At 32.2% G+C, this 72,089-nt stretch overlaps 1 protein-coding gene across 1 annotated transcript; it reads left to right on the top strand.

Annotated features, from left to right (window-relative positions):
• Positions 1-36,452: 36,452 nt before the first annotated feature.
• LOC137397329 (uncharacterized) lies at positions 36,453-37,262 on the top strand. Its single transcript, XM_068083620.1, has one exon. It carries the CDS (start codon positions 36,453-36,455, stop codon positions 37,260-37,262), a length of 810 nt encoding a protein of 269 aa, XP_067939721.1.
• The last annotated feature ends 34,827 nt before the right edge of the window (positions 37,263-72,089 follow it).

The following is a 72,089-nucleotide window of genomic DNA, read 5'->3' as shown; positions in this document are numbered from 1 at the left end:
AGTATCATTTTCATGAATTTCCTGAAGCTTCGATGACATTGATTATTGCGTTTGTTGATCAATTTTGAGCATTGATATGATCTCGACCTTTGGCAATAGCCCTAACTTTTGCAAATAGCCTCAAATCTGTAAAATTTCACTATTGAAGTTTAATTTATTTGCTTTACATCAACTTTCAAGTATTTGTTATGTATGCGGTGACAAACATATTTCTTTCAAATAGATCAGTTTAATCAGAGATATGAGTTTTCAATGAAGCAAAACTTTTTTGGTTCTGGTTTTACCAAACCTCATCATTACCTAAAAATTGAATGAGTGTAATATGAGTGAGACATTGTTGAAAAGATGCAATAGAATCATTAAATTTTGGCAAACAATCAACTTTTCTTCTTTGCTAAAAGAGAATGCTTACAGTTAGAAACTGTATATCTCACTGTTACGACATGTAAACATGCATACTTGAATATGATAAAGGTTTGCATGAACAAATCTTCATCTTTAATCTTTTGTTTTCAAAATGACCTCTGAGACCCACATTTTATGAATCAACAAAGCTTTGTTTTAAACGTTCTAAAGGCAACATAAGATTGTATACTTGTGGTGACAGCATAGGGTTAGTACTTCAAAACAAAAGTAATAAAAGTAACACTCCTTTAGGGGCCAAAAATATCTGCTTTTATTGATTATTGAGTTTTAGCAAACAGTCTGTTGCCAATCAGTGCAAATGTTTAAGAGGAAGCTAATTTTCTGAAGCCCAATATTAAAGACAACTTTTAAAATCTTATATTTTTTTTACCGTTAGACAGACTAAGTTTTGTAAAGCTGTATATGGTTATTACATCCGTGAAATCTGTGACCTTTTAGTAATTCATGATAGCGTATCTTAGAATACATAAAAGGGTTTTGCCTAAACCTGTTTCATTTTCCAGTGGGTTTATTATTTCTGCTCAAGATCAAATAAATTGTTTGAGAAAGATTTGAATTTCAAGAAGATAATATATGAGTATATCATATATTTATGTATTTGTACAAATTTTTAGCAGTAGTTTTTTGTTGCAAACTCGGCATTTTACAATATAATTTGCAGCTCATGCAGTACTCAGCCGCTGAAGACTGATATTGCTCAGCAGACAAACGCAAGGCAACACATATGAAAATACTTTAAGATTAATTGTCTCCTTCGCATGAGTAGTTACAATCATAGCTTATCCTTTTAGTAATCTACTTGATGACAACCATATCAATCTAGATTATCAGCTAATGTGAGTGCATAAGCTACATAAACACTGGTTTAGTTATGGAACCTTTGAGCAACAACTTGAAGTTCAAGAATCCGCAATTCTATATATAATATGTTGTATTAAACCCTATTATTACTCATGCTAGAACTTTTGGTCATTGTGTAAACATGCTTTGCAGCATGGCCACAAATTGTTAGGTCAGTGTGTAAATGTGTCTTGCAGCATGGCCACAATTTGTTAGGCTATTGTTTAGATGTGTCTTGCGGCATGGCCACAATTTGTTAAGTCATTGTGGAGATGTGTCTTGCAGCATCATTTTAAGACCAATCGTTGTTGGAGCTTATAGCAAAAGCCACCATGATATTTTAACATGTGTACCTGTGATGAATCTATATATTATAAATATTATTTTGACAAAGTTTACAATATTCATGTAGTCTACATTTATATTTTACTTTGTTTTGTATTTAAACTTTTATCTTGTTTAGGATTTTTTTAGTGCTTGAGCATATTAACTATATTTTGTGGTGGCACCATTTAAAACTAATTCACACTTGTTTATATCATTATTGACGATTCTACTTGAACTTACTATAGAAATATTGATCCTGTCAAGATTCTCTCTCCTCAATTTTCATAGCAAAAATGACCATCATTATCACGATATTCTTTTTGCACTAGTAATCACCACTGCAATGAAAATACAATTTCAAACAAAAAGCTGCAACCATTTTGATGCTAAAACTCCTTTCATGACTATGCTTGTTGATTCCTATCAGTGGCCTATATTCAATTAACCTTTTCAACTATTAGTTATTTAACAGGTTTGACAGATGACTACTATAGCACTTGATAATCTTATAGCACTCTTAGGCTTAATCTTTTTTTAATTTCTACGCTGTAAATTACTTATTCACCAGAATGCATAATTAAAAAGAAGTTTAGGCTTTACTCATTATTGATAGATTAGAGTTCTAATAAATCATCTAATTTGAATGAGTCAGTACTGAACACTTAAAATGACTCTGCCCTTCATGAGGTATGTCAAAGGCAGAACTATGGCACCCTAAAATTAGTAAACTCATTGCCATTAAGTCTTAAAACAGACACGATTTTTGCTAATAATGAAATAAGCAGATCTTATAGAATCTACTAACCAAAACAAAGCTTTTGCTATTACTACTTTAGCAACTTGACATGTATCGACCTCTCATTCAGTAGTGGATTAAATGATTCCTATAAATTTAAAATATTAAACAATGTTAAAATAAAATAATATTAAAGCATATAAATATGAATTTGGTGCACATCATCATTTGTGTGACTAACACAGATGTGGTCGTCATAAATTTTGTTCCATTTTGGATGTGCTAAAATGTTGAGCTTTGCACAGTTTTAGTACATTTTTATAGATTCCTGCACATATAATGGGTAGCGTTACCTTTCCAACAATACAGTAATAAAATTGCTCAAAAAACTAATTCATTAGCCAATCTTAATGTTCACAGAATTGTGTAAACTTTTGAACCCCAAATATCATATTTTCTATCAATTGTTGTCTTCCGTCTGGCTAACCAACTGAAAAAAATCTTAAACTATCAATACAGTTTTGAGTTTTCAGCCTTTGCAAAATATATTAATTTAAAAAAAACTGTTTGACACACAAAACACTCTGTTTTCAGTCTCTAATAATGTTTAAGCGAGTCAGGATTATAACCCAACGCATACAAGAGGTAAGTAATTATGTCCATTAGCAAACATTCACTCGCGTTTACATGCTGTGTTTTAGTTGTGATACCTACAGGAGATTTAACTGGTAAGCTTTGTTCATTTTTTATTACTAGACATAAGTACAAATCAAATTACTTTGTTTATTTCTTGCTATATCTCACTTCATGAAATTTTCACCTGACTTCACATGGTCCCAAAAGATTTTAAGATGCATTTGAATTTTAGTTCTGTAGTAGTTTAGTTTTATCATTTAACATGGGCTCTATGCTATTTTTAGCTGAGCAAATTAACTGATAAGCACATTAATTGTTATTCTTAATAAAATAAATTAATATTATTAATTTAAATAAAATGTGATAAATTTAAATACAATATTAATTCGACAAATCACTCAATGAAATGAGATTTTTTCATGGTTCAATTATTCTGCACAATGAAAAAAGGTTTTTTGGCAAAAAATCGAGAGATTAGTTTATTATAATTATAATATACTAACCTGTTTGTTAAACTTTTCCAGTATTACCTATATACATGATTATTATAACTATGGCTGTTGAATCCTATCAGTGGCCTATATTCAATAAAACTTTTAAACTATAAATTATTTACCAGGTTTGACAGATAACTAAAGCACTTGATAATGGTTTACTCTTGTTTTTAAGTTTTGCTTTGTAAATTACTTATTCACCAAAATGCAGTATTCAAAAAGAAGTTTAGGGTTTATTCAATAATGATAGAGTAGTTCTTATAAATTATCTAATTTGAATGAGTCAGTACTGAACACTTGAAATGATTCTGCCTTTTATGATATGTCAAGGACAGAACTTCTCTGACAGCCTAAAATTGGTAAACTCATTGCTAATTGGTCCTTAAAACTGAGGTGATTTTGGCTACTAGTGATATAAACAGTTCTTATAGAATCTACTAACCAAAACAAGGCTTTGCTATTACTACTTTAGCAACTTGACATGTATCAACCTCTCATTCAGTAGTGGATTAAATGATTGCTATAAATATAAAATATCAAACACTATTAAAATAATATTATATTAAAACCTATAAATATGGTTTTGGTGTGCATCGTCATTTTTTTACTAACACAGCTGTGGTCGTCATAAATTTGGTTCTATTTTGTGGAAGTTCTAAAATGTTGAGCTTTGCACAGGTTTGGCACATGGGTACAGATTCCTGCACATATAATGGGTAGCGTTACCTTTCCAACAATACAGTAATAAAATTGCTCAAAAAGCTAATTCAAGAGCCAATCTTAATGTTTACAGAACTGTGTAAAACTTTGAACCGCAAATATTGTAATTTCTATCAATTTTTGTTTTCCGTCTGGCTAACCAACTGAAAAAAATCTTAAACTATCAATACAGTTTTGAGTTTTCAGCTTTTGTAAAACATATATTAGCAAAAAAACTGTTTGACACACAAAACACTCTGGTTTTAGTCTCTAACAATGTTTAATCGAGTCATGATTATAACCCAGCGCATACAAGAGGTAAGTAATTGTGTCCATCAGCAAACATTTACTCGTGTTTACATGCTGTGTTCTAGTTGTTATACTTACAGGATATTTAACATGTAAGCTCTGTTCATTTTTATTACTAGGCATAAGTACAAATGAAATTACTTTTTTAATTTTTTTGCAACATCTTCTTTCAGGAATTTTTTGCCTAATTTCACATGGTCAAAAAAGTTTTTAATATTATTTTCAAGATGCGATTTGATTTTAGTTCCGTAGTATTTTAGATTTATCATTTAACATAGGCTTTATGCTGTTTTCAGGCTGAGTAAAATAACCGAATAGCAAATCAATTATTATTGTTAACAAAATAAGTTAATGTTATTAATTTAAATAAAAAGTTATAAATTTAATTACCATATTAATTATTCAAAACATTCAATAAAGTGAGATGTTTCGTGGTTCAATTATTTTGCACAATAAAGAAATGTTATTTGGCAAAAAATTGAGAGATTAGTTTATTTTAAGTATAATATACTAACATGCGTGTTAAATCTTTTCCAGTATTGCCCATATACACAGTTTTATACAGGTTCTTTAAAGCTAGCAGCCAGAAATTTTTATAATCAAGGTAGCTGCCTCAAGCATACTGGGTCATTAAAAGGTGCTACAGCAGGGCTTTCTAGCAGTCAATATTTGCAAATGGTAGCTTTTAGGTGTTTTGATAGAACTAGGATTTTAGGCTGCTGGCTGCTACCAAATTTTATAATTTGATAATGAAACAGTCAACATTTAAGGCAGTTGAAACGCCAATGTTATAATTAAACTATAGGGGTGATTCTTGAGGAGCTGAAAGGCACAGAAAGCAAATGATGGGTTATTTACTCACTAATTACAGCAGTCTTGTGAAAAAAACTGTTTAGCAATTCATTATGTTTCAATTAAAATGGACTAAGTAATTTATAGCCGACAAATGTAGAAAGAAATGCTTTGAAAACAAGTGTCGAATGAAAATGCGAAATAGTATGCTAAACTTACACATAATTCAGTGTTATAATTTATGGTAAATTAAGTATAAGATTAAATAACAAAATTGTAAGAAGATATATTCTAAGCATTTTGGATGTCATAAAATTTGTTAAGTAAAATTTAAAAGATAATTATAACAAAAAATGTTTTCAAACTGTTATAATATAATTATAAGAACTTCCAGTTTTTGCTTTTTTTGGCACTTACAGAACACATTAAATTTTGACCAAAAAGGTTAAGCTCAAGTAAGTAGTTAAGTACATGTTATTCTGTATGTAATTAATTGCATTAATTGCTATAATAATATTATTTTGCTTATATATTGCAGAACTGAAGGTATAAATTTTATGTGTAAATCATAGTGATTAACCAGCCCACTGGAATTAACCAATCTGAGGCAACAAGCAAAGCCAATTAATGCACTTAATGCACTAATGCACTTAATGCAATTAATGGTTTTCTTCAGCAAATGACTTAAAAAATTACTTCATTAGTACAGCATTGCCTGGCTTGCAACAAATTAGTTTATTTAGATTTATAATATGTTGTATTCTTTATGAACATTGTTTACAAAAAATTTTCTTATAAGAAAAGTTACTAGTTACTAAAGGCTGTTGTCATTGTTTCATGCATTTTGTGATGGTTCATCAGAGACCCTCTTCTGCCCACTTGACTCAAATAAATTTTTTTTTCAGTATTTTATTGATGTGATTGATATGAAACATGTTCACGTACAAATTCTCATGTCAAGGCTTTTTTGTAGCCTGACTTGTTGGGTGCTGACAATGCCCTTAAATATTGAAGACTTTGCTGTTTTCCTCTAAGAGACGGCTGATCTCTCCAGCACTAGTCAGCAGCTGTCTCATCATTCTTTCTTTCTGTTTGACAATATCAAACCCTCTTCCTCAGAGCACAGCATAATCTATCCATATGTTTTTCTCCCTTGTTGGCCAACTTTTCTTTTGCTTGTCAAGTCGGGTTCAAGCTGGTTGAGTTGTCATAGCCTCAGTCAAGTCACAGTGTAGCTGGCATCCTTCAAAACATTTTAGATTACCTATCTTTCTAGGTCTGAGGTGATAATACATGTACAATCTATAAAAAATACACTTTGTTACAAGTTAAATTGCATTGTCTAGGAATCAAATTGTTTTAGTCAAAGTATACTTTCACTTGTTAAATTGCAAATGTGTGACAAAATTATATATGATCTTTAAAATTTGCATGACTACCAGTCAATTTATTAGTTGATCTGAATTATCTTTGTCATTGACACTAAGACATGCAATGAATATTTTTAACAGTTCTAGTTATTGCTCTTCTATTCACCTGTGTTACCTTAACTTTAATATAATTTACTTTTTACTCATTCAACCTTGCTAAATACATGATACGAAGGTGACATCTAAGATCAAAAGTAATGTTTTATTACAGTGAGAGCTGCTAAAAGTGTAATGATCAATGGTTATAAAAGTTTTTTTGACATTTCAAGCGTTAGTTGAAAGAATTTCCTTGAATTTTAGTCCGTGCATCAACTATGTAAAGAATAATATAAAAAACAAGTTGTCCAGTATGATGAATGTAATTGCTGGCGAAATAATTTATTTTTTTCATGAATAACGAATGGAAAAACTTGTAACATATGAGCAAGCCTCATTCTCAAAACATATTTCTTTCAAAAACACATCTGCCGATGTTTATTTGCTTTGAAATCAAACTACTAAATTGTATACTACCTCACTGCAGTCAGTGCCTACTGTTACTGGGTAAATTAAAGGAAATTTTAGTTCACTTGCTTAGCTATGATAAAACTTGTCTAAAAACTGATTTTCACTGCTCATTTATGCGAATGCTTCAAACATGATATCAAAACCTTATTAACCGTGGATCAATTCTAGTTTGGAAAGCTATTTGATCCTAAATACTTTTAAAATGTCAGTTTTAGTCGCTGTCAATTATAGAGTACCTCGAGACGTGAAAAAAAAAATGGCAATGTGGCACTAAACTAGTTTCTCTATCAGATAAGTTTTCAGCTTTTTAAGGATGTAAAATAAACCAAATCGAATGTTGAAATATACATTTTTAAATACAGCATCTTACAACCCACATTCTCTTTGGTCTCAAATGTCCAAATGAAGGCGGCTAGTAAAGTTTCTATCACAAACTGAATATTCAAACTTTATAAACAACATAATTGGGCTTCAAGCATCTAATAATACAAAGGATTATTAAACAAGTTTAAAGTACTAAATTCTTTGATTGTTTCAGGAAAATAAAGATAAGATTATCTTAGCAGTCTATTGTTTGATGTAAAACTAGACTCAACAGGCATATTTACCTAAGATTGATCTATGCTTGTTAATTATGACTTATATTTATGACATTCAACTTGACCAGTGTATTATTTGTTCAAGATGATGTTTTTGCCATGCAACCCATGCCAGACAGAAAAGATATTAAGCTAAACTTAATCACAGCTTCTAGTTATTTAAAGAATTTTAATGACCTTTTACACTCTGAGTTAAAATATCAGATGATGAAGCTATGGTTTATTCCAAAAAGCCTATACTGGTGTGACTCAATTGTTACAAATATTAATATTATTAATCACATTCTTGACAAAGTAGCAATATTATAATAGATTAATTATCAGCTAATTTGAAACTGCCAATCGAAAAGTGTAAGTGTTTCTCAATTTTGCTACTTTTTAAATTGTAATAAAAGTTTACGGACCAATTTATATTAGCTCCAAAGGAGCTCCATGTTATCTACTAACGAGTCAGTATCCTACCCTAAAGAAAGTTAGTTTTGTTATGTGACATTAAAGAACTTGATATTTTGCTTTAGCTCTTTGTCAAATTTTAAAACCTTGACACTGTGAATTATATACCAGCTAGTATAACACAAAATTAGGCTCAATCTTATAAAAAAAATTTTAAGAAATTAAAATTAGCTATTTAACTTGTTTGTAGATGATAAAAACAAAGAATTAAGAAAACCTTACTCAATGATTCATGAGCTCTTGGCTGTCTTGAGTAATTCAGTTTATAGTTTTTACTAGGTGTTTGTTTTAAGTGTCTTTACTGATATTTCTAGAGAAAAATTGCAAAGTTTACTTATGATATAATGTCTTTTACAGTTCATTATGGAGTAAATTCAGGCAATTACTGTATGATTTAGTTAATTATACAAATCCCTTTCACTAAGTACCTTAACAAAGTTTAGTGCTTTGAAAACTCCTACTGATTTTTAAACTTTTGGCTGGTTTTAAACAACAACGGTTCACAAATTATATCTCTTACAAAGCTTACTTTCATTTTCGTAAACACCTACGAGCGTTTTCTTGCATCAGGTTATGCCATGCAGATAGATAATTTATATTTAATTAGATATCTTGAAGCTAAACAGTGAAAAACATAAACTCTCTGATACTTTGCAACTGATGTAATTATTCTAGGTAACAATGTTTGGGCAATACACAAGAGTAATCAACGTATAAATCATGAATCATTAACTTTGGCATATATAACATTGAGTTCAATCTATGGCTCATTTGGACAATGTGTGCAATGACATCTGCCACCATCAGCAGGGCATGCGCCACTAGCACATTCTCTTCTACCAATGCAAAAAGATGAACAAACTTCTTGATCGCAACTTCCTTCAGAAAAACCTTCTCTTGGTGGCCCTCTTCCTCTATGCCCTGGTCTATGCTCATTATTAGGGCACTCATTGCATTGGCATCTTCCACCATCAGCGGGGCAGGTTCCACTTGCGCACTCCCTTCTTTCAGTGCAGAAAGTTGAACAAACTTGTTGGTCGCAACTTCCTTCAACAAGACCTTCGTTTGGCGGCCCTCTTCTTTGATGCCCTGGCCTATGTCCATTATTAGGGCACTCATTACATTGGCATCTTCCACCATCAGCGGGGCAGGTTCCACTTGCACACTCCTTTCTTTCAGTGCAGAAAGTTGAACAAACTTGTTGGTCGCAGCTTCCTTCAGCAAGACCTTCTTTTGGCGGCCCTCTTTTTTGATGCCCTGGTCTATGTCCGTTATTAGGGCACTCATTACATTGGCATTTTCCACCTTCAGCGGGGCAGGTTCCACTTGCGCACTCCCTTCTTTCAGTGCAGAAAGTTGAACAAACTTGTTGGTCGCAACTTCCTTCAGCAAGACCTTCTTTTGGCGGCCCTCTTCTTTGATGCCCTGGTTTATGTCCGTTATTAGGGCACTCATTACATTGGCATCTACCACCATCAGCGGGGCAGGTTCCACTCACACACTCCCTTCTTTCAGTGCAGAAAGTTGAACAAACTTGTTGGTCACAGCTTCCTTCGGCAAGACCTTCTTTTGGTGGCCCTCTTCTTCGATGGTCAGGTTTACGTTCATTATTAGGGCACTCGCTGCATTGGCATCTACCACCATCAACTAGGCAGTTTCCACTTGCACACTCCTTTTTTTCAATGCAGAAAGTTGAACAAACTAGTTGGTCGCAACTTCCTTCAGCAAGGCCTTCCCTTGGTGGTCCTCTTCCTCGATGCACTGATCTATGTTCATCATTAGGGCACTCATTACATTGGCACCTTCCACCATCAGCTGGGCAGGTTCCACTCACACACTTCCTTCGTTCTGTGCAGAAAGACAAACAAATTTGCTGGTCGCAACTTCCTGCAGCCATACCTTCTGGTTGAGGTCTTCTTCCCATCATTCTTCTTAGAGGGTTGCTTGGACAGTCAGTACATTTGCACTCTCCACCATCTGGAAGGCAAGCTCCATTAGCACATTCTCTTCTTTCGGTACAAAAATGTGAGCAGATCTGTTGATCACAACTTCCTTCGGCAAGGCCTTCTCTTAGTGGTCGTTGGTTATTTTGAGCTCTGAAACTTGGAGTTTGAGGCTGATTTTCTGTGCCGTAGCACCCTAAAAACACCATTAAAACGTACATAAAGTTTAAAATTTCAACATTTTTGATAGCTATTAGCATTGCATTTGTTTTTTAAGACTTCCTTTCTTTAATCAAACTGATTATAATAAAATTAAATTTTTTGTAGTTTTTACTAGCACTTTTTCTGTTAACCAAGCCTTAATTTGGCGGAAGATGTTTGGTTCTAAATACATAGTAATTTTTGAAGTCCCAATAATTTATCTTGCTTAGGTTTGCACCAATGCAGAAACAAACAAAAATTCAGATGAAACTCTGGACAAAGTTTTTAATTGTATTTCCATTACTTACATAACATATTTATTACATATTTATTTATTACATATTTATTATGCTTACATAACATAGCATATTTACATAACTGAAAAAAATTCATAAACGAAGCTAATTCAACTTTGTTCTAACGTGCAATTACGATGAAGGTGTTGACTTTCCTGATAATAATTTTATCATATAAGCCAATTGTTTTGGAATTAAATCTATTTTATATTGACCTTCAACAATAAATCTTGTTTTATGTTTTGTGGCATTTTGGAGTACTGTTTCACATAATTTGTTTTAATGAATGAAAATGGAAATAAATAAGTTCAAGCAGAAAAATCCATTTTTAATTGCATCACTTAAAAGTTTTCATATTTACTACTTGAACGCTGAACAGTATTAATTATCTATGTTATTATTTTTTTTAATTTGTGCTCAAGTTTTCATGATAGGTATTTGCAAAGTGTTCAAAGCAGTTTAAAAATTAAAAAGATTTAAAAACTGCTTAAAATATAATTCAGAGTGTTAGCTAACTTTCAATTTTAAATCACTTTAATACCACTTTTAACTTTTTTTACTGACTAGAAAAGAAAATATTAAATACAAACTAATTTTATTATTTATTAATACACATAAACCATGGAGCCTGCCAATATTTATTTTTATGTTTTATTAACTTTTAACAAACACTTCTAAATTTTTATTAACATTATGCGACTGTTCCAAAAACCTTTTATAAATTACCGAGCAACTTACCATCAACAAGGAGAAGGATCAAAGTGGTTAAAAGACATTCCTTTAACACCATTTTACGTTCTTGTCAATGTCTCTGTAAACATAATATTACAGAATATGTAAAGTAAATACAGATTGCAAAAATATATTATAGTTTTACAGCTCTGCAACAAATGTTTGAAGGGTTTACGTAAAGAGTAGGCGAGGTGCAAACATGCATTGTCACTACATTTTATAGCACTAAAACGATAATAAAACTGATAAACATTAAAAATACAGTAGAGTTTTACAGCTCTGCAACATACATGTAGGTTTTGACTAGTTTATGGATATGCGTGTATTAAGTAAAGACTACAGTTTTAATCTAAAACTTCTAATTCTCTTTGTTTAACTGATCTTTGATTACAATCTCAATATTGATAATAATAGACATCTACTTGTGCTAACCGTTGCTCACTTGTGAATTTAGAAAAATGTTTCCATTTTTTTTCATTGGTTATCCAAAGTAAAAAACCTTTTTATGCACTGTGTTACACAAAAAATATTTTAAAACTCTTATCTTAAAGTTTGCAAATGTCTTTTTAGCCATAAAATTACATCATTTAACTCTGATTATTGTTTGTGCATGTCACAACATTATTTTGAATACAAATAGGATAGTCAACAACTTTTAATTATAAATATATTTGTAAGTTTGAACAATAAGCACCATTTCATTCTTACTTGAAAAATGTTTCTTAAAACTGCCGGATCAGATAATTTAATTGATAATATTCTGGTAAAGTTACTGAGTCATGCAACCTTTTACCATTTCCATTACAACGTTTATAAACTTCACATGTAATCACATGAGGAATCTTCTGCAAAATAGGTTTTATATAGATTGTCCGCCAATTCTTTCTTTTTTCCAACTTTTCATGTACAATAAAACGATGATAAATTCATAGCTTATTAATACAAAACTTTTAAAAAATTGTAAAAGCATTTCTTTACTAAACGTTCTGTAAATTTCAAAAATGTTTCAGGTGAAGATTTTCTAACCCAAATTATTAAAAGAGTTTTTAATAAAAAATATTATGAACTTTGCATACTTTTAACTAAAAGATTTTTAGCCCTTACCTATGAATAGTTCTGATGAATGATCAAAACTAAACTGTAGAGCTCAGAGCAAACCTCTCATATTTATATGTTTTCTTACAAGTGTCAGCTTATACTTTGACGTCAATGAGATTTATAACCTGCTATTAAATCCTTATTTAGGCCTTCAAGTAGACACAAACTAAAAACATCACATGCTTCATCATGTTTATTAAACTGGAGCAGAACAGCTCTGCATTATCACTAATATGAACCCCCTGCATGGTTGGTTAGCTCTGAGATGCATGTTACTTCTAGAGGTTAAATGACTGCATTTGTAAAGTGATTGTAGAGAGCTGACTACCTGCATGGTCGGTCAGCTGTTAAATGCATTTTAATTTTATAAGTTGAACGACTTCATTTGTAAAGTGAATTCAGATGATGGTTACTATCATTTGCAGTAAAGTAAAGTAAATTGGCCATGTTTAATTCATTTATATAATTTCTTTTTTTTCAAATTTCGATTTTCATGAAACTGTTCTATTAATTGAGATGCTCTATTAATGTATCGTGTATATTTGTTTATAAAACTCTTTCATTGATCCATATTTTATACTATAAAATATTGTGCATTGCTAGATGGCAAAAACTCAGAGTCGGATAAACTGTAACATCTAATATCCCCTATTTATTTTACTGTCGGCAGTTGAAAACTTTTGGAATCCAGCACTAATGTAGAAATGTAGAAATTTAGAAAAGGTTTAATTTGCAGCTCTTTTCTATCTGACTAATAGCTGGCAGAATATTTAAAAGAATAAAATTTATTCTTCTAAGAAGAGCTTATGTTTTATGGAACCAATTTATAGCAATCTATGATTACACTGTAAATCCAAAATGTACGCGTAGTCAGATGGTTAATCTTGCAGTACCTACTTGCAAAACATTTCCATTAGTTTTATTGTTTCGTTAAAAATATTTCTGATATATTATATCATTTAGTGAAAAATTAGTTGGGCTTTGGTGAAACAGACTACAAATTTAGAGTTGGTTTAAAATGTTTATTCAGTTGGTTTGAAAGCAACATATGATGCTATTATAAATGCCAACTTTTTCAATTTTAATCAAACTTTTTAATACTAAAAATAACAACAATTAGCATTTCAAAGACTGAATTTCTGGTTTGTTAGCGGTATTCTGAATGCAAATTTTAAAATGCTGTAAAAGATTGATGATGCTATTCTGAGAAATTTTCAATTCATGATGAATGAAGTAATGAGTTTTGGCCCACAGTGTTTCTCTTTACTCCTAGCTGTAATATATGTTTCAAGTGTACCGTTCTTGCGGCTAGTTTATCTTAAAAATATCTGGTATAGTTTTTTTATGCAGCTGATATAGATTAATGGTTGCTAAGCTACAACGCTTGATAACTCACCAGCGTTAATTATAGCCCATATGGTATTTATGTTTAATGAGGCACGTCCTACTTTGAACATCTTTATTTGAACTGACATATTGTGTACAACCCTAGTTACTGACCGCTATAATTAAAGAAGTCCTTATTCGACGCTAGCAAAACATTACAATGGCTGGTAGGTTTGTGTAGGGTTAAGACCTTTAATAATATCAATGTAATGTGACAGTTAACTTTAGGTGTTTCTGAATGTTTATCAAACTTTGTGCCAAAGTTTGTAACATTTTATAATGTTTTGTAACTTTGTAACAAAGTTTACTACAAGCCACTGTAGTATATTCAGCTCATTTTTGACCTACACAGAACACTTAACTCTCAGTTATAAAGTATCTTACTATATATTACTAAACCTAAGCAATAAATTTTATTATTTCACTTTTCCAAAGTTTGTTTTATAAATAGGCAATAAAAGCAGTGCTTGCGGTGAGGTAACCTGAGCCATACTGAAGAATTTAACTGAGTTATGACCATCTCACTCAAACTAATTATGCAAGTTGATGAATATTTAAAATTTTTAAAACTATTTCTATCTGCTAGAAAATATGTCTGGAAACTGCACTGTGTATACACTTCTTTTTAATAAAAGCTTCTGTAAGTGCCCTGAAGTACACCATTTATGCTGTTGGTCAGGTTGTAAACTACATTACAAAATCAGGAGAGAGCTTTATATGCTCAAAATAAAATTCAAGTTATCTAGATAATACTATAACAGCATTTAATATGTTGACTGTTCTCTGATAACTTTACAAGTTATGAATATTAATGTTTATGTGTGTTGTCAATTTCTGCATCCAGTTGTTTAAACTCTGACTTATTTATATTTTTACAGTAGGTGTGTTGAACCACTGTCACAGAACTTGGTTCATGGTTGAACCATTGTCACAGAACTTGGTTCATGTGCGGCATTTAAAATTGCTGAAAGCAGTTCTAGATCTAAAACAAACAATATGAGTCGCACTTACCCAAAATTTACAAGTTGGTGCAACGTAATTCTCAAACTTTTTGTAACTAATTTCTCTCAAAATAAGTATTATGACTTTGGCAAATAAACTACTATATTTGAAAAATTATTAAAAGTAGTTGGTCCTTATTGTTCCGCCAAATTCAAAACAATAAATGCTTATTAACAGACAACTAATAAGGCATAGTTGATTTAATTTAACGACGCTTTTTATTTTTAGGTGTTACAAATTCTTGTCACGACATACTCTTCAACTTATTGATTTGTGAGCTCAAAATCTCTGTGAACGGGGAACTAAAAACATGCAGCCTATAAAAACTTTTGCTCATATTTTGAGATTTTAGTGTTAAGCGTTGGCAATGTTGAGTTGTTATTGCATATTTTCAGTAGCTGGTTAATTTTCTGGTTGTATGTTTAAATTTATAGATAATTTTAATATTAGTGCAGTATGTAAACAGCTTTTAGATATATGTATTTCAAGTTGATAAGCAGGCACATGTAGACAAGATATGAAGTGAGAGATTAATTGTTTATCCAGACATGATGAATCTCCTATGACTCAGATGTCACTCTGCATTACTAACATCAATTACAATTTATCATCATATTAAACTAGTTCTGACTGCCATATTAATCTGGATTATGATTTAATGTTGGTAAACTACGTTAGTACCCATTTATTTATAAAACTCTAAATCTTTCTGAAATCCTATGACCCCAATATAGCATTTAAGCAAAACCATTTTACTTTTCTATAATTTGCTTGCATAGCAACTGTTTGAATGTGTTTACCAATATTTACACATCACAGTTGAATCAAAATATTTCTATAAAAACACAACCATTAGATAAATGAGCATTACTAAATGAATTGGTAAAATGATCTTTAGAAAATGAATAGAGTTTACATAATCAAACTGGCAGATTGTTTTAGATTATGCAAAATTCATTAGTTTCTCAACATATTTTTTTTGTAAATGTGTGCAAAGTATTTTTTTTAAATAATCATCATGAATGTTTCTATTTTTACTTTTCTGTTTAATGCTTTACTATTTATTTTCTAGTCATTGCTATTCATGTCGCTTATCTTTCAGCTTCCAAACTCAAAACGTACAGTTACGCATCTTCCAAAGCAGATAGATCATTAAAAAGCTTATTGTAATCATAACAAAACCAACTTAATTTAGCTCTTACTTGCTAATAATTTGACATTTACATCTAAACCTTTTTAAAGTCATTTTATTTTTTTAATTTATTTGACCTGCACGAAGCATTTGCATCATGATATGAAGAAATATGAGTTTAAAAGTTGTTTACCATAGTAGGAAAACCTTTAAATTGGTTTTTATATTTTTTCTTAATTTATTTCTATTATACAAAACCCTTCTCTCATGACATGTAGTATGAAAGTTAGAATGACAAATGTCGTTCTATGTTAAATAGAAATTCCTTTTTTGACTAAAAGGTAGGACAGTTAGTGAATCATAAACTAGTACTGTTATTCATACTTACAAACTATAAAGATAGTTCATAAATTTTTATGATTTATACCATCCTACATGTGCGCCACAAGCTAAACTTTGGCTATTTCATTGCTAGACTTGTTATAGTCAGCTTTTTTCCTATTGACCCTTCAATGAATTTATATCTCTTTAGAACGTTCTGGTGTGCTTTAGGACTGACAATCATTCTAGAACTGTTTTACTACTATATAAAAGCTAAACTTGCTCATTTACAAGTAAAAATAACTATTATTTAGAAAGAGTAAATTTAGCAAAAAATTTCACTACTTTTGCAACAAATAAATTGAGATGATCTGAAAACGACACATTTTAAACCTACAAACATTCATACCAGGTTTAGAGTATTCTGATTTGTGTTTTCTTACAGAACTTTGCTTTTACTAAAAAGCTATTATCTATGTGTTCAGTAAAATGCTAGCATTTTTACTGAACACACATGTGGCACATGTGGCTTTGAATACTTTCATTTTAATGTCGTCAGTCTTTCAATGGTAATTTCAATGCAAATATACTGAGCATTCTCTAAGGTAATACTTTTATTATTAGTTGCACAGAACTTTGTAGTGAAACTTGCTGTGCCATGATAGCTTGCCCGGCACTAAATGCTATTGCTTAACTTTCAGGCGGTCAACCACTGAAAATAAAAACCACCAAATATAATGGCTTTAGGTATTGTTTTAATACTGCTGGCTGCCACTAAATGCTATCACCTGATAACCAAATAATAAACTTTTAGGCCAGTGGAAGGGCAAAGACTGTAATCAAGCTACTTAGGTGGCTGCTGTAAAAAACAATGTTAAGAACTAAAAGAACAATGTTTAAACACGTACCAATAAAATTGATGATAAGAATTCCAAGTGAGTTTGTACTTACAAATCTTGTGCAAATTATGTCAGGAAATAATACAAAGATAACTAATCATTTAAAAATGAATTTATATGATATTTTATTGTAGCGGAATTGTAGAACCCTTTTACTGCTCTCTTTATAACCAAATAAGTGCTTGATTCAAAAAATATATGTATTAATATAATGATAACAGAGGATAGTATGTGCAAATACATACGCCTACACATATATGATTACATATACATTTGCATATACATATAAATGTATATAAATATATATACATGTACATATACATGTATATGTAAATGTACATATACATGTATATGTGCATGCATATGTTTATACACATACTTATACATGTATATGTTTGTATGTATATGTATATACATACATATACATATGTATACATACATATATGTATATGTATATACATATATCTATATGTACGTATATACATATACATATATATACGTATACATATACATATACATTATGTATATGTACATGTATATTCGCACATACAGGTACATGTACATGCACATGTATATACATACACATGTATACGTATATGTATATACATATACATATAAGTTATGTATACGTAACTCATTGGAAAAACCTAGGAAGCAGTTTTTTCATCCTGTTTCATCAACTCAAAACAATGTTAAGAGCAATACCGTAACAAATAGGCAGTGTATATAAAAACAAATCAAACAATTAGCCAGGCTTTAAGCATTTAACACTAGTAACACTATTTAACACTGTTTGACAAATTTTGAAAACCTTTACAGTTGCTTTCATTTTCTCTCTTAATTTATTTCGACTACACAGAACAATTTTCTCATGATGTGTAATTTGAAAGTTAGAATGGTAAATCTCGTTATATGTTAAATACAAATCATTTTTCTGTTCAAAGACACTTTTATTACTTGGGCAATGTTGGGTAGTAGTACAGCATGTCTATGAACAAAAATATTATAGAGGAATTTACATGACCAAACTTTTTAAGTTCATAAAAATGGCTGCTGCAGAGAAAATTTTACATAAATACAAGTTGGGATGAATACTAAACATTTTTTTAGTCATTTATGTTCATGGATCAAACATCGACACAAAAATAATTATCCAGCCAATAAGTGCAATGTCAGACAGTTGATTTCTGGCCATAAAATAATTAGGTTGGTTTTAGGTAAACCTAGTTGTCATCACACCAAAGATTCTATATGACACAGTTTTCAAGGCATCTATACATAAGTATAAGTAACTTGCACTGATATTAGGCAGTTAGACTTCACCTTTTTTCTATAAATACACACATTGGCGTCAGTGAACAAGCCTTCAGGTAATCTTGTAGAACGACATAATAAATGACAATTTTTTGAGACGGTGAATCATGCTTAACCGTACTTCATGGTCTTTCAGTACACAAAATGGTTTGAAACCTGATTGCTATGTTCTGGGAAGATTGTACAAAGCGAGTTCTAGTACCCAGCAAAAGCAAAGTTTTTGAATTGACAATGTATAACCTGCAAAATGCCTAAAATCTAAATTGGTAAAAAGAATTTCGTAGGAACCAAAGTTTAACCTGTGTGAGTAGCGACAAAAGCTTGAGGAAAAATAATCATTTGCAAAAAAGTAATTTTATGTCAGGAAGTCTGAATTAGTTTTAGTGTATTGCACATTTTATATATATTTAGTAGAAAGCAGTACAAATAATTAAGAGAAACTGTCTCAAGAGATGCAATATATCAGCGACTATACTGACTGAGACTGATTATCTGTAGTTATACTGAGTATCCCGATGTCTAGTTATTACAAACCAATATGAACTTGAAAACAATGTTACCCATTATCGGTCTTATATTTTTCGCAATGCCCATATTATTGGAGTTTCAAGGAAGGTTATATAAATTGGTTAAGTCATTTTTACAGCAGCAAGTGCTGTTGCATAAAATCAAACATTCTTCAAAAACAAATTAAAGATTTTAATGTTGGATTTGCAGTAGAAACAATGCTAAAATCTGCTTTGATTTAACGCAGCCAAGTATTTTAAATACAATATTAAAAGTTAGTCTGTAAAATTAAAGTCTAATTTGCAGCTAGCCAGCAGCACATTTTTTTGACAAATATTTGTTACAACTAGTAGTTGAAGCTACATATTTATTGTATGTTTTAATCCCCAATTAAAATTTTTGAAACTCCTGTTGGGAAGTTTGCATGGCTAAATTTGTTAATGCGTGTGATTTAGACCTGAAAATCTTTATACTCTTTAATCTAATCAATATTTGCATGTATCACAGTAGTTGGTTGTTTAAACTGTAACAAAACTGTGCCATGTTTTAAATTCAGCTCATATCCGCTTTGGCAAAACAGTCCAAGACTATTCATATAATATTTTGAGACTTAGAGTGGCTTTGACAAAATAGTTTTGTGGTGAACAACTCCAGTAGTTTAGAAAACCAGCACAATTATTATTGCTCCCTTGCTTAGTTCATAATTTTATCTACTTCTGATATGAAGTATTTCACTACCATATTCATGGTTTAAAACTTTGTCTCTAATGCTCACAACCATTCTACCTTCTGTGAAGCTTACATATTTGGGATGAAGACTCTATTAAAAATATTATGATACTATATATAACAAAAATAGATGAAGCTTAAAATCTTACGGCTGTTATTAGCATATTTATGATTGACGTGTAGTTCTGAGGTAAAAAATGGTGACTTTTCATCATCATACCACTCATTGTCCCTTATACTCATCTGGATTACCTCAAGTGCAACATATCCAACGACTAATTCACTCATCGATGTTAGATGGTAAGGGTAAAAACTATATGTGAGAACTATGTGTGTTTGTTTGACAGTATGAGTCATTAAACATCTCGCAATGAATATCTATGAGGAGTCTCGTTAAGGCATTTGTCTACTCATTAGAAAATCAATCAGTTTTTTTTGCAGCATATTGATACTGTTTGATATTGCAACTTGTGTTCTGAATGGTAATGCTTACTGTTTTACCTTTTTTGTCAATGCTATCAGCTTCAAATTGTTTGTTTAAGGGCAACAAGATAGTGGCCAATAAACAAACTGACTATAATTATATGGGTTGAAATTAAATCAATAGACCCCTAGTTGCTATATTTTATGGATCGGTTTTGGGAGATAAATTTCACCATAATACATCAAAATTTCTAATATTTTCTAGAAACACTTTTTGTAAAATTCTTATTTATTCAGAGATTTTAAACTCTGAAACACAATATCAAACTATATAGCCATAATTAGTTTGTCAATATAGTTGATCTTAAACTGTTTTCCTAAATTAACTTTTTATCATTTTTTCCAAAAGATGTCTTATGATAAAACTTAGTTTCCCTTTCAGCAAAACTAGTTTTGGATGCTCTTTATTCTTGTTTTTGTTCCCCAAAAAATTTAACTTATCTTTTTTGTTATGTTTTTGTTTTCATTTGTTTTTTACATGTATATGTCATTCATTTGTAGCTTTATTGAGACTTATAATGTTGAAAAGCATCTACACAACCATTAATGTCATTGTGAGTTGCCAACCTAAATTTGTGTTTTGTAAAGATTTTGCCAGCAAGCCTGACACATATTATTTACATTTATATGCAATTTTGTTTGATAAAACCTAAGTAAAACATTTTTATCGTAACTGACTTTTACAGCATATACATGCTAATTTAACATTATTTCATTGTTTCCATTGCATACTTAATATGTTACTTAAACACAAGTTTAATAACCCAACTTTGGCTTGAAGTAAGGCAGGTAGACTATTTATTTGATAACAGGGTTGTAACATTGTAAACTATGAAGCCTACTTTATGACCAATGTCTTCATCTTTTGATACATGAGCTTGTTATGCAGTTTGTTGCCAGGCAACCAACATAAGAGGCAATAAGGATTATACTCATCTCTCCATAGCAAGGCTATTTTTGGTTCCTTGATTTTCTTTAGTTGCCAACGTGCTTTAGGTTGAACGGTTATAAACAACACAAAACGTAAGTGAGATGCAAAGTAAGCTGTTAAAAATAGTATACGTAAGTAGGGCATATCCATAATTTGTTAGGTGGCAGTCAGAGTTTTTTGAACTAAATTCTATCTGTTCATTCAAAAGTATGCAGCTTTTAATAATTCTAATAAATAAATAAATTCTAAATAATTTTAAACAAGACAATGCTACTTTTGCTTGATTCGACTAAAACTTGAGGTTTGGAATGCCCATCAAATGTCCATCGAATGTCCATTCAATGTATGTTGTGACATCACAAAAAAACTAATTTTCTGTACTAATTTTGTAAGTGTGAACTCGCTGAAGTTACTAGTACTTGTCAATAGACTTAAACTTGTAAGATCGGCAAGATTTTAGCGATGCATTTGATGAAAAAATAAAGTGATTTTTGAAACAATAATGATGGTTATTAGAGATATATGCAGTGATGTAGTTCTACCGTAACACTGCTGAACTAAGATATGGTTAGAAAATGTGTGTGTTTTTTAAGTTTAACTATAGTTAGGGTTAAAAAAACTTTAGACTTTGCTAATTCTCAAAGTATATTATAGCTTTATTTCATTGATTCAAGTACATTAATGTCATTGTAGTCGACATTCATTGGCCATTCAATATAAAAGCAGCATACAGTACAATACAGTGATGTAATGTTCAAATAACATGACAAGATTGTGATCATAATTAGTTGTCTACAACAAAGGCTAAGATCCTAGTGATTTCTTAAATTATTCTTTCAAAGAACCAATTTTTGGTGGTTGTTTGTGTTTTAAAATAAATATTCTGAACCATAAATTCAATAATAGTTGCTTGTCTTTCTCACGGCTCTTGGCAACACGATATTCCCATTTGTTTATTATTTTCTGAACTTATTTATTACTACAGATGTGCTCATTTCTCATATCATATATATGATTTTAAAGCCCTGTAGGCTTTGGCAGCTGGGACTTTGCCCCGGACCCCACTGGAAGGCTTACAGCGGCCCCCAGGCCCCCAGGTGTTCCAACCGCCACTACAGGGTGGTGGAGTCGCTTTGTGACTCTTGGTCGCCTACATCCACTTATCTCAACTTTAGAGTTATGGTTAAAAAAGGTTAACACTACATCACCGGGTATATGCACATGTACATGTTGAAGCTTATAAGAAATATAACCCCATTGCTCAAAATTTTAAGTCAGCGTTTTGATTCACAGGGCTGAACACTATTAGGTTCCTTAAGTTCATCATCATTTATGATAAACAGAGATAATCTCATAAAAAAGATTCACAAGTAATCTCAATCAATATAACTCACCGAACTAGAAGTGTCACTTCACACATATTTATGGCAAATATGGCATTTCAGTTTTACAAATTTCTTTATTGAAATTGAATAAAACCAACAAATAATCGCTTTGGTATATCTATTTGTGTCACCATTTAAAGAGAGAATATGTAGAAGTTTACAATTGAAGCATAATTTATTCACTATACATCAACTTTTAAATATTTTTATGCATGCAATACATATTTATTTATCTAGATCAGTTTCATCAAAGAAATGAGTTTTCAATGAAGCAATACTTTTTTTGTTCTGGTTCTACCAAACTTCACCGCTACCAATAAAAAACTAACGAATGTAATATGAGTTAGACATTGTTGAAAAGGTGCCATAAAATCATGAAATTTTGGCAAACAATCAACTTTGCTTCTTTGCTAAAAGAGAATGCTCACAGTTAGAAACGGTATATCTCACTGTTGCGAACTTTTGAACATGCATACTTGAATATGATGAAAGTTAGCATGAAAAATCTTTACATTTAATGTTTCGTTTTCAAAATGACCTCTGAGACTCACATTTTATGAACCGACAAGGTTTTGTTTGAAACTTTCCGATGGCAACATAAAATTGTATGCTTGTGGTGACAGCATGGGGTTAGCACTTCAAAACAACTTAATATAAGTAGCACTACGCAATGAGCTAAAATAGCTGGTTTTATTGATCATTGAGTTTTTAGCCAATCGTTGCAAATAGTTTAAGAGGAAGCTATTTTTCTGAAGCCCAATATTAAAGACAACATTAAAATATTATATTTCTCTTTTACCGTATGACAGACTGTTTTGTAAAGTTGTATTTAGTTATTACATCTATGACATCTGTGACCATTTAGTAATTCATAATAATGTATTTTAGGATACATGAAAGTATTTCGCATAAACCTGTTCCATTTTCCTGTGGGTTTTATATTTCTGATCAAGATCAAATAAACTGTTGGATAAAAATTGCAATATGAAGCATATAATATATCATAAATTTATGTACTTGTTTGAGTTCAACAGTTGTTTTTTGTTGCAAACTTTGCGTTTTACAATAGAAATTGTAGCTCATGCAGTATGCTGCCGCCAAAAACTGTTATTGCTCAGCAAACAAACACGAGGCAACACATGAAAATACCTTAAGATTAATCGTCTCCTTCACATGAGTAGTTACAATCATAGCTTATCCTCTTAGTAATCTACTTGCTGACAACCATATCAATCTAGATTATCAGCTAATGTGAACGCTTAAGCACATAAGCAATATAAGCTACATAAATACTGGTTTATTTATAGATTTCCTTAATAATCCTCGCAGAATGTTCGAGCAACAACTTGAAGTTCAAGAATCCGCAATTCTAAATATAGTATTTTGTATTAAACCCTATTATTACTCATGCTAGAACTTTTGGTCATTTTGTAGACATGTCTTGCAGCATGGCTAAAAATTATTAGTTCATTGTGTAGATGTGTTTTGTAACATGAGCACAATTTGTTAGGCCAATGTGTGTGGATTTGTCATGCAGCATGGCCACAATTTGTTAGGCCATTGTGTAGATGTGTCTTGCAGCATGGCCGCAATTTAACGGCCATCGTGTAGGTGTGTTATTCAGCATGGCCACAGTTTGTTAGGTCATTGTGTAGATGTGTCATGCAACATGGCCGCAATTTGTTAGGTCATTGTGTAGATGTGTCTTGTAGCATGGCCACAGTTTGTTAGGCCATTGTGTAAATATGTCATGCAGCATGGCCGCAATTTGTTAGGCCATTGTGTAGCTGTGTCTTGCAGCATGGCCACAGTTTGTTAGGCCATCGTGTAGGTGTGTCATGCAGCATGGCAACAATTTGTTAGGCTTTTGTGTAGATGTGTCATGCAGCATGGCCACAATTTGTCAGGTCATTGTGTAGATGTGTCTTGCAGCATGGCCGCAATTTGTTAAGCCATTGTGTAGATGTGTTTTTCAGAATGGCCACAGTTTGTTAGATCATTGTGTAGATGTGTCATGTAGCATGGCCGCATATTGTTAGGCCACTGAGTAGATGTGTCTTGCAACATGGCCGCAATTTGTTTGATTTGACGGTAATTTTAGGACCGATCATTGTGGGAGCTTATAGCGGAATTCACCATGATATTGGAACTTGTGTACCTGTGATAAATGTATTTATTTAAGAATATTATATTAACAAAGTGCACAATATTCCTGTAGTCCATATTTATGTTTTACCTTGTTTTATATTGAAATTCATATCTTGTTTATGATTTTGTTTAATGCTTGAGCGTGTTAACTATATTTTTTGGTACCATCGTTTAAAACTAATTTACACTTTATATTTATATCAATATTGATGATTCGGCTTAAATTTATTGTGGAAATGTTAATACTGTCAAAACTCTCCTCTCATCAATTTTCTTAGCAAGATTGGCCATCATCATCACACTATTTTTTTTTCACTAGCAATCACCACTGTCATGAAAATAAAAATTTTAACCCAAAACTGCGACAATTTTGATACTAAAATTGCTGTCATAGCTAGTATGCTTGTTGATTCCTATGAGTGGCCTATATTCAATTAACCTTTCCAACTATTAGTTATTTAACATGTTTGACAAATAACTATAGCATTTGATAATGATTTACTCTTTTTTTAATTTTTACGTTGTAAATTACTTATTCACCAAAATGCATATTTAAAAAGAAGTTTAGGTTTTATTCAATAGTGATAGATTATGTTTCTAATAAATTATCTAGTTTGAATGAGTCAGTACTGAACCCTTAAAATGACTCTGCCCTTCATGAGGCATTTCAAAGCAGAACTCCTTTGACAGCCTAAAATTGTTAAACTCATTGCTATTTAGTCTTAGAAACTGAAGCTATTTTGGCTGATTGTAAAATAAGTAATTTTTATAGAATGTAATAACCAAAACCAAAGTTTTGCGATCATTGTTTTTAGCAACTTGACCTGTATCGACCTCTCATTCAGTAGCATATTAACTGATTCTAATAAATATAAAACATCAAACAATATCAATAATAAAATAGTATTAAAATTTATTAATATGGTTTGGTGCGTATCATCATTTTTGTGACTAACACAGCTGTGGTCATCGCAAGTTTTTTTATATTCTGTAACAAAGATCCGAAATGTTGAGCTTCGCACAGTTTTGGGGCATGTTTACAGACTCCTGGACATGTTTACAGACTCATGGGCATGTTTACAGACTCCTGTGCATGTTTACAGGCTCATGCGCATGTTTACAGGCTCATGGGCATGTTTACAGACTCCTGCGCATGTTTACCAACTTCTGTGCATGTTTACAGACTCCTGAACATGTTTACAGACTCCTGAACATGTTTACAGACTCATGGACATGTTTACAGACTCCTGGACATGTTTACAGACTCCTGGACATGTTTACAGACTCCTGGTCATGTTTACAGACTCATGGGCATGTTTACAGACTCTTGTGCATGTTTACAGACTCTTGTGCATGTTTACAGACTCCTGAACATGTTTACAGACTCATGGGCATGTTTACAGACTCCTGGACATGTTTACCAACTCCTGTGCATGTTTACAGATTCATGCGCATAAAATGAGTGGCGGTACCTCTCCAGCAATACGCCAATCAAATTGCTCAAAAAGCTAATTTAAGAGCCAATCCTAATGTTTATAGAGCTATGTAAAGTTTTGAACCCAAATATCATATTTACTATCAGTCGCTGTCTTCATCTGGCTAACCAATTAAAAACATCTTAAACTATACATTTGTCAAAACCTAACCCTTTGACAAAAATATTTAACTATAATTACAACTTTGAGTTTTCAGCTTTTGCAAAAATTGGAGCTAAAGGGCAGAGAAAGCAAATGATGGAGTACTTACTCAGGATTTTTGGTTTGCCGCCAGTTTCTATGATGTGACATCCTGGCTTCTAATAGAAGGTATTGCTGGTCAAAAAAAAACATTCTTAAAGTTATGTCAAAATTAATCATAATTTCTGCAGTCTCGTGGAAAAAATTTTTAACATTTCATTATGGTTCAATAAAAATGAACAAATCAATCTATAGCCGATAAATTTAAAAATAAAGGCTTTGAAAACAAGCGTTGAATAATAATGAAAAATGTATAATAAACTTATGTGTAGTTCAGTGTTACAATTTATGATAAATTAAGTATAAGATGAAATAAAAAGATAGTAGGAAAATAAGTTCTAAGCAATTCAGATGCCATAAAACTTGTAAAGCAAAAGTCAAAAGATATACCAAAACAAGTTTTCAAATATATACTATTAAAATATAATTATAGGAACCTGTGGTTGTTGGCTTTTTCTTAACAAAACACATTGAATTTTGACCCCAAAATTAAACTTGAATAAGTAGTTATGTACATTTTATTTTGCATTTATTGCTATCTAATCAGTGGCTGCGTTCTATACAATAAGCATAATTGCATTAATTGCAATAATAATATTATTTTGCTTATATTTCATAATTGAATGTATCAAACTTTATGTGTAACTCATAGCAATTAACCAACTCACTGGGATTAACCAACCCACTGGGATTAACCAACCCACTGGGATTAACCAATCTGAGGCAACAAGCAAAGCCAAATAATGCACTTATTGGCTTTCTTCAGCAAATGACTTAAAGACTACTATGTTAGTTACTTTGTTAGATTACTTGCTTGGCTTGCAACAAATTAGTTTATTTAGATTAATTTTATGTTATATCCTTTATGGCTATTGCCTGGCAAAATTTGTTTATAAGGAAAGTTATTAGTTACCAAGAGTTATCACCATTGTCTCATGAATTTTGTAGAAGTTTATCAGAGACCGTTTACTGCTCAACTTGAAACTGGCCCATCGCTCAATTACAAATTTTTTTTTTTCAAAATATTATTACTTATATTGATATGAAACATGTTCACGCACAAATTCTCATGTCGAGAGTTTTTTGTAATCTGGTTTGTTGGGTGCTGACAATGCCTTTAAAAATTGGAGAGTTTGATGTTTTATTCTAAGAGTTAGCTAGCTTCTCAAACGCGAGTCGGCGGCTGGCCCACCGTTTTTTCTCTCAGTCTGACTATGTCAAACCGCCTTTTGCATGGTACAGCATAGTCTATGCATTTGTCTTTCTGCCTAGTTGGCCAACTGTTCCTTTACCGGTCAAGTCAGGCTTAAGCTGGTCAAGTTTTCATATGCTCAGTCAAGTCACAATTTGGCTGGCATCCCTCATAAAATTTAGATTACCTATCGTTGTAGGTCTGAGGTAGTAATTCACATACATTCTGTTATAAAATGCACTTTGTTACAAGCTAAATTGCAATGTCTAGCAATCAAATTGTTTTAATCAAAGTATACTTTCATTTGTCAAATCGGTAACAAAAATAATATTCCATCTCGAAAATGTGCATGATTACCAGTCAATTTTACAGTCAATCTGACTTTTCTTTGTCATTGAGACTAAGGCATTCTATACATGCAGTGAAGGTTTTTAATCATGCTAGTTATTTCCCTTCTATTCACCTGTGTTACCTTACATGTAGGTTCAATAAAATTTTCTCATTACTCATTCAACCTTGCTAAATACATGATGCGAAAGTGGCATCTAAGAGCAAAAATTCATGTTTGATAACAGCGACAATTGTTAAAAGTCTAACAATCAATAGTTATATAAATAATTTTTTGACATTTCAAGCTTTATCTGAAAGAATTTCTTTGAATTTTAGTCTGTGTATTAACTATGGAAAGAACAATATAAAGAAACAATCTCTTCCAGTATTATGATTTTGATTGCTGGTGAAATAATTTATTTTCTTTTATAACTAGTATTTGGAAAAATTTTAGACATATAAACAAGCCTCATTCTCAAGACATATTTTTTTCAAAAACAGATCCGCAAAGGTTATTTGCACTAAAATCAAACTGATGTAAAGCCTCACGGCATTACTGTTACTGGATAAATGAATAGAAATTTAAAATTCACTTGCTTAACTATGATAACATTTGTCTAAAAATTGATTCTCGCTAACCTCATTTATGCGAATGCTTCGAATATAATATCAAAACTTTTCAACCGTGTATCAATTCTAGTTTGGAAAACTCATTGATGATATTTTTTTCAAAATTTTAAGTTTTGTTGCTGCCAATTACAGAGGACCTCCGTGTGAAAATACCATTGCAATTTGACTACCTGTTTTTCAGTTGCATGCAGCATAGTATCTTTGTCTAGTTAAACAAGTTTAGCTTCACATCCTTCTCGTTGGCCCTAGTTGGCATGTTTTGATTTTACTGACAAAACATCTAATCTGGTGTACTGTTTTAGTTACAAACGACTTTCTTGGTCATAACGAAACCACGCAAGATAACAAAATAAAAGTTCTGCTCATCACATTTTGAAGTTTATTTTTATAAAATATCTTAACTAAATTTCTTACTAAAAGTATTGAGTGACTGGCAATTTAAATATTTGTTAACTGTTCTCACTTGCGATTTGCAGTTGACTTGCAGTGATTTACAGTTGAGTTGGCTTGCGTGTCACATTGTGTGTCTATTGCACTATGTAAAGCTTACTGCACCTGCGCATGAGCTATTTCAAAACAAACTAATCACCTGGTTTATGTTTATTAATTTCTAAAACAACTCATGACTATCTAATGTTATTCTGAGCTGTATTACAGTACATACATACCTACTATACTTAACTCATTGTTCAAATCAACTATATGAATACCAAGTAACAATATGATTTGCTAATATTTTAGCCATGAACCCAAAAAAAAGGATGCTGCATCTTTGCATGTCAATAATCAAATTTAGGAGCGACGCTAAAAAGGAAATGACAATGTGACACTAAACTAGCTAATCTATCAGATAAGTTTTCAACTTTTTAAGGATGCAATATAAACCAAATCGAATGATGATAAAGGTGTTTTAAATACAGCATCCTGCAATCCACATTCTGACACTTTACAAGACTTAGTCCAGGACTAGTTTGAACTGATATAAACATTAGTCTGTAGCGGTCTGCAAAATTATTTCTTCATTAGGCAGGGTTTATTTGCGTTTTTTTTTTCCTTTATAAAAGGACCAAAAGGTCACCTATATGTATAATTTTAATCTAGCTAGTTTTTGTAATTTTGTAACAAAGAGTGGATCAACTTAGTACACATCAATCTTTGTAGACTCTAAAAGTTGGTGATATGTAATTACCTGTTTACTAAATTGACATTCTGGTGAATATTTAACCTACTGTCCTTTTAAAAAGTTTTAAAATTTGAGTTTTCTAGAATATAAGACAGAACTTTAAAGGCTTTAAGCTTAAACCACAGAACTTAAAAAGATAAGATACAGCAACTTATTAGGAAAGATTAAATGTTAAATAAATCATTTGAAACTTTTTAAAGTTAAACTGATGTTTTTTATTGAGCGAAATAAAAGCAAAGACAGTATGTCTTTTTAACTAAAACAAAACTGTTATCGAGTTGAAACTAAAAGTGCGTTTACACCAGGCTGATTTGTCGGAGTTGCTTCAACTCCGATAGAGTCGGAGTTGGAACCGCTTCTAGTCTGTCTACGATTTGAAATACGTTTTCGCAGAGGCTTTTACACCAGACCAACTCCAACTCCGATTATTCAAAATGGGTCACTAATTTAACCAATTAAATACAATATCAATACCTATTCTATTTTGAGCGCTTATCACCATAAACGGAAACGATAACCTTGCAATTGATTCATATCACGCCCACACTGCTTCTTACAGTAATTCTTATATTAACAATAGTAATAATTTAGTTCGTCAAAAGTAATTTTTTTCAATGATGGAACAAGACAATGACGATTTACTACTATGTTGTGCTGCAGCCGTTATAGTTTTAGATAAGGTCAAAGAAAAACATGTACGTACGCATATTTTAATTTGGATATATAGCCAGTTATTTAAGCTATTCATATTGTTAACATTTAATTTAACAATATTGTTCATGGTTTTTCACCAATGTTTCCTTTCACATAATTTTATTAGTTGTCACTGAACCTGGTTAGACCAACCGTTAGAAAAAATATTCCTTATATACATGCGCACCGTCGCTGAAAGGAACATTAGGCTGGTGTAATATGGCCAAGATGGTTGGTAAGCGTCTCCAGCCCCTGCACCTGACCCCTGGGAACTGAGTACTTTTTTATATTCTTTTAGCCAGTACGTACGTAGCCCTTAATATTTAGCTTTGACAATTTGAACTAAAATGAGACGAAAAACTAAATAAATAATTAACACATTGAATTCTTGTGTAGGTAAACGTGAGTGATCTCTAATAAAACCATCAACATTGATGATAATAGGTTGCAGTTTGGGGAGTGTTCAAATAAAAGCGATTATTATTAAATTTGTTGTAATAAACAAACCATTAACATAAACATTAGTAATGTTTAATTACTAAATGTTTACTACCTTTGCTAGATCAGCTGTTTACACTATAACACTGCACTGCGCAATATTGCTAGTCCTACTAACCTGTGTTGTTCAGCGACTTGGCTAACTCCACATACTATCCTTGAGCCCATGAAAAATGCTCTGGATCAGTATGGTTCCATACGTAAAATCATGGTTGTAACTCGGCAATTAACGGCTCAGAACTTAGTGATTTCTATGCTAATTTTAACTGATCTTTTGGTACAACGGAATAAACAGCCATGTTTTATGATTATATTTCCCCACACAATTGCGAAATTTTGCAATATTACGAGATATGATTGGTCAATTTATTGTTTTACTCCGACAAGGACGGCGTCAAAATCGGACCAACATAGTATGTAGCATTTTACCGATTTTGTGTTGGTGAAGGAGACAAGGCAGTTTTTACAACCGATTTACCTTTTACACCAGGCCAATTTTGTCAGAGTTGAAACAACTCCAACAAATCGGCTTAGTGAAAAAGGCACCTTAACTCAAAGAAGCTGGTGTCAATAAAATTTGTTGAGAAATTTAAAGAAGATCAAGTAAACAAACAGATATGTGAAATAAAAAGCTTAAAACTGCCTCATTTGGCTTTTTTAAAGTGTTGCCAAAACAGCACCATGATGAACTTTACTGTACATAAAAACGTTTATAGATTTAATGATCAAAAATTATGTGAACACCAAGGAATTTTGCATAAAATCAGTTTCATTGCTTCTTTAAAAGTATGATAAATATTGATTTAAAATACGGTTTGGTTTGTCTAGCATAGCACTTCAGCAATGCCAAAATGAGTTACAAAAACTGTGGGGTTGGTAACGATGAAAACCTTTTAGCAAAAACAAGGGTTTTCAATTTAAGCGATTTGATGAAGAGTCTGATTTATGATGATCAAGTGTCACATTTTTCTAAAAGCGGTAAATGTTTATTAATGTTGACACTTATTTACGTCACACATCTTGATCTCTCAACTTGTGCTTTCAGGATGTTGTTTCCTACTGAGCAAGCCATACAAAGCAGATTTACAATTCTCCTGACTTTTTTATCTCCCTTGCTTTTGTAGCATTTTTAATGTTCTTCAATTGGGCACAAAACTGTAGAATACTTTATCTCTAAACGAAATTAATGAGATGAAGCATAAATATGTAATAGTACAAAATAAGACTACTAATGCGCTATTTTACACAATTTGTTGTCAGAATGCACATACGGTATAGTCATGCACTAAGGAAAACAACTACTGATCATCAAATAGACATATACAGACAGATATATTTAGTTTGACATTTGAATGAGTATTTTTTGATCTTCAAAATTCTATGATGCCTAATCGCTTGTCAAACATTGACAATAGTCAAAGGCTGTTTAAAAAACCATTTGAAATTTTGTTCAATTACTTTATTTTTCAAATTGAACAAAATTAATTTTGTTCAATTAATTTTATTGATCAAAATTAATTGTTGCTCAATTAATTGTTGAACTAATTAATTCAACAATTTAATTTGAATAAAATTGTTGAATTCATTTGAAATAATTTTTTAGCCTCTGTTTAATACAAAATATTAAAAATGTATTTCTAGTTATAAACTTGACACACCATTTTATAGAAATGTGTATTGTTGTTGCATTTACTGCGTAAATCAGCTGTAACGCAGTTGGTAATTGTGTGTTAGCATTGTGTGTGTTAGCAGAAATGAAAGGATTTTTAAAAAATTAAAATTACGATTTCTGTTTCATTAATATTCCTTTAAAAATACAACTTGAATTTTGTGTATTTTTTAAATTTTTTTAACGCTTTTGTATTTATTATAATACATAGTGTTATTATAAATACATTAGTTTACTAAAAATAGTAATAGTAAACTACATTTTTGGATTCAAGTTTTACATAGTTTTTTGAGATACATGTTGCTAAGCAACTCTTTAAAAAAGCTATCAGGTGACAGGTGAATGATTTATTCCAACCTGATAATACTCACATGACTTAGTCACTACTGCACATGACCAACATCTCTTTCAATTAATCATTTTATTATTCGACCCATTAAAATAGATTGTAAACTAAATTAAGTGAAAATTGTATGAAATAGGTATGTGATACGCGTATGAGTTTTTAGAAATATCCCCTTCATAGACTTTTTACGTGATATTACGCTGACAAAGAAATTATTACTGAAAGTTCATAAGAAGATATGGAGTGACAGGGTCATCAGTCTGATTAAAGTATAGTGTTACCCATTTCACTCAGCAGTAGAAAATGGATAAATTTCGTATATCTTTTTTCTAATATTACAAGAATTTCAAGTTCTTTTACATGAAAATAATTTATTACCTGAAATCAGAAACTATATATTGGTGAAAATTTTTATGTATGAAACTATGAGGTAATGTGCAATATATCTCACATTAGAAACATTTTTAAAATGAAATATGTTAAATTTATATACCAGATGAAACAAACTCAAAGCTTACTTTACATAATTGAAATCTTCAACGGTTATAAAAATGGCTGAAGCAGACAACAGAACTGTTAAATGGGCGACCTTTTCTTCAGGTCTCCAAAATATCTTTTCATTGGTTTATGTGGTTTATGGTTTGGTTTTTATCTTTGCAATTGTTTTTGATGTTTAAAATTTTATGATTGTCAGAATTTTTTTAGATTTAACTCGATAACACCGTATCTTAATTGAAATGCCAAGAACAAAAAACATGAAGATTGACATCATTATTAGTAGTTGATGCTGATATTCGATTGATGATATCCCCAACTCCAAATTGGGAACTCCTATCAGGTTGTTTACCTCTATTCTGTCAGTCTCTTTGCAGTTTTAGATGTCATAATTACATTTTCAATAGCTTCAAGCGTTTTAATTGCAATCAATTTTTACTAATTATAATTTTAAAACATCCTAGCAGTCAGATCGCCTCAAATATTAAATACACTTGCAAATGATAGGAAGTACTGATGCATTCTGATAAAAATCTACAAAATGTTAGGGTAGGTTCATTGTTAAGGAACCATCACTTATGTACATACAATTATGAAGTTCATAAGTGCAATGTGAAGCAGGTGACTTCTGGCCATTAAATAGTAGATTTGTTTTAAACCCGGTTTTCATCTTATTAATGATTCTTTAGGCCCCATTTTTAATTCACGTATACCTTAAATTATTCTCTTGTGTTGCTGTAAACAGTGAAAAATAAGTGATTTTTATAACTACACACATTGACATCAATCAGCTAAGCTTTAGGTAGTCCGGCATAATGACAACATAAATGAGTGTTGTAATGTAATGGTGACTCATGCTTAACTGTGCTTGACCTTCTTTTGCCAAAGATAGTTAAACAAGTGATTGCTATATTGCAAGTATGTTTTACTAAACACAGCTTTTTGGTGCCAGGCAAAAGCAAGCTCAGATAAATCATGTGTAATCTACAAATTGTCCAAAATAATAAATAGTAAGAAAACAGAAATTGCAACAAAATTGTAACCAGTGCGCTTGGTGGCAGCAGGTTAACAAAAAGAATTTGTTTACAACTAAAAGGTTTTATATCAAGAAGTCTAAAATAGTTATCAAACATTTCTAATGAACCTAGTTGTTTTAGAAGGTGTAAATACACTATTGTATTTGAGAGATTCATAAGAAGTACAGGAACAGCTAGACCAAGTGTAGCTGTAATAAGATATTCAGATTTCAATACTAATACAAACTTGAAAACATTATTTTGCTTTATCTAATATTGGTCTTATATCTACTACTAAACCTAAATTGGTAATTTTTCAATAATTTTAATAACTTTTGTTCAGCAGCAAATGCTTTTTTGTAATATGGAAAAAATCTCTGTAAATTTTGAAGATTGTAATGTCAGTTTTGAAGTTAATATGAGAAACATCAGTAATTTCAGTGCTTTAAATAGCCAAAAGTTTTAGGCTTATTATTAAAAGGTTTTTATTATTGAAAACTAGTAATTTAAACTTCTAGTATTTTGTACCTTCGCGTAATAAATCATTTAAATTTTTTCCAAGTTTTTTAAAATTCTGCACAGTAAATTTTGTTATTATATGTGATTTATACTTGAAACTTTGTACAGTCTCAAATATAATTGTTATCCACATACTATATGGTGACTAGCTGTGCTACCCAGCGTAGCCTGGGTAATGAAAAAAGACTTTGGTCAGAAAATTGATTTGTATTTAACATATAACAAAATTTGCCATTCTAACTTTCAAACTACATATCATGCAAAAATATTTTTGTGTAGTTGAAATAATTTAAAAAATAAAAACAACTGTAAAGGTTTTTAAACTTTGTCAAACAACTGTACCTTTCAAGCTAGTAGCCTGGCATATTACCAATGGAAAATTCCACTAAGCTGGTTAATAAGGTTAGGCTTCCAATGACGGTAAGCCATGACTTTAAGTCTGCATTGTTGTCCAGCTCAGCTGTTCTAATAATAGCTATAGCCAGAAAACCTACACACATATGACATATTTTGAGATATATATAGATTTAGTGTTAGTTGAAATTTCCTAAGCTTTGTGGCACATTAAAACTTCCATCTGTCATTGCAGTACACTATGCAGTAATTTTCTAGTCCATTATAGTTTTTTGATTAGCTGTAGACATTTACTGGTACTACAACTTTGCTCCTACAACGAATTGCCTACTGCAATCTACTGCGCATTTACTTCAGTGACACATTACACGAAACCCAGCAATTCATACATGCTGAGAGTGCACATTTCTCCAAACGTGACACTGCACGTGTACTGCAAATGTGCTTTAACTGAATTTTGATACTGTGGATCAGCTGAGACTGATGACTTTTTAAACATCTGTACTGCACTGTCACGATATTGTGTGATACTTCATGTATGTTCAACAAGCTCATAAACTTGAACTCTAAATTCCGTTTCATTTCGGGATAGGTGGTCAAGCATTATCACCATTCCATTGTCCTGTTGTGACGTGCTCCCATAGGGCACTGTAATATCATCATAAAAACATCCATGTCACTTCCGTTGTGATTCAGTGTAGCTGTTTGGCAGTGAAACACCCATGCGGTTCGTCACCTTTGTGCCATAGAAATGTCCTCAGCCATCAATGGCGCAGCGCTTCCATGCATATATCTTGCTTGACCTTGATACAAGTGTCAAACGACCATTGCTCTACTATAGCACTCTATGAACACATGATCTGCTTTTCAGTGCCGTGTAGGGGTTTGGTAATGGTTTAGCTAAGTGTCACTACACTATAGCAGTATGAAAACTTATTAATTGTCATCCAAATACTGCAGAGAATTATACAATATAATTGGTTCCTTTTTACAGGTAGACACCTCAGAATGCTACGCTCAGCGGCCTCCAAAAAATATGGGTCAAGCTTTAGGAATTGAGGCCTTTGCTCTTCACAGAAATGTAGAAACTAATGAAGTCCTTGCTAACAATCAGATATTCATTAAGATCAAAGTTGCAAGAGGTCCGTGCAGAAAACAGCTTGTAATTTCCTCTGAGGAGTCTCAGAAGGATCAGCTTCCCGAAAAAGCCAACACAGGGCAAAACGGCCCTATGAAAACTGAGAATGTACCTTTACTTGAAGATGGCTGGCATCAAACATCTGCTAAATCGGACCCAAATCAACAAACATCTGCTGAATCAGGAATGCCCTCGGATCAAGCTGCTCAATCGAAATATTCAGCAGAGAATGCACTAAAAACCACTTTACCAGAGCCTAAAGACGAGTCACCTGTTGAAAATAGGACACCTGCCACTGATGAAAACCTTGAACCTGGTCAGCCACTTGCTGACCAAGACTCTTCTGGTACTGCTGAAACACTTAAAAAGTCACCTGCAACTATTCCATCTTCTGCTTCAAATGACACCCCTGCTTCTGATGAGCCTCCCACAACTGCTGTTACTGATGGTAACCCTGTTACTGAAGATCCACCTGCAACTGCTACGACTGATGACAACCCTGTGACTGAAGAGTCACCTGCAACTGATGCCTCTCCTGTTGCGAGTGATGCCCCTGCTCCCAAAGAGCCACATGCGGCTGCTGCTACAAATGAAACTCCTGCTTCCGAAGATCCACCTGCAACTGCTGCGACAGATGATAACCCTGTGATTGAAGAGTCGCCTGCAACTGATGCCTCTCCTGTTGCAAATGATACTCCTGTTGTTTGACAAAGGTTTTCAAACTTTGTCAAACAACTGTAACTTTCAAACTTTATATCATGAGAAAAATGTTTTGTGCAGGTCAAACAAATATAAAAAACTGAAACACCTATACAAGGGTTTAGACATTAATGGGAAATAATTAGCAAGTAATAGCTAATCTAAGTCGACTTTGCTACAGTTACAATAAAAAATAATTTGTTAATGATAAAACAAATCAGAACTGAGAAAACCAAAAAAATCCTGAATATGTTGAGTTAATAACAACCACTCTCACATAGAATTGTGCGTGTATAAAAAATGTTACTGTTCAACCAAAAGCTATCTATCAAAACTTGGAATACGACGATACTGGTACCTCTCAATACTGGTACAAATTTAAAAATGGGAAACCATACTGTCTTTGTCTGACTGAACAAAAAGAGAATGTCGGGGCTCTTTTTATAATTGTCCGTACGACAAGAAATGGCATTGACCCAATATATAGTAATTGAACCTTACGACAAATATTTTTAACAAGGGCATCGTAGCGCGTGGTCGCAGTGATAAAACAGTGCGCACAAACTTTTATATGATAAATGATAACAACGTAAATCCTTACCTCTTCTATGGCTCAGGGTTGCAGATTCCAATTTTGAACTTGCAGCTGCAATCTTTGTGAGTTCAAATCCATCTGAATGCAGAATATAAAATCCAAGATGTTAATAGCTACGACGAACATACATTACTTGTACGTATACACAAATTTTGAAAAATATCTATCGATTTCTTATCTTAAACAGCCGATTAACAGGCATGCAACTAGTTACTTTATTGGAATTTTTATAGGATTCCTGAAGACTAAAAGGGCTGGAAACAGTTGATGATTTATGTACATCATTTCACTAGTTTGTATATTGTTTTAGTAGTTTAGAAGGCCATCAAGAATGTCTGTCTCCATTGCTCCTTTATGTTTGGTAGTTAATCTTTGTTTTGAAACAATCCGAGGTGCTTTATTTGATTAACTATTGCCGTGAACTGTTTTGATGCTATCAACCACTATTTAAACTATAAAAATATTTCGACTTGTTGGAGAACCCATAGAAAATGTCATAGAGTTAACCAAAACTTAATAAGACGCTGGGGGATAAACTGCGTGAGCCATCAATATTATTGTTATTATAAGCTTGCCGTGTCATTCATATGTTAGTTATGGTAGACTATAATGACTATTTCATTGTCATCTCATTTATTGCCCCCATTGCTCATCCAGCTTACCTTAAGTATACTGTATCTGACTGCGTATTCACCCATCCATGTAAGATGTTTGATGATAAGTGTGACAACTGAGTGAATGAACTAGTTTGGTTAGACCGTATGAGCCACTACTCATCTTACAACTAATATTCATATTCATATTCATTTTATCACATAGATGTCTCCTCAAAAGAACATCTTTCTTTAATGAGAAAAGGTTTTGGTCATTTGCAAAAAACCTGATTTTCCTAGAATATTTTATCATTTAACTTATTTGTTCTTTATGTTCTTGAGTTTGCTATTTTTATCTAGTGACAAACATCTGTGTTGCAATCTTAAAAACTAAGCACAAAGTAGCAAATAAAGTTATTCCTTAATGACATAAAAGTTGCTTAAAACGACTTTCTCTGTTTAGGCAGCATTCAGTTAAATTTTTATTAAGGTATATTTTCAAAAGACAGCAAACTCCCTAAATATACTATACTTTTTGCCTAATAGCCTGAACTATGTATTTTTGTAGTTTTTAGTAGCAGGCTAGACTTACTTCTTCTAGTATCTGGTTTGGGACGTGTGGATGGTGACAATGAATAGGTGTTCTCATAGGTTGAAATTTTCTTTATCCGTTTAATTGTGCCCTGTATACAGAAAAATGATGTCCACCAATGGAAAGAAAATATACAGGTCGATGTGAAAAACAACAAAAACAGGCAAATGCATTAGTTGAACTGAAAATAACATGTATGGTACCAACACTCACAATAGTTGGGAGATCCGCTCCAAATACTAATATAATTTGCCCCAGAAGGTGAGATACATTAGCTTTTGTGATAGATAACTAGCTGTTGCTGGAAAATAACAATTTTTTTTAGCGCGTGTAATTTAGCGTCTATTTTTAGCGCGTGTACAAAAATCATTAAAAGAAGTTCAAAATTACATGTAGTAAAAAAAATAAACTTACTGTTACAGCAGGTGTTCTCACTCTCAAGTGATCCTCACAAACTAGCTAATGAACATTGTTTGACTATAAACTGCTTATATTAGCTGAAGTGATAAATAATCTCACAGCTTTTGATGAAAAGCTTGGCTTGTTAGTTTGAACAGAGATAATACTACTGCTTGTTGTAGCAATTCTGAAACATTACTTTATTTACCTGTATATTGATGTAACACTTGCGTTTGGTGACGGTTCACCAAACATTGCTGTTGTAACTTATTTTTACAAAATTTATATTGTGATTAATCTACATTTTAATTGAACAGTATTAGTCCACTCTTTTCATTGCATGCTTACTACAAAAGGTAATAGAATAGCACAATATGCTAGCCATACCCGAGAAACACTTCTGTTTGAGCTAAAAAATAAGTTACAATTACTACTAGTGCCTTCTTTTTTAACAAAAAATCACTCATAATCAAACCACATTTTAATAAATCAGTTTCGTAAAAGACAAGCAGAATTTTTGTCAGAAGCAGTTTTAGAACATTGTAAACCATGTAACCCTCTAACGCTCCATGCCTTGACTTTTTTTGTATGTGGTCACAATATGGTCTGTCACTAGGTAATCAGCACCAGATAAAAGGGGATTGTACTAATTTTTCTACAGCAAGGCTATTTTGAGCCCTTTCAGGCTCTTAGGTTACTAACAGGTTTTAAGTTAAGATGCCTTATATTAGATGAAACGTATGTGAGATGAAGTGCAAACAACTAATGATAATATAATTTTTATTTTAAACATTTTGAAGGCAAAATAAAAGTATATGTTTATAAAAACGGCATGTGCTCAGCATTTCAAAACAAAATCATAAAAGTAGCACAAAAATTGAACTAAAGGTTTTTGTTTGCTAGAAGTTCTTTGAATCTTTAAAAAATAGTATGTGGCCAAACATGGCAAATGTTTCAATAGCATTGAACATCTTATTTAAAGGCTGACTTGCAACAAAATTCACATTACAGTTATTTGGTATCAAAAGATTCACCATGTCTTACTCTGTTGTGCTGTAGGTGTCAAATATGTGGAAATGTGATTACAAGCTCTTAAAAGCTCAAAAACGAAAAGCTGCCGTAGATCGGAATCTGGAGTAGTCATGACAGTTTGGTTATTGTGTTGTCACGTGATGTTTTCACGTGAACTGAAAGGCCAATAAAATGCTCGATATAAACTTATCGTAGCGCTAGGTTATGACTAACACTTCGGGTTTTACTGAAGACATCGTATGAAATATAGATGCTCGCTACTTAACAGTTTTGTTTCCGCTTGGTCTAAGCGTCAAGCTCTCTCTTTCCTTTCCTTTCCCTTTTCTCTCCCTCTCTCTCTTTCCCCCTCTCTTTCCTCTCTCTCTCTCTCTCCCTCCCTCCCTCCCTCTCTCTCTCTTTCTCTCCTTTCCTCTTGCTATCTCTCTCTCTCTCCCTCTCCTTTCCTCTCTCCCTCTCTCTCCCTCTCTCTACCTCTCTCTCTCCCTCCCTCTCTCCCTCTCTCTCTCCCTCTCTCTCTCCCCTCCCTCTCTCCGTCTCTCTCTCATCCACCCTTCTCTCCATAAACTTGTGCATTTTCTGCTTGACTGGTCATGCCCAGTGATTTTTCAGATTCTGTGGGCTCTAGTCAAGAAGGGGGATAGGCAGCTATAGGGAATGACCCTGAAGAGCTGAAGATTTTTAGGTGCTGAACCAATATGGAACTGTCCAAAAGATAGACTTTGACTCTGTATTGATCATATTGAGGAATTTCCTTGCGCAGGACTTGAATTTTTGAGGATGCAAGTAGACTTATAGAGGTATGTGTGTATGCATGTACTTACAACCGCACATTTGTATATACCGTACAGGATGAATTCATTCGCAGAGTTAGGTTTCGCGAAAATTGTCTTTTCATGCATATTCGCGGATGAATTTATTCGCGGCTAAAAACTGCCACTCTTTAGGAAAAGTTAACTCTATTGCGGCTAGTAATAGATTTATTCCTATGCATGCGCACACCGCGTGTTCCGGTTTATATTTAGCTTATAACTGCGAGACGATCTTGCTAAGCTACGGTAAACAATTTTTGCTGCGTCCAGTGGTTTTCACGAATATTCATCATTTTGGAGGCCTTTGATAAGCCAGCAACTTTTGGTAAGTAATGAGTTTTTTTTAAACCATTTACTAAATTAATAATTGAGTTTTACTTTAGTAAAACGCAATATTTAATTTTTCCATCCCTACCGCTTTGTTATTCGTTTTAGTGTGAGAAAGAGCCCAATAATCTACACGAACCATTGGCAGTAAAGCTAATAAATGCAGACTGCGCAACGGTTGGTCATCTACCCCGTGAAATAAGTATAGTAAGCAGCTTTTTCATCATATCCGGAAGTACAATGACTGCAAGGGTGGTGGATGTTGTTCCTAGAAGATCACCAATCATTCAAGAATGTCTTGAAATTGAAGTGACTGCAGCTGCTAACGAGGAGAATATATCTGTTTTAAAAAAGGAACAAGAACGCCTTTACGATCACAAACTTTTGGCCAACCAGCAAAACGTTGCAATAGTTAGCCACGAGGAGATTTCTGATAACTGACTTACCAGCCACGTAGTAGTGAGAGAATTGCCTTTAACATCTGCCCAAGACAGTGACCGCGATATAGAGCTGCTATTACCAAGATAACTAGTCAGAGAGCACCATTACACGCTAGTATTCACTTATCAAGAGTATCAGTTTAATTTTATTGCTCTAGACAACCGCCATATGGACTAAACTGTTTATATTTACTCCAATCATTGTTTGTAAAATTGTATTTGTATTTGAAACATTTTATTTGTACACTCAAGTTTGTTATAAATTATAATATATCTATACATGAAATAAAATATATAATTTAATCATTTTTGCTGCAGCAATATCAAGGAGTTGTTGTCGATGAAGGGGTCTAGGTTGACTGGTTGCTTCTCTGCCAATATTTCTGCCACGGTGAATATTACTACTTGTCTTTAGTTTTCGTAATCGGAGTAGGTTGTTTCATTGTCAATCTGCAGTAAACACCAAAAAGAAAATATTAATAAGTGTTAAGGAAGTACAAAAACAATAGCTGAAGTATTTAATGAAAGCTAGCAGTTTTTAAACAAAAGAATTAACTAATGCAATTAATTATGGAAAAACGTACATGTATCTGCAAAGCAAATACATACCATAATGCCCATATCAGATCAGGATCATCCTCAACTTCGGTATTAGACATTGATGGAGTTGATTTCAATGCAAAAAGACTAGGAGAGATTTTTTGCGATGACGAAGCCACGCCGAATAACTTGTGAAAACCTTGAATAATTTTGTAAAGTTGGATGCAATGGCAATAAAGCTCGAAGCCCGGCAATGATTTTAAATAAATTTTGGAACTCGACTACGTTTAGTACTTCTGCCTAGTGGCTATTTTTGCAATGACGCCATTCTGCATATCTTGTGACAACCTTGAATAATTTTTTAAAGAAATGTGATGCATTGGCAATGGTGTTAACTCAAAGCCCAGGCAATGATTTTAAAAATGTTTTGAAACTCAACTACGTTTAGTATTTATATTGAAAACCAGCCTAGCGGCTTGTTTTTAATTTGATGCAGTAGTTATTCTGCCTTGTTATTAAAAATAGAACTAATTATTCACGGAATTTTATAATTCGCGGAGTTGCCTGTTCGCGAAATCGCGATTTTTTATAACCAACGAATATTTTCATCCTGTACGGTATGTACATATGTATGTGCATACACAGTGCCTACATATGTGCGAGTGTATGTACATATGAATGTATGTACATATGTATTTACGTATGTGTGTTTGTATATACATGTATGTACATACATATGTCTGTAAACATGTATGTCTGTATGTTCATACATCTTTATGTTGGTACGCGCATACGTCTATATGACTGCATGCCCATACGCGTAAATGCGCCTACGTGTACGTACCATACATGCCATGCACGGTACCGACACAAACCTACGCATGCGACACATACCGAAATGACCTGTGTTGGCTCGTGCCAGCCATGGTTTAATTGAACGTAATAACAGAAAATAAGCAGCTATCGTTTGACTGAGCAGATGCAAGGTAAATTGGTACCTGAATTTACCCTATCAGTGTAAATTTTCTCTCTCAAGTACAATGAGACAGTAAATTATGCTACATAAATAGATATCAAGTTTTAGTGAATACAATCTACTGAAATTTGAACGAAGTGAGAACAGGGTCTCAAAGTAAAATTACTAAATATTAACACTTTATTCTAAAGGCAATCTTCAGGAATCATTCACAGCGCTATTTTCAATAAACTACCCTGTGATGAGTTCAGTATAGCTATGTATATAAAATATAAGCATATAGACAAAAGCAAAAGTTGTTTACGCCGTTGCCTAGATGACGCCATATTGACTTAATCTATTAACAACTCCGGAAAAACTAATCACGCAAAATTTTAATAGCAGTTTGTGTGTGTACCCAAGTTATTGTTTGCTAGAAAATCACTGAAGTGTGTTTTATTATTATTATGACGCTCGTAAGAAAATTGCTTATTGCGTTTGTGCTTTAAAACATTGTTATTTACTTCATTGCTGCTATTAGATCTTTGGTAATGACAAGAGTCAGAATAACTTTCTGTCTCTCTGTTCTAGAACAACGCAAGATGCTAAAGTGTTTTGTCATCTGCACATTTTATTCAATAGCGCTTTTTCACATTTATGGACACTTGTGAATGTTTCATAATTTTTATTTAATTAAAGCCGCGTCAAATTCATGAAACTACAAAAATGTTGCAAAAGATTTGCTTCCTGTGTAAATTGCAGATAGGCAGATAGATATCAAATCCATTTTTACCAGTCATGCTATTTAAAGCAAATCTGACCATAAAACCAAACATTAATAAATAACATTGTAAACAGCAAAATAAAGTAACGTATATTGAAGGAAAAATTTTGGTTTTGCACAGGGCTGTTCTATGACGTAGATTGTCCAGATGTAAAGTATTTTTTACCCTGAACACTGTCAAGTGTATGTTTTTACGCTTCTTTAGCAAACTCATCAGTTTCAGTAATGGTCTTAGTGCTATGGTCTTTAAAGGTAACGGTCTGCAGTATTGATGCATGTCTCTCGCTTCGACGATGTTCTGCTAGTTTTTGCTGAGGCATGTATACAATTATATTAAACTGACAATGAAGCTATTTTGTGTTGCCATTTTTATTTAGGTTTTATGTGTTTTTTGAGATAATAGGAAGCATCTCTGAAGGCTAAAAAATTTCATAAATTGTTTCGAAAAAAAAGAAAAGGTTAAACTATTAGGTATACAACATTCAACTATATATTGTTACAGAAAGCTGAGGTGATATGACTAGTGGGTGAGCTGCACGGTTTTGCTGTGGCAGTCGCTGAGCTGATGAAAAGAGCTGATTTCAAAAAAGTTATATTCAGCGCAATTTTTATTTAACATATTATCTGTTAAATATCAGTTATCGTTACACCTCTTCAGTTGTGCAGGTATATTTTTAGATAGGAACAAAAAATCAAGCCAATCAGATGTGGATATTTCCATTTACTCACTTCTAGCTTTAATGCAATATACAAAGAAGCATCAGCAGTTGATGTTTTTTTAGTGTCTGTATCACAAACTCGTCAGGTAAGATTTTTTGTTAGACTAGCTGCAGAAAGATTTTCATTCATAGTTTGTTCTTTTGTGGAAGAACTGTGGAAGAGGTAAAAAAAAGCACGGAGTGAGTCAGTAATATGTCCAAAATTGGCCATAATGGTTTTATATTGTGTTGGCCACCGGTCGGCACCATTACCTGATTTCAAAGGAATCACTGGCCAACTGGCGACGTGGTCCATTTATATTAAGACTCTGAAAAAACTAACAACGGCCAAACTGAACGGGCTGAAAAAGAAGGGTCAGCTGGTCTTTGAAAGAAATAGGCGTACTCTCTAGTATACGATGACAAGCTTGAGCTTTTCAAATAAGACTGTAATTTTTTGTAACTTATTTTAATTATTACTCACATATATTCTTATTATCAGCTCAGCTGACTATCAATTATCTGTGAGAGTAGAGGGCTGCAGTGGATCTTTTACACTGAGGGAAAACATGTTCTATAAAAAAATTTAATAGTCAACACAGCTTTACATCTTAGAATGCACGCCCATTCTAAATACTGTCAGCGGATTTTAAGGCAGCTTGGTAGACAGTTACATAATCATTTGTATTCTTCACAGTGTTTCATCGTTGACATACACTTATCTTGGTAGGAGCTAGTTGGCTGGTAGTAGGTTCAAATAGTGTAGGCCGCATGACCGAAGGTCAAGTCATCCCGTACACGAATCGGAGAATGATTGACGAAACATTCGGCAAAAGTGCAAAATCAAGCAAGTCAAAATCTATATAACGGAGAATATCTGCAAGCAAAAACAGAAGCAGTTCACGCTTTTCTTGAATAGCATTTGTGCTCGGATCAGTACTGAATAATAAAAAAAATTTTTAAGTTTCCACAATTGTTTATTCTGTAACACTGGTGTGGGGAGAATGGGATTGGTTGACTTTTTTGATAGTATATATCTTATGCAAAACCACACTTCACTGACTGAGTTAATACAAGTATTCTTCCATCTCTAGTAATATAAAATTATTGTTATGATAGCAAAGAAAGCTCTTAAAAATATGCAATGGTCCATTAAAATGTTCAAAATTAAAGACTGGTGTACATTTGCATCATCACTAAACGCCGTGCACATTATATGACATCATTAAAATATATTTGGTAAAAAATGCCATGGAGAAGAGAGAAAAACGGCCAAAAGCAAAAACAAGAACAAGGAAATGAAACTATAATTGCAAACATCAGAGGTGATATTTTGATTTTTATGAACAGGAAAAGTGCTAAGAGATCTAAGTATAATTTCAGTCAGAAGCATTAAGTAAATCTCTTCCAGATAGACTAGAGTTTGTATTTATAAGTATATCAAATAAACTGGTGCTTCTAAACCTTAAAGATATAATATCACTTCATAGCATCAAAGTCTGGTCTGGCTAAATTTATCATCACTAGTACGCTGGGAGTGCCGTGCACTCTGAGAGATTGCCATTTGCAATAACAATGCGCATCATTAGTTTTAGATACTTGTGGAAAAGAGGTCAAGATGTGCCATGGTAGCACTGATGGCTTAAAATCCTAATATTTAGATTTGATTGTCAAATGGTGCAACTTTTAACACGTTCTATTAATATACTCACGATGACAAAGCTAGCTCAGTCGGTAAAACTGGCTAAGAGGTAGTGTGTGTTGTATACATATTGACTAGTGCCTTTTGCAAGTTGGTGCTTTAACTGCCTTTTTAATTTAAAAAACTGGCAGTTAGTTGTCCTCTCAAATATGAGGAAATATTTTTTGTCTGTCACCAAATGGCTGCTGCAAAAAGTGAATACTTTCACCCTGTAGACAAACAGACATGTATTTTTTATCAAGCTACGAAAAAACTGAAGCTTCAAATGAACTACAATTTGCTGATTTTACATAAAATACTTTAGTAACAGATTGTTTTAACTCAACATAGTCTAACGAAACCTTTATAAAACAATCAGCTGAATGCCTGGCACGAGTGATAACATAAACAGCTTATAAACAGTGGCAGTTAATGTAGTTTTGATTGGCTGAGTTGGCTAATTAGACAATAACGAAATTAGCAAACTTGTTAGCTTGAGTAACCTAAGCTAATAACTTTAGCTAATCTAAATTTTTACTATAATAAGAGCCATGAAGTCAACTTGTTACCGTTACACATCTTGATCCCACACATAATCAATCATGATATTTAACCGTGCTAGTAGTAACCAATAGTATTTTTCAATTACTTCAAATGTGTGTAATTTGGCTGTTGTATTGAGCATGACCACAAATAGCTAAATATATATCAATATAGACGCTTGACCAAAAGAATAGTATACCTGCCTTCAAACCTAAAGGTTTTGAGGTCAAATCCCATGCTCAGAAGATTTTCTGTACCTAAAACTTCATCGCTATATCTGGAGAACAAACCCATTTTTTCCATTATGAATAGGCCCTGAGCATGTCTGACCCAAATGGTTTATCAATGTTCTTACAGTTTACAGATATAATATAATTGAATATTAATAAATATATGAAAATTAATATAATATCAATAATAACTTTCAGAACTACTATTGTACTATAATAATCAGTTAAAGTCCATAGACCTAGTAATAGTAAAATCCCATAGCCATAATGCATCTAGCATGACTGGTCCTTGTTAGCCATGAATTGAAAAAATAAATTAAACTGTTTTGCAAATTGAAACTATGCTTATAATGGGTTGTTAACATATTTTTATTGGCTCAGCACATGCAGATAATTGTTTCCTTTTGTTTAAGCGCAGTTATGATTGGAATTTAATAGTGTTGTGTTTACATTACCAGATCGTATATCAGGGCACTTTGGATCAATTTTTGTGTGCAGCGGTTTTGTTCTTAGCACGTTAGGCGTGGCTTCAGACACATGAAACGGTTGACCGACAGACAAACAAACAAACAGACAAACAAACAAACACTGTTCTTGCTCGAGTATAGACTGTACATTTTTATTTTTTGTGTTTTTTAGTATTTTGCGTCTGAAAAGTGTATACCTACTAACATTTTACTAAATATGAATTGTAATATTGTAACTTTTGCAGATTTGAAATTTGGAGTTCCAAAGATTTGGTGTATGCGAGCTCTTTTACATGGAGACACTTTTACTCTCTTAGACAATAAATCAGATGAACACATAGACATTCTAAGCCGATTTTACAGAAATATTTCTTATGACCAGAGTAGACTAAGCAACCAATCGGTAAGATTATAAAAAGTAGATGTAATATAACCAGCTTTTCTATCTGCTGATTGTTGTAATATCCCAACTAACCACATCGTTCTTGAAAGACTTTGTAACGTTTCGCATAAAATAACTTTTCAAGCAGAGGTTTTTGCGATGTTCCACAAATGTTATGTATTGTATTTATTTTGTTCTAAAAATGTCACAAAAATCTTCTGCAAAATATTTTACAAAAATATTGTGTAACTTTTTGTGGAATGTTACATGAATAAACTTTGCTAACGTTTGTGATAACATTGTCCGAGAACATTGTTAATAAATGTCGCAGCAATGTTCCGGGAATGTTTCTTTAGAATATTTGAGTGTGAAAATTCACATAATATTGACTTGCGATGTAATTTAAACATTACGGTGTGGCATCAATTTTACCTTCAAATAAATGTGCCAGCTATGTTGCAGGGATGCTGTTTTAAATTTCTCTACTGTAAACATTCATATAATTTTGGCTTAAAGTATAACTGGAGCTTTATGGCGTAACACCACTTTTACTATTTTGCTATTTATTAGAAATTAATATCCTAAAAGTGTCACTCTCCTAAAACTTGCACAATCTTCGATAAACTACTTCTGACTTTATCTGAGTAGTTGTTTGCTTAGCTGTTTGTTTTGCCCGTTGATAAACTTTACCAGTATAAAAATTCTCTTGATGACGCATTCAAAATTTTATTCAAGGGGTTACAAAGTAAAAATGACTTACACAATACTAGATTGTTGAAAACCATTTTACCGTTACCATGGTTTTATACTGCCTTAAGTAAAAAAAAAAGTGGATACCGAGTTCTATAGGAATGAAACAGTCTTCCAATAGACTTACGAAAGATTTCAACATTTAATAGCTTTACAAGAAACTTTAAGAGTATATTGTTATGCATAGATAAATCAAGACCTAGTATTCGGGCTTTAATGCAATATGCCGAATATTTCAATATACCAGCCAAAGTATGGCAACTCTCGTAGCCTCCTTGACTAGCAGCAGGTGGGTCTCATCATGCCTTACTAGTATTTAGAAGTTAAACTTTCATTCATTTTTTATTTAATCAATTATGTAACTATATTTTCGTTTTTGCTTAATGTCATATTTTTACTGATTGATGAAATAAAACACACACACGCACACATACACACTCACCTCTCACCACGCACCGGGGAACGTGCACCATGCACCACACCCCTAACCCACGACACTCTTCACCCCACACGCCACACCCCTCACACTATGCACCACACTTCTCACACCACACCCATCAGACCACAATCCTCATATTCTGCACAACAAGCACACATCGCACACACAACACACACACCACACACACACCACACACAATACACACAGCACACACCCTACACATCCCACACACTCCACACTACCAATGCACTACACACACTCTCCATACACTACACACAAAGTATGTACACACTACACAAACTACATGCACACTATACACATTACGCACACACTACACACACATCACACACACACACACTACAAAATACACACCATACACCGCACACCGCATACCGCATACCGCATACCGCATACCGCATATCGCATACCGCATACCGCATACCGCATACCGCATACCGCATACCGCATACCGCATACCGCATACCGCATACCGCATACCGCATACCGCATACCGCATACCGCATACCGCATACCGCATACCGCATACCACACATACAGTCAACTGAATAAACTATCAATGTTATAAGGATGTTACTCTAGAATGTTTAACTGTAAACATTCATAAAATTTTGGCTTTTTTAAGCATTAAAAAACCTTTTTTTTTAAATCACTAGAACGTTCAGTTAAAAATAAAAAAACATTTCGCATGACTATGTTACAGTTATATTGCAAGTCAATGTTATGTGGATATTAACACACAAACACTTTAAAGTAGCTTTTCTATAACATTGCTCGAACATTCATTAGAATGTAGAAATGATGTGGTTCATAACATACAAGATAAAATGCATTTCGTTGTTATTTGGTTGCTTATGCTTACACATTCCAAAGTAACCTTCCTAGAACATTGCTGGGACATTCAACCAAAATGTTTTTAACGATATTATTAAAATGTTAGCAATTTTTATGCCTATAACATTTTACCTAGAATGTTATAGGAAAACATGAGTTGCTGTAAAGTTGTCACCTTTTTATAAGCAAAAGCTACTAAAAATAAAACAAATTAGAAGTCTCATAGATCTTTTATTACAAATATGGAATGTGCCAAATAATGTACACAAATTATATTAATTTTAAATTATTAATGTCTAAGGAAATAATGATCACAATAAACTCAAAATTTTTCAATCCATTACAAATATTTCTAAAATGACGAGACTCCATTAAAAAAAATTTCAATTTAGTCTGTTATAGCTATAACTGCATATGACCATGATAAATATTTCACAAATGAGTATTATAGTTATGTCCACTATTGTGTCATATATAATGTCATGTTTTGCAACATGTGATTAACAATTAAATAACACAAACGACATGGTAACTATGGTAACCATAATAATAGCAACAATTTCTCTTGAACCCAATATGTTTGAAGTTGCTTAATGATGAACTTTGATATCTTAAGATCTGAGGACCCCAAGATCAAATACAGCGCCATGCAGATGTTTTATCGCTAGATTTTAATTGCCATTGGACATAAGGTTTAATAAAAAGACAAACAGTGAACTTTATATATATATATATATATATATATAATATTGTATATTATTGAATATGTAACATTATGTCATATTGTTGTATAGGCCTATGTGTAATGTGTTGTAACATGTTTAATATAGCATAACATAATATATATTTTTATAAGGTGTACAGAGTTCAAAATCGAACTTTATGGATTCAGTATCTCGCTCAAAGAAGAAAGGTAAGAAGAGATTGTCAAGCTGTAGGAGGAAGTGGGGAAGGAGAATACGAACGAACATTGTACCACGGATGTCCTTTGGAAGCCGCCGAAAAGATTTGCCCCAATCGGTTCAACCGATTGTTTGCTGGCAGCCAAACTGGTGCAAATAAAAATTTGCTTGTCTTTGAAGCCTTTTTTGTAGTATGAGTTTTCATTGTCATTCACTATTTAAATAAGTGCTATGCCAGGTAGACATGTTCGTGCAAAAATTTTTATAGATTTTCAAAAAATGTTCTTACTTTAAAATTATTTAGTAAATTTTTTTGCAAATTTTCATGATTTTAATAGCAAAATTAATTCATTTACTATAAGCTTTATCGTAACATGTACATACATACCTATGAATATAGGTTTTAAATGCACTTAAAAGTGTTAAACTGCTGTTGAACACTTATTGAGTGAAGTATTGAGTCTACAATCACAACTTACTGATTAAGAGCTGTAAAAAACTGTAGGCATTTCTAAATATTTTGTGGTGCGAATCGTGAAAATAGGAGTTGTGGTGGGTTAATGATTTGCTTTATTTAATAACAATTATTAAATATATTGACTTTGTTATGGAAAGTGCAGAGCTTGTAATTGCTCAATAAGCTATAGACACTTAATTGTATGTACCTAAATAAACACAAGTTTAACAATACAAAAGAATTTAATACTAGCAATCAAATTAAACATTTTAGTTTAATATTACACAAAACTATTTTACATTAAAATCTATCATACTACATATATGTTAAACTTTAGTGGATTTTGCTACACAATATATATACTACTATATACATGTATATTACAATGCACCACAGTTCAATATTAGTATATACATGCACACGCATAATTGCATATATGCACATCGATTGAAGCCTCAAAGTTTGTGTGTCGTCTGCGATTCTGTGAATCGGTGTGATGGCTATAGCTATTAAAATCTTGGAATAAAAATCTCCCTTTATGCTGAATTTGAATTCACAGAGTTTGTAACAGCAAGTTTCTAACTACGCATTTATCCACTGAGCTACACAGTCCTTACAATTCTATCGCTCTTATCATATACCGTTTTCTCAAACTTTTTAAATCTTTTTAAAAGAATTTTTAAAACTCAATGCTTTTTCATTCTTTCATACTAGAGCTAATTTGTTTTCCATCATACGATATCAACAATAACTTATCTTGAAATTAAACATTAGTAACGGTTATGCGCTATCTGTTTGTAAATATGTTGCGGCAAAAACGGATTCGCAAACAGATAAATAACAAAATTTTACTTAAAAGGTTCAAGTTTACGAAAATACATACTAGAATTTCCTTTAAGTATGTTTTTAGTAGGTCAAACTCATCTAAGTTGAAATCAGTATTTATGTTACACGTCTGTCTTGAAGGTAAGAACTCTGCACGTAGTACACCGTAATGTTAGATTTTTTCAAATCATACCCACAAAGTTATTGTAGGTAACTATAATTACTAAACTTAACATTTTGTTTTGTTACTGTTTTCAATGATTATTTTGATTATTTTAACCAGAAAGTGATTGTATTAGAAAATCGCTATGGGCTTTTATAGCACTCTATACATCCATACAATATATTCGCTTTACAATGCTACACTGAAATAAACTAAATTCATATAATGGTATAAAAAATAATTTTTCATTGTAGTCATAGCAAAACAAACTATATTCAGTCATTATTTGCTAAAGATTTCACATTTACATTTAAGCATTTTTACAGTTTTCTGTTCCAACTTCATTTATTTTAACAAAACACCTATTTCATGAATTGAAATTTAAAGTTACAGTTGTTGAAAGGAGTTGCAACATTTTACTGTGGTTGTCTTTTTCTCCAATTTTTTTGAATTCAACCAAAAACATATATATAAAAATTGTTTCCCCACTCCGGTTAGCCCACATGGGTGGTAAATGTTGCTCTAACTCGGGTCTCCTACCAGAGACCTAGGAGTTTGAGCACTCAACCATTTTTGAACCAGTAGCCCATTTTTCACTGCCTTATCCTGGTTTAGCTACAGGCAGCGAGGTCATTTCAGCCAGCATGGCTTTGGTTATTGCACTCATCATAGAGGTTGTAGACAATATACAGGCAAGGGTCTTGTCTAAGGACCTGCCAGAAGGGTGCAGTTGTTGTATATATATATATATATATATATATATATATATATATATATATATATATATATATATATATATATATATATATATATATATATATATATATATATATATATATATATACATGTTTTTTGGTTGAGTTCAAAAAATTTGGAGAAAAAGAAAACCACAGTAAAATGTTGCAACTCCTTTCAACAACTGTAACCTTAAATTTCAATTCATGAAATAGTGTTTTGTTAAAATAAATGAAGTTGAAACAGAAAACTGTAAAAGTGCCTAAATGTAAATGTGAAATCTTTAGCAAATAATGATTGAATATAGTTGGTTTTGCTATGAATACAATGAAAAATTATTTTACATTATTTTAAATTATTTATATATATATATATATGTATATATACATTTATATATATATATATATACTGACGAAGAAGAAGGTTGCAGTTCACTAAAACAGAGTGCTCAATATTAAAATAGAGCATTTATATAAAGTATATTAAGAACTGAAAACTTTAAAACATTTTACTACTTAAAGTTACATGGTTGTTACCATTCATCAGGCAAAATTAGAATGATCTGAAGCTCATATGACTGTACGTAAAAACACATTGAGTAGCTTAACGATAGAGGCCAGCTATATATAATACAATTAAATTGGTTCATGTCACAGCATTGCAAATTAAGTGCTTATTTAAATGCCTTCACTTTGACACAAGCTCGTTTCTTGAGTTTAAGCTTGCAAGCTCAGGTTTGTATAGAATGAAGTACTTCTCCCAAATACACAAATAGCCAAAGTATATTTCTCTTGCGTTTGTTTCTGGTGTTATGCGATGTTGTATTCTCACTAAATGTCAGTTTATGATGGTATCCACTTCTATTAAGGGCTTCTTGGTGTTCTTTCGTATTTTGTCTAAATATATCTTAATTGGATGATATTGCGGAGAAGCGCAGGTTGACTGATTTTAATTTTACCTGATGAATGGTAACAACCATAAAACTTTATGTAGTAAAATGTTTTAAAAGTTTTCAGTTTTTAATATATTTATATGTATATAATCATATATATATATATATATATAATTATATATATATATATAATGTATATACTCGTGCTACAGACTTGTTTCAACTATTGAAGCCTCATCAGTGCAGCTCAGAGCCGAAGCGAGGGACAAAAATCCTATTACCAGTAGAATTTGTGTCCCTTGCCTGAGATAGCAAATTGTCTCTCACTTGCTATCAGCTGCCAGGCTGATTGCAAATGGCAGGCAACTCTCATCTTTTTTCAGTGTTTATAAGCTAGTTTTTAATACCCAGGCACCGCGGGAAAGTACAGCTAGTGGTATATAAAAACAACTTTTTTGTCCAAAGACTTTTTTATTACCCGGGCAACCTCGAGCAATCAGTTGGGTTAAATATAAATTACAGGAAGTGTGTATGGAAAAGGAACAAACTTCACTACGGACAGCAGCAAAGCCTTTAGTCATGGCAGATATGGCAACAGGGTTGTTGTAATACAAGCAAAAGTGTTGACTGGCATAAGTACTCCAGGAAAGCCAGGAAAATCTGCTAGATGGGTGATCGCTCGTAACGCACACAGCACCGTAAATCTAATGGACCGACCATCTATATTTGTTGTGTATAATGATGCTGCTGCCTACCCAGAGTATGTCATTCGTTGTGATATTGATTCATGATAAACTAATTTTAAAACAATTTGTAAGAGTTATTAACACTTTAAGAAAAAAAGAACGATTGAATTTTTTCCTCTTCAACTTTAATAAAATGTTTTAATTTTGAATTTGATTAGCAAAAACTACTACTACAGATTTTCAGTCAATTGTCATATCATTTGCTTAGGTGTTTTTTTGTCAAAAATAAATAAGTGATGCAGTATTTCGCTAGTAGTGCTGATACTTATACATAATTTAGTTATTTTATGGCAAAGCAAATTTTAGCTGACTTAAGTGGTATTGGACAATGCCAAGAGTCTCATAGTGATTCATAACAAAATAGGAACAATAGCAAACAATTCGATCAGCTAAAGATGAGCTTCAACAAAGTTGTAGATGTCATCAAAAATTGTCGGTATTTTTCAATCATTTTCGATTGTTTTAATAATTGAGGTAATTTTACTGCTAGAATGGTTTAAGATTTTAATCGCAAAGAATTTGTCATAGTTAAAATACTCCGCACAAAATGCATGTACATGCAAAATAATGCCACTACTGGCTATCATTGCTATAGGTAATACTATAGTTGCAGTAGTACACTTTTCCAATCTGCCCGTCTTTTTTCAACGATAAACATCATAATTGCACTGTCACATGATCTGAGTGTTTTAACTATGATAAACTTTAGTTTGATTTTAATATTAAAATATTCTGGCAATCAGATCACCTCAGACATCAAAAATAATCTCAAATAATAAAAAAAAAAAACTTTCTGTAAAGATTTACCAAAATTGTTTGTATCTTAATTTATCTCAAAACTGTAAACATCAATTTTATTTGATCTAAATAAGTTTTAAAATTAGGCAAGCAGCATGACAGGCTTGAAGAGTTGTACTACGCACGCACTCCCTTTGTGTATCACCATGGTTTATGACTCGATGTTTATTTATATATATTATACAAATATATATAAATACAAATTAACTTAAATATTATAAAAATAAACATAGAAAACTGCTTTTACACTTGGAAAGCTTTTGAGTTGGCGCACTAGCCATATACATGTATTGTAATTAGACGAGGCGCCGTGCTGGTTGTACATAGACATCACAGCAATGAGCACTGTTCAGGAAGTTGCTCTAACATTGTAGAGACGACTCCCTTTTAGCTCTGCATATTACAATATTTCTCATGTGACTATTTTACAGCATAAAATAGTCATTCCTCTAAAAATGCATAACTATCAAATTAAGTACAAATACGATTAGTTGAGTGACAAGACTGGCAATAATTTTCAGGTCACATTGAAGATGTTCCATAGCCTAAAAGACCACAAAAATTAAAAAGATCATTAGGCAAAAATAGACCTCCATTTAGACCAATAGGATACCATAAAGACATATGACATGCTATGCAGTCAATAATGTAATGATACAATTTTAAATCAAAAAAAACCCCAGCAATAAAACAGCAGAATGCTTCATGAAATGATGACTAATTGTCCAATTATGCAAAGTGTATGAACTTGTTTGCATATGGAGATTAGTCAAAAAGTCTTTACAAATTTTGAAGATTAAAGCAGACTTCCTTTTACTAGTCAGAGTTAATTTATGCTCTGAAGGTAGCAACTTACAGGTAGCCTAACAAATCAAATAGATTGTTTGACATGGCGCATTTAAAAAATCTTCTCTGCTACAGAAATAAATATTAGATAAAAGATTATGAAAGCTGCTAGCATTGATATTTTAAAATTAATTGTTAGATATAGTATGCAGTATGTTCATATGATGGTTAGGCATATTGGAGATGCTATCTCCAATAACCCAACCATCTATTTTAGACAGCAAGTATCTAAAAGAACGCTTATCTTTTCAGCATTAATTTCATTTATGTGCCAATCATAACTGCTCATACTAGGTAGCACAACCCTACAACATAATTTTAATTAACCTTCCAATTGTTTTATCAGCCTTTGATACAAAGAGATACCAGTTTAGAGCAGCATGCGATACAGCAAACGGTATACATTTTAGCAAAAAAAAACATAGTGCCTGGTAATTATCCAGCTCTATGTCGAGATTCATAGACAGTTGGATTATAGCCTCTAGTGGCTATCAGAAAGCGTCAGTATTTTTCTATCATTTGCAAATTATTTTGATGGTCGGAGTGATCTGATTACCAAAATGTTTTTAGATTAAAATCAATAAAACTTGATTGTAATGAAAACACTTAAAAGAAAAATGCAAACTGATGTGGCTAGTTGCTATCACTGCAATATTTGGTATCCTGAATCAGCTTGGTGGACCATAGCCTCAGCTGGTGTTCCAGCAATTGTGGAGAGAATAGTCAGTTTTGTACCTGTTGGCCACTAACTCCAGGGAGGCTTCAGCTGTGTCAGACCAACAGTCTGTTCTACTAAATAATACCAGAAAATATGAAACTCAGATTAGAAGGAACAAGCCGGTCAGCCAATAGTGTAATTACTATTAATAAATTGGAAAAAAATTGGTTTTGTTCATTTTAGTGACATAACACTAGTTCTAATTAAATTGTTTTAAATGGCTAGCAAACTAAAAAATGAACTTCCAAAACCTATTTTAGATTATATCAGCAAGTATTGATATTTTTTCTAACATTTGGAAATGTTTTCCTTTTTTAGGTTAAGCTGGTGGCCAGAATGTTTCTATATTAAAATCGGTAAAACTGAAGCCTGAGTAAAACTCAAAAACTCAGAAAGAGCAATCAAGTTTTATTGATTTTAATATAGAAACATCCTGGCAACCAGATTACCTCAAACATCAAAAACAATCAAAAAGGTTTAAAAATTGCTGATATTTTCTGATAAAATCTACAAAAGGTTTGTGGAAGCTTATCTTTAATAACGTAATGACCCTTTTTATGATATTTTCCAGTTTTTCAGCAGTATATTATTTTCAGTAACTCATAAGTTTCCAATTGTCTGTTAGCTTTTGTGAACTTATATATCAATGTAACTAACATTTTGGTTCAAGCCTCCATACAGTTAGCTTGCCAGAACTCAGTGTGTATATGCAGTAGTTGATTAGTTATCACACCCTTCTTTTCTTAGTAAGTTTTCTACAACGTTGGCTCACAAGCTACCTAGACGTTAACTTTACAAAATGTTGTATTACTTTTGAGAAAGCCATCTAAATGTAGCATGAGTATATATATATATATATATATATATATATATATAAATTTGGTAAGAAATTTATTAAAATTTGACTAAGCAAAAAATTACTAAAAGTTTCGTATTACACAAAAGGTGTGTAACACTCATCAGATAAAATGCTTAGTGAGGACTATACACAAGATTCTGCATTAGCTGGTAAGCTGAAATAAAAGCTCAGGTATTAAAAGCTAGATGGATAAGATCTTATCCATCTAGCTTTTAATACCTGAGCTTTTATTTCAGCTTACCAGCTAATGCAGAATCTTGTGTATAGTCCTCACTAAGCATTTTATCTGATGAGTGTTACACACCTTTTGTGTAATACGAAACTTTTAGTAATTTTTTGCTTAGTCAAATTTTAATAAATTTCTTACCAAATTTATAGTAAGCTCTACTTTAGTATCGAGCACTTTATGCTGACTTTTAGCCTATACTTTATTGTATATATATATATATATATATATATAAAGGGTAGCTGCACCTAAACTCAAGAAACAAAAAAAGAAGCGATAGAAGACAATCATTATTTTATTTTATTAGAAACTGCTGCTTACTTTAGTACCTGTTTTAAGCAGAAAAATTACTATTATTATATTATTGTTATTGTCGATACCAGCATACGCTGGTAGTTTTAGTGTGGCCGAGTAAAGAGTAAGGCTTTCATAAGTGCAAGTTGTTAGACCATCAGGACTTACAACTCTTTAAATTATATTACTTAAAATTCACTAAATGTTTGTATATTTTAATGCTAAACATCCGTCGACTATCAAAATATAAATAAAAAAATTATTTTAATGTTTTCATAGTTTGTCCCCTATAAGCTGAATCTGTAAATAAAGTTAAATGATGATAGTGGTAAAATTATGGTCATAACGTCAAGCATCCTTAAATACACAACATCAATACTTTTTTTATGTTGCAAAACTTGGAAAAGCACCCAGATTCAAAATCTTGCCATTCCAGCTTTCTAAACCCTCACTCTGACACCCCGTGTCAAATAACTATATTTTGACATGTCAAAATATGTGCGCACATAATGATTATCTGCGTTTTATCAGCACATCTCACAATCACATACTGCACATCGAGCTGCCAGGCTGCAAAAATCTGTTCCCAAACAGATTTACTACTATGGCAGTAAAATCTTGGCCCTTGAATGGTTTTATTAATTGAGTTTTAGTAACCAAAACTTACATCATTACATCAAGAATTGATAGGTATAATTAGAGAAAAAAACTCAAAATTTCAAAATTTTTTTAAAAATGGTTTATTAATTTGTAATAATAGTCATATATTTCTAGCTCATGAGCAGTTACTTCCTGTTTCATAATTAATAATACGAAATAGACACAGCAGTTACTGAGTGTATAAGTGGGTGTGTTCACTTGTAGTGTCAGAGCTATGTACAGTAGTACAAACTGCATCTATATTCACTTTCTAAATAAAATCCCTTAGAACTTTTCCTAGTTTAAGATCAACACAAATTAATACAACAATATCATTTGGTCAAACTATGATGGCTTCATGATTGGTACCCTATGACAGCATTTTCGATTTTATATGTTAAAATAGAATAATTATTTGTATGTATGGCGACAAAAGCAGAAAAAACTGGACTTGGTTCAATTCCTCTCACATGCTTAGCAGCCTATTTCAAATACGCAAAATAGTTTCTGCAAAAAAATATTATTTAGTATACAACAAAGCTGTATTTGGTAGCTGATGGAGCAATTGTACAGTTTATGATTCTTTAACTAAAAATGGTTAGAGCATTGCAGCGGGTCTGCTGCCTCAGCCAGTTTGCTTGAAACTTATTAATACAGCAATTTTTATGTTAAAATGGTGCAACAAAGCTTTACAAAGAACTCTGTAAGCAGCGCATATTTTTTGCACTATTGTATCGGGCTTGTTGGCACATCTTAAGAGGGTATTTACCCCAACAATAACTACTTTGTAAATTAATAATTGTGTTTGATGCAACAAAATACAAAGCTGCCTAGGAACTAGTGTTTCGCAGCATCTTTCATGCTGAAACAACTAGAGTTGTGCTGCAGGTGAATTTCATTAACATTTTATCAAGCCATATGAGGTCACCAGACAGTTTTGTGGGCTGCTGTAAGTATTGGTAAAGTAGCCAGACCAGTAGTATAAATTTAGAGGTCGTATTATCAAAGAAGCTAATTAAAAGCATATACACTTTGGACAAATTAAGTTATGGAGCTATAATTGGCTAACTCTCCACGCCATCACGTCACTGCTCGTTATATGTACATTTTTCAAAAATTTGGTAGTTTTAATTATTTTATAATAGTTGTTGCAATTTTTTGTTTGAGACATTTTTCCCTTAAAAAATCAAATTTAACTAAAATTTAAAAGTGTTTTTACATTTATTATAACATGAAAAACACGAAAAACCTATCAGTTTAGTACACTGACAAACTAAAAGCACAAAGGGTTCATAACAGCTTTTAGTTCTGGTTTTTTTAAACAACAAATTTATCAATAGACCTATTTTGGAGTTTTAATATTTATAGAACCTGGGCAGCTCGCCATTCAATATCGAAAGACCTTTGTTAGCTTTTAAAAAAATTTTTATGATACAACCATTCACCATTTACCTTTTAGGAGAACAAAAATGGCTAATACTAGGAGTAAACATTCACAAAATCTATACGCAGTCTCTTATTCTAGTTCTCCTAGTTTATGTGATATGCTACTACCTAGTTTATATGATATGCTACTACCTAGTTTATATGATATGCTACTACTTAGTTTATTTCATTCTTTAGTAATTTTGCAACAATATGGAAAACAAATAGTCGAAATATTTTCTCAGGTTATTTAGTTAAAAGTAAACTAAATTACTTGCGACTATAGCACCATTGACAGTTGCAACAGCATCAGCAGGCAAGTTTCAAATATTTCTGTACGTTGCATCATTGTAATAACCTTTTATCGCAAAGCTTATAATTACTGATTATATTAATGGTTACGTTATTATTTTGTTTGTAGATCATAGTTTTTTTTCTCGATTGCTGGACAGTCAAGTTTAAGAATGTCCTGACAGTTTTTTATGAATTTCTGTAAAAATCATATGAAGTTTGGTAAAAATAGGTTCATGACCAAAAAAATACCATCGTGGCCAAATGTAAACTCAGGCATTTATGAGAGCAATTCATTCCAAACATATCTGATGTCGGCAGCCCGTGTATTAACATACTTTTAAGTACCAGCTACATTTTTAATCAAATTACAGCAGTTTTTGCCTTGCCAAGGAGTAAGCCATGGTACCCAATGACTAAATCAGCCAATGCCTATTGCCAGTAGCTGAACGCTTGCATGGGGATAAACCAATAAGAACTGTAGCCTGAGATTCTCATACACTTTTTAACATTTTAGGGTTCAGCTGATTTTTTGGCTCACAAAAGCACATTCACTGGGTGCTAAAAATGTTTTAGCAGTCCCATTCTCAAACTTTTGTTAAAGTGATTTTAAGCTAATGTCATTGCTGACAGAGGCACGTGGAAGATGACTCATATTTTATTAATATGCGCAACACTAAGTTATCAATTACCATGCACCTCATTTCACGATACTTTTTTATACTTTGGTAGCTTTTGGATTTCAACTCATAGTCCTACATGTGACTGAATACTAAAAAATTTCTATCATAAGGAGGTAAAAAATAGGCAATGTATTCAGTTTCAAAGGCGTCATAAACACGGAGTTGTTTTCTACCTAGTGAATTCAGCATTGTGTGACTGACACCATGATTGCTCTATCGATGACACACAAATGAATGCTATAAGACATATACTGAATGTGTTTGTTGTGAAGCGAGTGCCTGGTTATCGTAGAGAAAAACTTTAAAATAGTATAAAGATCTCAGACACAGCTCTCGCTGATGCATCGCAGCGCTCATGCTTATCAGATGTTAATCCTAAAATCTTCACAACTGTAAATAAATTACAATAGTGCTTGGTGTATGTGATAGTCCTTTGAGCTCATAAAGGCTCATGAGCTCAGCATGTCTGATTTTTTCCATAAATTTAAAGGTTGTAATAGCTAATTGTTTGCCTTGTAACAACTGTATTTCGCAAAATAACTACAGCATTAACGTTTTAAACATAAAGTGCACAAAAGGCTTTTAGTTTTTTCATTAGCAGGTTTGTATCTAATTTATAGAGCAATCACATTGTCAGTCAATTATAACTTCAAGCTAGATAGAGAAGATAACTCTTAGAGTATGTATATCCTTGTGCACTAGTATATTCTCTACAACCTGAAAAAAGCTGCATTTTCATGAAATTGGAAAGCTCTTCAAGAACCTGCTAATTGATTTTGTGTACTTCTCCTTGTTGCTAACAAGCCTAATCTAATTAAAATGTTATAAGACAAAATTGAAAGAGCTAAATTACATACAATTTCTATCAAAAAGGAATTGTTATCATCCGATTATTATATAGGGTCGATGAATGTAGCCGTCTAAAGCTAAAAACTACTTGTCTGCTGTTTATTTGGTGTTTAGCTAAGTATTATTATAACTAGAAAATTGATTTGTTTATGCTATGACGTAGACATAGATTAGCCATAGACATACAGAATCCATCAATGGAATTTATTGTTGTGCCTATATCCTGTAAAGTTGGTTATAACAAAGGTTCGTTTTCTATGCCACGTACACTTAACTAAAAAATGCAATTATTTTTTATAAACTTCTTCTTTTAAATGTGCAGATTGAGATGTATCAAAAATGAGCTATTGTATGGTATATCGAGTAACTTTCCATCACCAAAATTAAACAGTTCACTGTACATTTTTAATTTGTGCAAAAAGAAATTTTGGCTTTGGTTTTTACATACCCCCTTAAATTACTTTACATGGTATTTGCATTTTTTAACTTCAATAAATGTTTTAAATCAAAATAAACACACTGACCATGTTGTGATGTTTTAGTTATAGTACTACTTTTCCCTGTTTCCCATCACAATAGTATGGCTAAACTAGAAATTAAAATGGCAAAGCCAACTTGTGTTACTTCCATCTACCTGCTATATGTTTACCAAGGCTATAGTATTTTGGCAAATAGCCTAGGTTTAGGTGATGCACTGCATTGTCATGGCAGTTATTGAGCAGTGCCATGACAAGCATTTTACACTCAATCATTAAATTGGATATTCGGCTCGCTGTCAATTGACTTTCAAGAATTACGACTAAAGATTATTGAGTTCACGACTCCAAATAGTAATCATGTCTTTTGAATTGTGTAAATAAAATTTCAATTATCTCACAGTAGTTAAATGTGTTGCTACATGTTTTAACATCTATCAGCTACATCTCACAGTTTTTATACATAAATACTCGCTGCTTAAATTTGCTTGTTTTTCATTATTCCTGCTGTTGTTTTGCTGTTAATTATTTGTGTTTAAAGCTTTAGATCCAAAAGACTTTCAAAAAATCATATTGGCAATCATGTCAATTTTTTAATTGTGTACATATATAGGTGCAAAAATAACTGGGAATCCTTTTACCAATTGCTTGGAGTTCAGATCTATTTGGTAAAGGGCAGTGTAAAATATGAAGAGAAAATAGTGTAAAATGAAGGGGACATGTATACATCAGCTAAAATACAGTTGAATTTAAGCTGCCATCAAAAAGCAGCATATAGTTATTTTTTACAATACGATTTCAATTAATAAATCAAAGGCTTATAATTTTAAAAAAGCTCTTGATCAAAGGATTTCAGCTAATTTCTGTGTTGATTTTTATCTAAGCTTCTTTCAATACACTTCATTACTAGTTGACTTTGATCGGGAAACATTTTTCCCTTTGGGAAGTTGCTTTCGGTGTTTATTTGTTGTTTAATAGCATTTTGTGAATCTTCCAAAAACTCTGACAATACTGTTTCATGGTATTTTCTATATCATTTGGTGTGTAAAAACATTTTTGATTCTTCTCAATTCCCTGTATATAGTTTTGATATTTGCATTATGCACTCTCCACAATTGTAGAAATAATCTCAATAAACTTTAAAATTTGAACAGTTTATTGTACGATTGACCCTTTCTAGTCGTGGCTTAAAGTATTTCACTTCAACTCCCAATTTTTACAAATCTCAACATCTTTCATGAATAGTTGATCATTGATTGGACTAAGTTTGGCAATGCGCAAGACTTTTTTATTTTCAATCAAATAGCCCTCGCTGAAGCTGGTTCACAAAAGGTTCGAAAATTTTACTTGGTCTACAGGCGCCAAGTAAAATTTTGAAGACAGATCATTTTAACAGTTTGGCGGAAGTCACAGAGCATATATAATGATATGTTCGGATAAAGTCAACCAAAGATATAAAAGCAGACGCGCACATGTTTACACACATCCATAAAGTGGGATTTATTAACAAAGAACTTAGTTGATCATTTTCATTAAAGACAAAAATAATTTTATTGGATTTGTTGTCAAGCTCTCCTTTACTGGGTCTCACTAAAAATAAACTTTGAAAATTAGCCTAAAGCTTGAATATATAATTGGTAATCACGTAGTCATATAGTTAAAAGTTTCAATAATTTTTGTTTTGGCTTATACTTAGGTTCAGACTAGCAAAAAAGTTGGATAGACGGTTTTTTTCGATTATTTATATTTCGGTGCGGTAAAAAAAATAAGACTTGAAAACAACAAAATAAAAACGGTAAATATAGAATGGTAATATGACAATTATTTTGCATGTATTTTATTTGATCCTTGCATAATTACACAAATTACTAGATTTTACAAAAATTATTTAATACTGTCTCTGCTTGCTAAGAAACATTTCAAGAATTTTAAAGCAGTCGATCGCTAATATCTTTTTTTATTGTGTTAGCAGAATTTTAAACAAAGAAATGTATTAATTTCTATAAGTGCTCTCATCAAATTTTTCTGAAAAGCTTTTTTTGCCAGCCGCAAGCAGTTTTAGATACAATAGTTAGCAGTGAACGCTTGAGTTGCTTTACATTTACCTAAACCTGGTGTAGCCTTAAATATCTACACAGGAATAATAAGAGTTGCTGGAAATGATTTCTATCTAGAAACCTGGTAGTAGTCTGAGTACTTAGAGCACAATTTGTTACCTGCAATTGTGCTGTTGCAGGATTGGTGCAAGGAATTGATATCACAGAATGGCTGAAAAGCAAAACCAGCACCCAGAAATTGGTGACACAAACAAATATGAAGTGGAAATGTATGTTTATAAACAGTTATTAAGAGTTTACCCCCCTCTACAAGCCTGTCTAAAAAACAGTTTTGCATTTTCAACGCTACTAGCAAAAATGGTATTGAACTATCAGTAGGTAGTTTGGTCATCAAATAATTCTTCATCGAAAACTGCGAGGCCCCAAATGATTTCCTTTTGTTTTTGAGTTTGTACCATAAGTTAGTAAAAATGAACTGGCACAAAACTTTAGAAAATTTTTTAAAAAGTATACATTTTTTATTATTTGCAAGTTTTTTACATGTTTAAAGAGATCTGATTGCTAGTATGTTTTAAGACTGTAATTTGTAAAACATGATGTGGTTAAAAGACTCATGTCAAGTGAGAGTGGGATTATGGCTTCTATAGTCGCAGAGGCCAATAGATTAGAGGCGTGTACCAATAGATTAGAGGCGTGTACCAATAGATTAGAGGCGTGTACCAATAGATTAGAGGCGTGTACCAATAGATTAGAGGCGTGTACCAATAGATTAGAGGCGTGTACCAATAGATTAGAGGCGTGTACCAATAGATTAAAGGCGTGTACCAATAGATTAGAGGCGTGTACCAATAGATTAGAGGCGTGTACCAATAGATTAGAGGCGTGTACCAATAGATTAGAGGCGTGTACCAATAGATTAGAGGCGTGTAACGCTGCAATTTAAACGTAATAGCCAACATTGTTTATTGCAACAACAACAACTAGTAATGTCATTTGGTAGACATTTTGTTTTGGACCATTTTATTTCCTGTCAAGTTTTGTAGATTTTAATTTTGAAGCATTCTAGCAGTAAGATCACCCCAAACATCTAAAACAATTGCAAATGATAGAAAAGTACTGATACTTTCTGATAAAATCAACAAAAGATTTGTCTAAGTTCATGTATCAGAACTCCTACAAAATGCAAAATTATTGCTGTCCCATTTGTTTATTTAAATTTTCAAAGAAAATTAAATAGTGTTTGATATGAATATAAAACAATAGAAGGAAAATATTATAAAGACTATTTAAATGACAGAAAAAGAAGCATATTTTTAAAACTTAGTCATTTGCAAAAAAATTCATAATTTGAAGGTGATAGATTTTATGTTTGCTTTTTAATATGAAATATTAATAAAGCTGAACACTTTTGCGCTAAATTTCAAAACGATACAAGCAAGATACAACGCAAAAGCATCATACTTCTGTTGCTCTTTATAATTACAATATGGTTTGAAAACTTAGAAAAATAAAAAAACAAATCAATGTAACTGTAACAATCAACTAATCAATCAACTGTAACAAATAATGTTGCTTTCTGACTTAATAATACAGTGTATTTTGTTAGCAGTTAAAACAAACTTTTGAACGCACAGTGACACCATTTAGGCATGTATTTATTCAGACAGTATTAAACCTGTGAATTTGGTTTGTATTTAATTTGCTTGTTTTGTAGTTTTAGCCGCTTACGCATTGTCTAGCATATTACTTATCTGTACATGTTTAAAATATGTTAAAACTAGACTATTTTCTAAAAAAAGTTAAATCTGAACTAAAAATGAAAATTTGAATTCAGATTCAAATTTAAATTTAATGTAAATAATTCAAATGTGAAATTTAAATTATTGCCTACTCGTGTTTTGATTTTGTCCTTTTCTGCAAAATTATTTACCTATACACAGATTTTGTTTATTAAAACTTACTCGCTGCATGAAATACCTATTTAGTATTACTTACCGTAATTGTTAACAATTTTTTTCATTGCTTGCATTAATGTTTAAGCCACTTACCGAAAAGTATGTGGGTAATCTATAAAGCTGGCTAACCCATTCAGCATATTAGTCATAGAGACTATACCTAGCCAAATATAGACACGCATTAGCCAATTGTATTGTACAATCGTCTTTAATCAAGTTGCAAACTAGCACGTTAGTTGTATATGGAACTATATCTAACTATAACTATATCTAAAGGCCTTCTGGCATGTTAGCCACTCGGGTTAACCTATATAGACAAATACAAATCAACATATTAGTTGTTTATACACATCACAAAACAGCAAATAATAAATTATATGCAGGGTGTCAATTTCACTACGCTTAAACAAATACGGAATAGTGCATTAGTCACTTAGGCCATAATATATAACTAACATCAATTAGACATGTTAGTCGCTTATGCTTTTGCATTTAAATAATTGCCTGCAATTGGAATTTTCTATGCAACAACAACTAGTATGTAAGTCACTCTAATTATCTAATGAACATAAAAGTAAATGTGTTATTCAATTACGTTATTGTGTATCTACAATTATTAACTGTCATGTTAGTCGTCCTCAAACCTGTACCTCTCTAGTTACTAGCTGTCATATTAGTCGACCATTAGACAGTGTTTCTCAAAATGCATACAATATGTTCATCAACCACATTATAGCATTCAGCCAAGTTTAAAATATATGCTAATAACCTATACATACATGTATATATAGTATTTTATAAGCAATAATTTCATTTCACAAATAGAAATGTTTTTCAAATTAGGCCATACAACAATAGTAAAACAAAAAAGGGAAAAATAAAAATTTAGCCATTAAAATTGAATAAAGTCTGACAAATAGTGTTTAAAATGCCTTCCTCTGCTAAAAGAACAAATATTAAGTGGAAGGTTGTTAAAGCAGCTGGCAAGGATATTTTCAAAATCAATGTTAGTGATTGTATGCAATTTGTTCACATCACGTAAGTTGAAATGAGTTGAGAACCTGTAACTATCATGTAAAAAACGAGGACACAAACCACGAATACTATGAACACTATGAATACTATTAACACCTATGATACTATAGTTATGTCTCCATACTTTGATATCGTAGCAACACACCCCCATACGGTGCTAGAATGCTACTATGAAAACAGTCGTGTTGCTCTAACTCTGCCATGATTTGGTGTCACTGTTTGCAAATGAAGCACTAGTGCGATACGCTATCCTTGAACTTTGGAAGCAGCTTTAGCGTCGCTACTTTTCCATACACATAGGTTTTGATTTTCCATTGCTTCATAGACAGAAAATGTGGTTGTTAGAACCTTCTCGATGCAAGGCGGCACAAATCTATATATTTACTATCGCACACTATAAAACATGAACGCTTGTAGGTCCAGTGTAGCATTTTTTCACTAGTGTGCTCAGGTGTATTAGGTACCCTGTATTGCGGTATGAAAACCCAGTAAATAAATAACTTTATTCTAACCAACTTGATTACCTCTTAGTTTTCTGTAATTAGTTGCAAGCAAATTTTATGCAGCGCATAAAGATTAAGTGTTGACAACTCCCTATTTTGAATAGTTTGCCAAATTTTGTGACAGTGATTGTGTGTCGTAAGCATATTGAGTTAATTCGCAGGCCACTAAAGCTTTCAACGAGGAGACCAAATTTCGTAGATGGTAACAAGCTGAGACGAACATATCCTTGTGAACTTTGTCATAAAATTCTAATTGAACCCCAGATTAGTGATTGCGGCAGCAGGTAAGAATTACAAAGTTTATTTCATAGCTAAAAACATATGCTGTAATAAATGCTATAGGTTTTGCTGAAATTATTTTCTTTGCAATGAGCTGTATTCAGTGTTTTACTCTTTGCATGGTTTTGCCTGCTCCAAAGAGTGAATTCTCACAAGCAACTAATAAATTCAAATTTAAATTTTGTTTTATTTAAATTAGGGGTTTCGGTTAAATTTTTACAATGAGAGAGTTTTTTTGGCAGTTTTTATAAGAAGCTGACCAGTTTTATTTTAGCTAAACTGCTGTCTATTATCTTTGTGAAAATGCAAAAAACGTTCTTTATATTTTGGTCAAATAATTTATTTACTAATATAACTTTTTACTGTTTTCTACTGCTTAAGCTAAAATTTAATTATCGCTAAAACCAAATTTTTTAAATTAGTTTTATTGATATTTAAATTAAGGTTGTGGTTTAAGTATTTTCTTATCAGAGTCTAAAACAGACATTCTGTGTAACGATAATCCAGAGAATCATTAACATCTATTAGCTCATTTTTCATGGCCATGAACATTCTTTTAAAATATTGATCAGTTGTTTTATAAAATGTTAATTGTAGAAAAAAGTAAGAAAAGAAATCTAAACTGGAGTATTGTATTATTTATTTAACTTGACAGCTCTACTAATCTCAGCAAAAAAAAACAAAATGCAAACAAAACACGAGAGAAAACAACACTGACTTCTTAGAATTTCATAATTTCACGTGAAAACCTTTGGTGAAAGCTTAATCATAACCCTGTGGGAGAAAAGCCGTAAACAAAACATAATGAGAAACCATAGCTATAGCACCATGAGAAACCATAGCTATAGCACCATGAGAAGCTATAGATATAGCATCATGAGAAACCATAGCTATAGCACCATGAGAAACCATAGCTATAGCACCATGAGAAGCTATAGATATAGCATCATGAGAAACCATAGATATAGCATCATGAGAAGCCATAGATATAGCATCATGAGAACCCATAGCTATAGCACCATGAGAAACCATAGCTATAGCACCATGAGAAGCTATAGATATAGCATCATGAGAAACCATAGATAAAGCATCATGAGAAACCATAGATATAGCATCATGAGAAACCATAGATATAGCATCATGAGAAACCATAGCTATAGCATCATGAGAAAGCGCAAAAAGCTTGTTCAAACGGGTCTAGCTCATAAAAGCAGTTAGCGATGAATTTTGATAAAACTTTAGTAGATTGTATCAGAAAGTTTTGGTATCTTTTTATCTTTTCATTGTGTTTGAGGAATGTGGCTTTCAGGGTGCAAAATTACAACTGACAAAGCTTTAACGTGTTTAAAATTCTCAAAACAAAAATATGTATCAAAATGATGTTACTAGCTACTTGGCTTCCAGTTTCTAACATTATTGCTGTCAGCTATGACCTCCTAGCTGCAGTGTTGCGCGTTTCTATTCTGTCAATCTTTTTGCCAACCCGTAGCTATAGACATCATATTCACATTTTTTGCTTGAATTGGAGGCTTTTAAAAAAACTCTCATTCAAAATATCATGTCTTCAAACTACAAAGTTCTCAAAAAGCAACAATTACACAAATTTTGTTTAATATAAAAAATAATTGTGTTCTTATAGAAGTTTAAAATTATAAGATGATTTTGATAGAAATCTACAGTCATATAAATATAATAAAAGCACTAAAATCATCCTTCAATCTTAAAAATTAGCCTGTTTTATTTTGTCTGTTCTTACAACCATTATTACTCTCTTTCACCCCAGTGTTTCATGTAAATTTTGAAGTTGAAGAAAAAATGTCAGAAAGATTTCAACAAACTCAGTATTTCAAAGTTGAAAAATATATATTTCATTTTTTAATTTGGCGCTCATCTAACTGGTATTTGGTGACAGAAAATATTATTTTGTCTGGCATTACTTTTATTTACTAACATCAACCTTGGTTTGTCAGCAAACTGTCACATGCATGGTTATGTTTTATACTCTATAAAATTTGCTGGCTTTCAACATCATTATTAATTATTTTAAACTGTAAATATAACTGGTGTATTATACCACCGGTACTATTATACAGGAGAAGAAAAGTGTATTACAAAAAATAACAACATCCCAATCCTCCTTGCAAATGCTCTCAACAACAATTAGATTTCACATAACCTACAAACCATGTTTTACCACTTGACATACTCGCCTCATCTAACAGTATAACAACTTTTCAAAGCAAATGAAAAGTGGAAATCAACACTAGACCTTTACATATAGGAATTTGATTTCTATCCGCTTAACTAAAAGCTGCTGCAACAAACTGTCAACTTCTCCGCTGGATTGGCTATCAAAAAATGAAGCAGGAGTGTCTTGATATTTATGTTTGAGCAAACATGTGTTTATAGCCAATCTAAGAGCGAGTTTGAATTTTTATTACATAATTTTTCACAGCAGCTCTCATAAAATATCGAATTCCGATAAATAAAAGTCTACCATCAACTTCCGTTTATACCTGCTACCATTTTTTTAATTTGTGTGCCATTAAAAGGGGCAAGTGTTTTGAGTAGTGAAAGTTGGACTTTACAAGTTATTTGAAACCTATTTTCTGCTGAGAGCATTTCCAAGGAAAAATGAGATGGTATAATTTTTTGTAATATACTCTTCTCTCTTTTCTCAATGTTGCCCGTAATCAATACACTCTGTATCCTTGGTCTGAAAGTATTAAATATACTCATTTAAAAACTGCTAGTAAATCGAACATGTTTGACTGAATTTTAAAACTTTAACAGGGCTTGTTTAACTTGCATTACTGAAAAGTTTGGAAATAAAGACAACATCCCTTGTCCCTTTCTACACGCTGACTGGGAGTTCGAAAGACTGAAGGAAGCGCCATGCCAGCGAAATGGTTTAAACCTGAGAGAAATTTGGACAGACTATTGCTGCCAAAGAGACTTATCAAAAGAACTCTGTTATTGTCCCAACAGATACTGTGGGTGTTCTGATGTCATAGAGCATCTAAATTTAAAGGTAAAAAGGCCTAACAGCCAAGTAGCAATGGGTGTCATCCATGG

This window comes from Watersipora subatra, chromosome 5, assembly GCF_963576615.1.
Source record: "Watersipora subatra chromosome 5, tzWatSuba1.1, whole genome shotgun sequence".
Taxonomy (NCBI): domain Eukaryota; kingdom Metazoa; phylum Bryozoa; class Gymnolaemata; order Cheilostomatida; family Watersiporidae; genus Watersipora; species Watersipora subatra.
The sequence above is the reverse complement of the archived record's forward strand: the minus strand, read 5'-3'. Positions and strand labels throughout refer to the sequence as shown.

Excerpts from the sequence above, each read along its gene's own strand:
- LOC137397329 (XM_068083620.1), top strand. The coding sequence starts at position 36,453 with ATGGGTCAAGCTTTAGGAATTGAGGCCTTTGCTCTTCACAGAAATGTA.